Source organism: Erithacus rubecula (genome assembly GCF_903797595.1).
Source record: "Erithacus rubecula genome assembly, chromosome: 3".
Lineage (NCBI taxonomy): Eukaryota > Metazoa > Chordata > Aves > Passeriformes > Muscicapidae > Erithacus > Erithacus rubecula.
The window spans coordinates 92,143,188-92,215,276 of record NC_136689.1 but is presented as its reverse complement, the minus strand read 5'-3'; positions in this window follow the sequence as shown (position 1 = coordinate 92,215,276).

Here is a 72,089-nt window from a genome sequence, read left to right as displayed (position 1 = left end):
GTAGAAATGCAAAATAATCTCAACATGATTGCATATTTTTTTAGGTTCCACTTTATTTTCATAATTTGCTTTGGACTCTTTCAACACTTTTAAAACAATTTTTTTTATTGCACTGTGCCTGTTTGAGGATAAATTTGCTGTTTCTATAGTTATGTGCAATAAGGTAGTCTCTGAGCACAATGCTTTCCAAAAATGGACTTGCTCTTCAACTGTAGGAAGAAGGAGAGTTTAGGAATTATGCAGAATCATTAGCACTGGAACCTGAGAGCAGTAAAAAACATATTCTTTTAAATGGCTGTTTCTCAGTTATACCTAAGCTGAAAAATTAATGATTCCAAGCTTAGTGACAGGAAAGGAATAAATTGTACTGTGAGCATTTTCAAAATGTTGTAATTAAGTGGACTGAGTAAGAACAGGCAAATATCAGAAGTATATATTTACTTTGGAATAAAGTCAGCTTTCTGTGCCCTGCCCTTAAGAAGGACAGTACAAGAATAAGAGTTACAGTAAAGAATAACCTTGACCATGAGCCAAATGTGACCTGCTGATACATGCATTAAAATCAACTGCAGTTGTCCAAATGCATTTAAGAGAAGCCTTGTTGCTAAATGTATTCAAGATAGAAATCCCCCTTTATAAGAGCTTAACAACCTACACAAATGATCTCAGAATCATATCCCCATAAGCCAAGGAAATTTTAAGCTCCTCGACTTTTTAAAAACAAGGCAGGTTGAAAAGATGAGCAACTTTACTCTCTTTTGTGTGAAAATGTAAAAACAATAGATAAGGAGCAAGTTCTGATGCTGTATCAGCCCCATATGGCCTGAATTCCTGAATTCAGAAAATACAATTTTCAATGGAAATTCCATTTCCCCATATTTGAACTGTGATCCTTTTCCGTCATATCTCAGTTGCAATGCTTCCCTGAGTTTTGTTTTCTGGACCATGGTTTTATAGCTGGAAGTTCGGGAAGAAAATGACATGAATTTACCAAAGGATTTAATTATAACCCTGCAAATTGGTCTTGGTTTTGTGTTTGAGATGTATGCATATAAACTAGCAATAGTCAGAAGGGGCTGACAAGCACCTGCCTACACTGAAAATATTGTTTAATATTGAACTATTATATTCTTTATCAAGGATATTTGATACTCTTACTCTTGATCTGGCTTAATATAAATTGTCAACTGAAGTCTTGAAGAACTTCCCATACTACAAATCTCCATTCTGTCCTTTTGGCTATGAATTCCAACACAAGTTTTTTGTGTAAAACCTGTACTTCATCTATCAGAAATCCTAAATTTAGCAGTTACATATGTTTTGTATGGGTAACAAAAGAGGAAGTTTTTCAGAGGGCTATTGCACAATATTTCAAATTCAAATTTATAGTAGGAGTAAGTCATTCACCAAAGTATAAGGCTGTTTTTTTTTTTTTTAACTTTTTTAACTGTATTTCAAATTTGAACTGTTTCAAGAGACAGTTGTTTTTGTGAATTTTTAATCATATTCAAGACTTCCCATCTGAAAGAACTTCTCTGCCCAAAATGATCATCAGCTGCCTTGCCTGTACAACAGAGAGAGTGGTGGTAAAGGAAGAGGAATTGAAAAAACTTTACTACTAAAATTTATTTTGCAGGACTAACTTTTCTGTGGTGGAGGATGCTAAAACAAGAGATAGTTGCCACTATTAGTATTTAAACCATAAAATTCAAGAATTAGGAATGGATATTCAACATGTGCCCAAGTAACCCATAGCTAGATACTGTTCTTGTGGCATATATTAAGGATTTTTCAATAATTATGGGTTTATAGAGATTGATTTTTCTTCATCAGGTCAAATACACACCACAAAAGACAAAAACCCCCAAGTTGGTTTTTGGGGTTTTTTTTTGAGAAAATATCAATATTAAAAGAAAGTTGTCAATCCCTAGTTGAATCTAAAGTAATTAACTAAGGGGAAATAATTTAATCTGTCTTTAAAAGCAGACAACCAATACACCACAAGCTTATTGTGAATAAACACATAAAAGTGTTACCAGGAAGGTGTGATGTTAATACATTACAGTTAATGGATTGACTCCAAAAGATTCCAGCAGAGTGAAGACAATATGCAATAAAAGATGTGGGGCCCTACAAGTCAGTGCTGCTCCACCAGCACTTTGTTTGCCAGGTCCTTGGACTGGAATACAAATTTTAAAATGTCTCCTTAACTAGGGGCTTCTCAGAACAACAAGTCGAGAAACCTGATATTGAGCACTGCTCAGTGTAATGTTGGACTGGAGGCTGAATTCCTTCACCATTTTACACAGAAAACTAAAAAAAACAAAAACAAACAAACAAAAAAAAAAAACCCTAAAAAAAAAAAAAACAAAAAAAAAGAAAAAAAAGAAAAAAAAGAAAAAAAAATCCCAAACAAACAAAAAAATCCCCCAAAAACAAACAAGCAAACAAAACCAAAAACCCAACCAACCAACCAAAACCCCACAAATACAACTAAACAAAAACAAGCCCCACAAACAAACAGCTGTCATCTCATTCCTTACCTAATTTTTTTAAAATCAAGCAAATGCAAATTCCCATGTGAAGGGGCCTGACCATTTTGAGAGCCCCCACAAATCAGTCCTGTGTCTCAGATTAGCAGTGAGAAGTGTTACTCAGGGAACATGGAATCCTCTTTCAAGGGATAATCAAGGTGGTTTTTTGGATCACAGTTTCAGAGCTGGGTGCACCTTCTCTTCCCTGTGTGCTCTTCATCTCATTATTTGGAGCCAATGCCACAGTTTGAGGGTCATAACTCCATAATATGCTTTCCTGTACGTCTCCAGACCTACCAAGGGTGCTCTCCCACTGAGGCACTGCAAGAGGAGTGAGCCCTGCTGACTTCTGGGCCAGTCACTCTCTATGGGATGTTGTTACAGAAACACCAGGGCAGAGAATTGATCAGGTATTGATCAATTCAGCTGCAAACAGTCTTCAGTTACTTCAAGTTTCCCATGAACTTGCAAGGAGATCAATCAGAAGGGAAGGTGTGCTGTAGATCAGCCAAGTAAGATGCACTTTATTTCAGGAAATTTTGGAATAAGTTGTAGCTTGCCAAATAGCCTTTAGCAAACATTATGCACTTGCGTCATTTGGAGACAAATGATGACAGCCAGCTCTCACTACACCTGTGTTAATACTTTTTGGTGAGATTTTTCATACTTGGAGACCAAGGAATATATCTTAACACATTGTCTGAAAACGATTGCCACTGAATATTATCACAGCTCTTCTGAAAGCTACGTCAGCTTTTATTCTGGGTTTTTCCTATGTCCAGAATTTTCAATTGACTGGCTGTGCTTAATATAATTAATACACTGAGAAAATGAATTACAAGTGTATCCATACACATATATTGAAGAATTTTCCTGAAAATTTAAGTGTTTTATCCTTCTACTTAGGCAACATTAAAAACTTAACTGGGGTTAAGAAATAACTGCAGTCAATAACTCTGAAAAAGGTGCAATTGTCTTCATTATGTGAGAAGGAAAAACAGACATTAAGTCAGTTCTGCTACTTTGAAAATGTATGAGCTTTTGTTGCTAACTGCAGTGTTGAGATTTTACGAGACACACGGGAGGCAATATTAAGTGTACCTATTTTCCAGTAATTCACCTGTGTTATTACAATTTAACCTTTATTGTTAACTTGCTTACTTGCAGATGCTAAGAATAATTTTCCAACGCATGTATTATATCCTCTAAATTTAAGAATATGCATGTTATTATTAATACTCCTTTTTAATAACTTGGCATTCAGAAACAGATTTTCCTTCTTGTTTATGAAAAATTCTTCTGTCTCAATGCTACATATTATTAAGCTCAGTGCTAATACCCTTCTGGTTTGGGGTAGTAGAAATTACTATCTACTGAATGGGTGTGCTGAGAGTTCCTTTGTCAATATCTAGAACTACCTGCAAAGATGTTCAAAAGAAACAAATCTTATTCTATGAGCCTTTAATACAAAGAGAATTCTTTTCTCCCAATTATTTTTCACTGAGTGATTCTCAAAATGTAGAGATACTGATTTAAAAAAGGAATAATTTGACATTCTTGTTTTGTGTTTCAACTTGTGTTTTTAAAGGTTTGGGATATAGACAAAACAATTTGACTAAAATGTTGTGACAAATAAGTCACTTCATCGAAAAGGTAAAATAGTAACAAAATATTCTAAGAGCTACAGAAGCAAGGAAGCGTATGGTGGAGGGGCTCTGAGCTTCATTTGTCATTAATTTATTGGCACAACTTTGTGAGTTCTCCATTACAGAAAGAACCTAACCAGCTATCTGTGAAATCCTATATGTTTGCCAATTGGTGATTTTGTTTTGGAACTGTCAGCACTTTTCGCTGTACATAAAGCAACTTACTGTGAAGGATGAAAGAAAAAACAAAATCAATAGCTAAATTTTTTTTAATGTGGAAATGCAGGTGTAGAAAATAAACTCTTGAAAAGGAGCATAAGTTAATTAAATCATATGAAAACAGTGCCATATATTCCTCTGGAAATACTACAATACAATACGATTGTTTATTTCTAAAGCAATAGTCATGTTGCTCTTATGCATTCCCTGTTGCTGTTCATGGAAAAAAGTCAAATTACTGACATAGTCCAGAAACAAGTCAATAAAATCCCATTTAACATTTTTGTTAATTGTGAACCTATACTGCAGATCTTTCCTTAGGTACTTTGATGATTTTTTTTCTAATATACAATGTTCATGAATATAACTAGAACATGTGGAACAGTGTGACTTTCTGATATCAAGACCCTCTCTACCCTGCCTCCTCTAGGGACTGATTTCAAGACCTAGATTCTACCTCCACTGATTAAACTAGTAGTGTTGACTTCCATTATTATTGAATAATATATATTATAAAATAATAGTTATATATTTTTTTAAAATTCAAAACCTGCCAAGAAGGAATTAGTTGAATGTTTTGAAACAAAGCCCAGGTCTTCAATTGTAGTCTTTTTCATCCTTCAGTTTTCTAGCCAGCATCCCCATAACTTTGAACTTTTATTTTTGTTTAAAACTACTAGCAATATGGTCATTTCAGACTTGGCTTTTATCCTTCTTTGCCCACTTGTGATATGGTTGAGAAAGGAAAGTTGGATGAGCAGTGGGATAATATCTAGAAGTTGTTTCCTACACTATATGAAGATAAAACCATTGCATTACACTGTACTATAACTCATTATTTTTGCAATAACTATCTCACAGCACTTGAATCTACCTATTTTTTCTCCAGAAAAAAACAATAACTTTGTTTTTCTCCAGCCCATTATTTTATAATGGACATTTCTTAAAAAAATGTTCAAAGTAGGTGCAGTTCTGTGAGATGTCTGAGTTGTCATGCTTATCCATCATGAGCACTCTTCACACTTTTTATAATGATTGAATCAGATTTAATATGTACATATCACACAAACACATATATGAGGCTATATTTATACATGCAAATAAGTATAGCAAGAAATACATATTTAACACACAAAGTTATAAAATTCTTGCATTTTTCCCTGGAAGGAGTATTTGAGCTATAGTATTTTAGTTTTCAGCCACACAATGCCCTGCTGAGTCTGTCAGTCCCTTGAGCTTCAAACTGAACAAGCTCTAGCTCTACCAATAAATCTAGTTCTCACAATTTTTTTTCTTTCTAACATCTCATACTCATCCTGTATCATATTCCATCTTTTCCCTTTGCTTCCTTTTTTCACAGTGTTTACGTTTATGAAATGTTTAGATTATTTTTTTTTTTTTACCACATATAATGTTCACTTCCACTGCCAGAGCACACAGTTCTTCACATACTCTCCCTTGCAAATCAAAATTCTCCAGTAAGGCATACAGAACCTTTTTCAACAAAGCAGGTGTCAATTATAAAAGCAGCTTTTTTGAGAACCACAACATGCTAAAAGAAGCATGTTGTTAGAATCAGCAACAAGTAGTCAACAGGGGAAGCAAAATGTGGTTTGGATTTTCTTTTCTTCTCAAAGCATTTCTTTGACTTTAATAATTAAGAATAGTATCAAAATTTTCAGGTTTATGTTTGCTTGGAGGTTTTGTGGTTTTTTGTTTGTTTGTTTGTTTGTTTGTTTGTTCACTTAAAAATAATCCAATACAGAAACCAAAAAGACAAAAAATCTATTCCTGGGATAATCTGGAGCAGAAATTCTGAAATATTGGAATCTTCAGGTCAAAGAAAAATCCCTTTTTGAAGAAACACTTCACTTTTATTTCACTTTACCATCATTATATATTTTTCTCTCCGGGGACATGCAGATATATGGTCTGAACAGGTTTCTGTAGGAAGCTTACCCAAAGGGCAGAGCCTGTGTTGGGTCACTGTCAAGTTTGGCTTCCCATCACTCAGCAGCTGACCCTCACTGCTCCCTGACAGGGATAGAGAAGAATGGCCAGGTATTTCAATAATTAATAAGTTTTTTGAATGTCAGGGAGCAATTTTCTTAGTTGGCCTTTAGCAGTGATGGCTCCTTGTTCTTCTTCACAGAAGGGCAGCAGTCCAGGGGAAAAAGGACCATGGCAGGATCAAGCCCTTACACTTTGGGAAGCTTTGACTTCCATCTCTTGGAGTTTAAACTTGTTATCTTAGTTTTGTCTGGAAAATTGTATAACATTTCCCACAACTGGCGGAACTTACTTTAGTTACGAAGTAAAGCCAGCTTCAGTAAGCAACATCTATCCTACTTAAGACTCAAAAAATATTTGAGGTTTTCATACAGACCTTGGAAATTATCTTATCTGTTACTTGGAGAAAAAATCTGTAATATCGTGAAGTCTACAGTAAGCTCTGCTAAAAAATGTATTTCTACTGAAGATATAACACAGATATTTATGTTGTCTGATGAGGAGAACATTTTGTTTCTCATGATTTTTGTCTGATGTACATATTCTAGTTTTGAATTTAGCCTTTGGAGCAAGCTTATAATTTCCATGATTATTTTTCTTTCCATTGATATGAAAAATGTTTGAAGTCTGAGCAACTCCTTTTATAAGAAAAATCTTCATATCTCTGTGGAAACCCTCTTCAAAGCTTCATGTCACAGTGGGAAGAAAAGCCTTTTATAAAAGCTCACATTGTATGAAGCAATTATCTTAATCTCTTGGCACTGAGTAGATAAATAATTTTTAAGATATCTATGTAAGTGAGCAGGACTCCACTCTGCTCATGCACTTTGTTTATTTCAGGTTTTTTTCACTATTGGCAGTGTGTTAGTATACAAAGCAAATGTATCTCATTAGGCTAAGGAATGCACATATTACATGTTTAAAATAATACATTTACTTTTTTTTTTTTTACAATAGTCAATTCAGACTTTAGAAAACTGTGTAATTAAAATTTATAATAATTTGAACCATTTTTTTTTCAAGATTAAGGCAGGACTGGATAGCAATACAAAATCCAATAGCACAAGTAAATGTCTTTTTTGAAAAATGAAGCCATTTTTTTGTGTACATATGAATGTCTGTATTGGTGCTACCTGTGTAAACGACATACATGACTACTGTAGCTAAAGTACACACAAATATTGGTAATAATAGAGTTTTGCTTGCTTTACTTGAATCTACATGTTTGGATTTAGTCTAGAATTAGTTGTGAAACTGTAATGTTCAGATACATATCTGAAATAACACTTCAGCTAAATCACTTTTGAAATATTTGAAACAGATCCACAAAGATGCAAAGTACTCAGTATGAAAAATATCTGCATCTAAAGTAATGGTGCTTTCATGGTTACCTACAATCTTAAAATATCAGGTTTCAGCTACCAATAAGGGACATTTTGAACTTAAACCAACTTAAAATTGAAACAATCTGTTTTATCAAGTCATATGCAATAATGAAAATATTTAAGAACAAAAGCATCTTAACTAAGCTATAAATTAGGGTTGCACTTTTCTCACAGCACTATCTAGTGCTAACTATAAATTATTTATTTACTGTCTCACTCTCAAAGGATATAGGACAGCTTCTTTCATGTTTAGATATTTTTATTTGGTTTTTGATTTTCAAATAGATTTCCAAAAAGTTCTCAAATATATGGAATCTTTGCTCATAACTGCCTGGCTTGAAAAAATAACCTCAAAGGCATTTATCTGTACTTCAGTGTTAGGCTTTAAATATTTCATTGGTGGTATAACTGAAGAAATAAATTCAGCAAAGGATGTGAGAGTATTATTATTGTTGTTATTATTATTATTATTAATAATAATAATAATAATGTTGCTACAATCACTGGAATTTCTTTTGGTTTTCTCAAATTTTCACTTTTAAGATCATCTGTCATTTGCTGACTCTTTATTCTTTATCCACTCATTGCTCATTGATTAGAAGTGCAGAGGTCATCAGAAATATTCATGACTTGTGCCAAGAGACAGGAAAATCACAGAGACGTGAAGCAGGCATTTCAAAAACTGAATCAGCATTCACAACTTTTATTTTGAATAAGATATAAAGAGTTATCTACAAAACTAAGATTTTTTAGAGTTTTGTATGTGGGAGTGTTTTTTTAGAGTAATGGTTTAATTTAAGACTTCATTTATTGCTTCTTTTAAAAGACAAGATGTTCTTAATTCTATAATTTTTTGGGATTTTACCATCAGCCTAAATCCAGGCATGTTAAAACATGTTTCTCCTCTCTTCCAACCCCAAAATAGATGTCTCTAAACTAGCTTTGAATCATGACCTTAACCTAAGGAAAAGCATTTCCTATTGAACTATAAGCCTCAGTACTACAAGAATATTGGATTTTATTGATCTCTTGAATAAACTTAATTCACATCCAAGCAGTACTGTGATGACTTGATAATGGAGTAATTTTCCTCACTCTAAACCTATTCCACTAGGTAATATGCATTTGCATTTTGGTTCCAAATATTGGTATTTGTATAACAGTGGAATTTAATTAGAAATTAAAACTATCTTCAAAGCCAAAACCTGACCAGATTTCAGACTTACTATTTTGTCATGAAATTTTTCTGAGTGCAATTTTTAGTAGTTTTAATGCAGCATTTTTTTATATTTGTTCTTGTCTGTGTGCAAATTCTAGCTTTGTTATAGGAAAAAACACTTAATAAACATAAGAACACAGGAATGGTGTCCTGATATCATAAGCATCAATATTAGACAGTTGTTTTCATAAAATGAGCAAGCTCCACTAAAAAACTGACAAACGGTGGGGGGTATTTGCAGTGATTCTGTTCCCCCATTCCTTTAGATGGATGCTCTCTCTTCTCTTCACAGACTTAGATGCTTTCCATATTCATAAGGACTGTCCTAGTGGACCTGCAGCTCTGCCATCCGCCTTCTGCTCGCAGCTCTCTGCCCTCATCTCCTTGTAAAATATTCCAATCCTCTTCTGTGCTGATTTTGTCTCTCAACTTTGCGTCATCTGTGTTTCATTAGCATGATCCTGCTATTTGCACCGGTGTCATTAGTGGAAAGAGACTGCCCCTAAATCTAAACCTCAAGGAATTCCACAGACAAGTCTACCCAGAAAAATCATTGTCCTCTCAGCAAAGGTGTTTACACTCACTAGTACTTTTATTTTTATTTATTTTTGGTAGAAATTGGGCTACCATGAAATTAATAGCGAGTTCTTTTATAATCACTGATTCAAATATTTGTTAATGATGGGTATTCAAATTATTTGAATACTGAAATATTCCAAAATGCACTGGAAAATTTTGTGCTGCCAGAAACCATAATTTACAAAATTAAGTATTTTATGAAAAATTCAGGGCCCCTACTGTTGTACATAATTATAACCAGTCAGACTACTTGGCCTTAATGGTTTGCTCATTGTGTATTCTTTGTAGAATACATCAATATAATCTTTGGGACAATTTAAGTAATGCATAGAAGCACACTCTCAAACACACAAGCACATGCTTGCTCACTAATTGCATACAAAATAAAGTGGCTGTAAACTCATAAAATTATATTGGCTGGAAGTTACTAATAGGCACTATCTTCACCAACATTGATAATGTAATCCATGCTTATCTGCCAACTTTCATATTGGTAAAATACTTATAATGGCCATAAAAGATCAAGAACAAGCTTTCTTCAAAAAGTCTATTAAATAGTCATGGGATGGATATCTATATTCTGCTTGCACCACTGAGCACAAAAATACAGTTGTTGCTTTTTCTCCTGAGGCAATTTCTAACCATAAGGCAGTCATTCAGAGAAATTGCATCCCTAGCTCCTTAAGGCTAAGCATCTTTCTACTGTAGGAAATGCAATCTAATTACACTGGCAAATAAGCAGTCTTCTCAAATTGAATTCCATGTGACAGTAACATGTGATGACATTTAGCAGTGTTTATTTCTCCGGAGTTTCTTTGTATTGCAAGAACAGTCTAACCTGTACAGGAAAAATATCTTATTCTAACTCCATCTGATTTTGTGTTGTCTGAACAGAAAGCCTTACGGAAAACATTTTGTTTCACTAGGAGTATTTGTGGGATTTTAGCAACAGTATGTACATTGGAATATGAGAGTTAACATACCACTTAAAAAACAAAAACAAAAAAAGACATTAAAAGTTTTTAGTCTCTTGATTTGCAAACCCTTGCAAGTAGGGGCCTAATACCAGAAATAATCTCCCAAATCTAAAAATCAAGCATGTTTAATTAGAATAAGCTAGAACAGCAGGGAGAAAAACCTCTACTTTTACATTGGTTGCCACTTAACCAGAGACACAAATACTTAATGAGTTGTGATAACACAGACAACTACTTTTTATCCTTCCTTTTAAATAAAGCAGTGGCTTTGGGGAACTATCTGCTAATGTTGATTGTACTGAACACTGCCTTACTATGGGTTTGAAATTAAAGAAGAAATTTCCACGGCAGAACAATTATTCCAGTTGGAGAGCTTTAGGGATTTCATGGTTATTGCACTGAATCTAAGATATCCTTATTGCTCTAGAGGTAGGCTATATCCATACTTCAGATGGCACTGTAGCATCCTGGTAAACTTAGACAGTTTAAATCATTGAATTCAGGTACCAGGAGCAGCCAAACAGCAGCTGCACAGAGCTCTTGCAGCGGCACAAATGTGCATTAATTTACCTTTGCTGAGAAGGCCTGAAAATTCCCTCCAACTGAGCTCTGCATTAGCATGGTTAGGCTAGCTGCTTTCCTTATGTTGAGTAACTTCACAGTGCGGGCAAATGCAGAGTAAAAGGGATCACCAAGGCTTGAAAGTTATGAATTCACTGAATGGTCTCAGGCTTACCAGTAGTTACAGGTGTAAAATAATATAGTGGTGTCCAAAGCATATAGCAACATGCAGTGTTTACTCTTCCTCTGTACCATGACATCATGTATTTTTGTCCTAAAAATGCACCACTCTGTTATAGCCTTAATGTGGATTTCATCTTTTTGATTGAATAGGAATAAGAATACTTCTGCTGTGTCTTCCAGGACACAGCAGAAGTATTCTGTTCATTTCCTCTGTTTCCTTCCTCTGTTCTGTCTGTAGAAGTCTATGATTTCTTTGATATTTTTCCACAGGAACTGTTCATCTGATTCTTAGTCTTTTCAAAGCTGCTCTCAGGAAGTGTTTTCTCTGTCCAGTAATATTTGTGTGACAGATGGTGAAAATGACCACCACACTGATATTAGAATAGTGTGAAATGTCATTGATTACTGCTTGATGCTTCCCAGCTGACAAGAGTGGATGACTGGTAATGAGAAGCCTGGGGGAAAAAAATAATAGCATCCACATTTCTCTCATTGGAACTAAATTTTTAGAGCAACTCCTTTCACCTTTTTCTAAATGTGCCATTCCTATGTATCCCTTGTCAATACTCTTGATCTCTAAAGAAATTTGCAAAGCAAATCTCTTTCCATTGGAGGCAGATCTCACTATCTTAGTCTTTCTTTCTCCTCAACCAATCTATTATTTAAACTATTCTATTCTTCCCAATACAGGCAGGTTGTCAGTGAATGTGTGCAGAATACATTATTCCATCTGGACACTTGCAGGTTTCTTAGTGTTTGGTTGCTGTTTTGGTCCATTAAACATGTCAGAATTCACTTGTCTGGAACACCAAAGTCTAAATGGAAGAAAATGTAACCTTTATCATCTCTGATCTTCTTCCACTACACACATACTCACTCTCCCTGGAACTAGAATACAACATAAAAAATACGCAGATTTTCAGCTTTAAGGTGACAGGACTTTTCTTGTCGAGTCAAGAAATCATTTTCCTATTTCTATGTGCTCTGCATGTCTCTACTCATTACACCTTGATTAAAATCCTTTCTCACATGGTCCACAACTCTGCTCATTTTGCTGCTCTTAGTTCAACTGTTCTGGCTCCATGAAGACCCAGACTGATGGTCTCTCACGTAACTTTCTTCCCTAATTTCTATGAGACTTCTTTTAAAAAACTGTTGGTGTAAAAACTGATGTCAGGTCTTCTCCTGGTTCCTGAACTATCTAATAAGTTGTATATGTTCTTGTTTATTATTTCATTTAAAAGACACCATGTCTTTAAGGCATATGAAAACCTACAACATGTAAAGAACATGAAACCTTCCCAAGGAGCAGTAATAATGTTGAAAATGTGCAGCAAGGACTACCTGTCATATCCACCACTCTGTAATTTACTTTGCTTTTTATTTATGGCCACAAATTATCCCTTGAATGTCTATCACCCGTGATCAACTTCAAGCAAAGAATACCTGGCATTTTTTTTGTCCTGCATTTGTATAATAGCTACAACAGTAGATACACAAAAGCACCTTGTTGGAACAAATGAAAACAGAATTTTTATTGAGATCTGGCAGAGTTACAGAACACAAACACTATTTTGTTACATATTCAGCCTTAAATCATGTAACCACTTTCACTCTGATATGTCCCACTGCTTCAAAAGGACAAACACTCTGTGAAATTTACCATTCAAATGGATTCTATTAAGATGGAAAAATCCATATCCTATTGATTATATTAGGACAACTGTTGGAAATAACAAGATTACATTTAAAATATTAAAAAAAAAAAGAAAGAAAGAAAGAAAGAAAGAGAAAGAAAGAAAGAAAGAAAGAAAGAAAGAAAGAAAGAAAGAAAGAAAGAAAGAAAGAAAGAAAGAAAGAAAGAAAGAAAGAAAGAAAGAAAGAAAGAAAGAGAAAGAAAAGAAAGAAGACAAAGAAAGAAAGAAAGAAAGAAAGAAAGAAAGAAAGAAAGAAAGAAAGAAAGAAAGAAAGAAAGAAAGAGAAAGAAAGAAAGAAAGAAAGAAAGAAAGAAAGAAAGAAAGAAAGAAAGAAAGAAAAGAAAGAAAGAAAGAAAGAAAGAGAAAGAAAGAAGAAAGAAAGAAAGAAAGAAAGAAAGAAAGAAAGAAAGAAAGAAAGAAAGAAAGAAAGAAAGAAAGAAAGAAAGAAAGAAAGAAAGAAAGAAAGAAAGAAAGAAAGAAAGAAAAAGAAAGAAAGAAAGAAAGAAAGGGCTTTCTAAAAAACATTTTACTTTGAAACTATTTTTTAAGCAAGCCACATTTTCCTTTTAAAAATTAGTATCATAGTGTATATTTTTTTAGGGACAACAATTACTGTAATTTAATGTATGGAAATATTTTAGCATTTATTTTCTCAGAATCTGAGTAGTATTTTTGGTCCTTTATAAGGCAAAACAATTAAAAAATTTTGATCATCAGGAAAGGTTATCAAAGAGCAAACAAGAATCTCCATGACAGAGGAAGGAGAGAAAGATGTTCATGTTCTCTTCCAGGAATAATGATGCTGATGTTCACAAATTTTCTTTTCTATTTTGTCTCTGCTTAACCTTCACTCTCCCAAGAGGACTAACAGTTGCCACTGACAAATTATTCACATTGTGTCAAATGACACTAATCAAGTAATTTATTAGCATAAGTTTTCAACTGTTCCTCAGAACAACAGCTCTAAATAGACAATTAATCCTCAAGTCATGTTGTGGGTATTAATAGCAGCTGAAATGGAGAAGGACAGTTTAGCAGGAACAATTTGGTCAATTGGGTAAACAATACATATAACCTCAAATAATGATTTATTATTTATCTATCTAATATTTGGGTTGATCTTTGCAGCCCATAGGAAAAAAAGTTTGTTGTGAAGATCAGCAAAAAAATACTGCAGAAAGAAAATACTGCCCACTGCTCCAGGGAAAAGTGAGATTATGAAGATGATATTTGTAATAATTTAATTTTAAAAATAGATAATAGTTGAATTATTATTTGAATCATAAATAAGATTTTAATTTCCTTAGTGCAGCTTCACTTGGTTTCAGACTGATATTGTAGCCAAATTTTCAGAATAGTCCTTCATCATTCCTTATCTGCAAATCAGTGTCAACAATTGGACACTGACAACCCCCTTCAAAAATTTGCTTTATAATCTTACTCTGCCATTTCTTTTGCAAACTCTTTTTCCACTGCGGTCAACTGTAAAAATCCTGCAAAATCACTCTGTGGGAATGTCTAAAATAAAGATCAAAGCATTGTGCAGCATGACTTGAGCAAGCTGCCCCAAATGGCACACAAAAAAGAAATCTGCCAACAAAATTCCTAACACATATTTTTGGTCTGGAAAAAAAAATCAACATATGATTCTGATCCTAAAAATCTGATTAACAGTAGCCTTGAAAAAACACATGAGCTCTTCTACCATGGTTTATGCTATGAATTGTTGGTATCTCAGCTATTCAAAGAACAAGTTTATCATTCTTATATTTGAAACTTCATTAAAAATATCATCAAACATGAAGTATAAAGACCTTGCACACTTCATGATTTCCTCTTCTAACATAAACAAATTTTCAGTTTGGGTTTAAGTTTAGCATTTGTCATATATTTTGGAGGAACCAAACTACCACATGAGATGAGCAACCTAAATTAATGCATACATAATAGACATAAGGCATGCTTTACCATCCACCATGTCTATCAGCAAAATTTTGATTCAGAATTATCCATATCTTTTTATTTCCATGTACATTGTTTCAGACTTACTAGCAGACCATATTTCCTAAAAAATACCATTCTTCTCAGCTGTCTGAGCAAAGAACAGTATGCAATCAGACAGGTTTGTCACAGTTTCTATTGGTTCACCTCCTCCCTGACTCATCTGGTTAAATCAAGTTGATGTGATTAAATGGCAATGAGATAATCAGGAGTATAGCAAATGAGTGGATGTTCTGCTAATATGTAAAGCTCTGGCTTTGTCATATGCCCCTGCTTGGCAGAAATCAGGTTGTGAACAAAACTTTCAAGTGCTAAAAAAGTTTGACTTCATCTAATAATGAAGCAGCTACAGAAAATTAACATAATTGAAAAAAATTATGACACTGAAACTGAAATGTTAACAGCATGTTCATCATATCATGCAATATTACAGTAATTTAGCAGTAAGAAATATCTGTCATTACTAAGCATATATATTGTATTTTTATTATTTCTGTTTCACTGTTTTAAAAATCCTTCCATACTTTTATGCATTTAAGGAAGACTACTGAAAGCAAAGTGTGGCGTTTGTTTTTTTTTCTTTTGTTAGAACTAAATTGCCTGGCTATCTGTAGGGACTCTAGGTCAGCAAGCACACAGAGAGCTGTACTGAGAGCATCACTGAGACTTAGGTGCTTCTGTAGGTGCAACTAATTCTTCAGGTTAAAAGCAAACACCTTCCTGAAAAAAATCTGGAGTTACAAGGCCTCTGCCAAGATAAGCATTGCTGCAACGTCCAGCTATCAGAGTTATATTTGAAGCTCTGATCTCTATGCTGATGAATATACTCTCTGTCAAAAACTGAGAACAGCAGTGGTGCTGCTCTCCACTGTAACATCTTCATCCTGGCTGACAACTCTTTCTCTTCTCCTCCTCCTAGGCTAGCAAGAAGATAGCTGCTGAGATAAGGGTGGGTTCATTCTGTTTCCATCAGGCTGAACGTGTTTGTTACTTCTTCCTTCCCTCTACACATTATATCTCTCCACTAGCTGCTGTTCTGCTCGCTTCCATGTTTCCACTAATACTATCATTGCCTGGAGGAAATCTGGAAAACCCAGGTGAGCAGCAGACCAGATCTTCATTTATCACCTGTAGACCTGCTGTGCATCTTATTCCTCACTCCTGACATCCTATTTTTAAACCAAGCACAATTTAATTATTGTCAATTGAAATTACTTTGAGTAAATTTCACACCAACATTTGCCTACCACTGTGTTGATTGAACAGCTGAGATATAATTTTCATTGTTGGAGCTGGCTTTGAAAGGACAGCTCTATCTGTGTATGGTGCAACTGAGTCTGTGTTTTTTTAATATGTATTTAAAATTCAGACAACATTTTGGTGTGCTATAATAACACTTTAGAAACACGTCTAATGTGATTACCTGGATATGTGCCATGAAGCTGCAGTCAGTTCTCTGTGCCATGAAGCATTTTCTTCCTGCCTACCCAGACATGCATATTTGGGTACTGTGAAAATATAGGTGTCCACTGAATATCTCAGTTCGAGGGAATTAGCTGATCATTCAGAAATCATTTTCACTGGAGTCCCCCCCAAAAAAATTCACAAGCCCTTGAAGACTGGCTGAACATTAATCTGCAGGATGTGCACTACTGCACCATTCTCATTCCTCTGCATCACTGTAGGAAAAGACAGGCAAATCAGATGTTGCCAAAACATAAATGGTAAGAGGTAGGGTTTGATGGAAAAGAATTTGTAGCATTTTTCTCTCACACAGAGGCATGAACTCAGTGGAAAGTGCATGAGGGCAATAGCCTAAAATTATGATATTTCTGATAAGCTATAAAATATGTCCAGAATTCACTGAAACTGTCAAGAAAACTTAAGTGGAGACACTACAAGGAATGATAGTTTATGTCTTATCCTTCAAAAATTTCAGAAATATTCCTTCTATTTAGAAATTCTGAAGGTGTATGTTATACATCTAGAATAAGGGGAAAAAAACACTAGGGAATCAAGAGTCTTTTCATTAAATATTTCCCTCATATTTTGGACTCAAAAAATAATGTCTGTATCAAAAATAGTGTGGCCAGAAGGACCAGGAAATGGATCATCCCCCTGCACTCAGAAATGGTGAGATCATGCCTAAAGTGCTGCATTTGGTTTTGGCCCCCTCAATTTACAAAGGGCATTGAGGTGCTGGAGTGGGTCCGGAGAAAGGCCACAAGGCTTGTGAAAGGTCCAGAACCCAAGTCTCATGAAGAACCAGAAGGGAATTGCTGTGACCTGCCCCCACAAAGGCAAGGGCAACCCAAGTTCTTGTTAATAGGTCCCATGGGGAAAATTAGACTGAAACAACAATGAATGATCAATGTTTGTAAATATGGATTTATACAGGTTTTATTTTAGAACAACCTAGTTGCATTGAACAGCAGATATGCATGAATTTTGGTTATTATCTGTGGTAACATAGCAATACGAAAGAATTAAAATATAACTTGAAAAATTCTATAAAGAAAAGAGAAAAAGAAAGAAAGGATAAGAGTAGAAAGATACAAAATCACCACCCATGGATCTCACAAGAAGACTTGTTTGTTGCAATTTAGTTATCCATTGATGGAAGTGATGGTCTTGATCTGTCAGGAGTGGGGGAAGGAATCCTCAAAACACAAAGTCTGCTAGGTTAAAATACATTCAGGCCAGATGGGAACATCCTGGTGACTCTCTTGTGTGGGGGCAAGTTTTACACAGTCTCTTGCAATAGGCACTTTTAGATCATGTGTAGTCCTTTGGTGGAAGGCATCAGGAATGGATCTGTGTATCTCTGATGCTCTATGACACCTCCTTTGGTGCATTTTACATCAGTGCAGTTGAGCCAGTTATGCCCCATCAGACCTTCCCTGAGGGGAGCAGCTTGGGGCAGTTTTACAACTCAGAGATTTGTGTAAGGGAAGGCAATTAGCCCTCCTAAAATCCCACACTGCAGGATTTGCCTCTTATTGGCCTCAAAGTCTGGCTTCTAGCCCCAAGGTGTTGATAGTTGTCCCCTTCTGTCTCATGCAGACTAGCCATTACAAACCCAAAAACTCACCTCCTCCCTCAAGGGATGCAAACCAAATCTCAGCAAAGCAACCTAGTGCCTCCTAAAATGAGCAAGTATTTTGAGTAATTAATCATTAATAATTCAGTCTCTTGAAGGAGCTGGGTTTGTTTAGTCTAGAGAAGAGGAATCCCAAGGGGAATCTCATTGCTCTCTACAACCACCTGAAAGAAGGTTGTCATGGGTGGGGGCCGTGTCTTCTATCATGCCTGCAGTGAGAGGACCAGAGGAAATAGCCTTAGTTGAGATGGGATATTCAGATTAGGTATTGGAAAAAATAAATACTGCTAGGGTGTTCAGACATTGGAATAGGTTGTCCAGGGAGGTGGTGAAGTCACCATCTCTGGAGATGTTCAAGAAGCATCTGGATGGGGTACTGGGTGATGCTTAAGTGATTTAGGGGTCACAGGGTAGTGCTGAGATAACCTTGAAGTTCTCTTCATGAGAACAGATGATTCTATGATCTCTTGAACATGAGAAGACCTAGATGATTCTATGACTTTCTTATTCAAACACTCATTCAGCAAAAAAGGAACACATTTCAATGTATGGAAATATCCTTTAGAACACTGATGAAAATTTCTAGTGCTGAATATCCATCACACTAATTTTAGTTGATTCATATTCCACAAATATTCAAGATCTATGAAAGGACACTCCCTTCTCCTGCTTTCAATACTTTTCCTAAATATAATTTTAATAGATATTTGAAGGACAGAAAGAGAAATAATTTTATTTTTGAGGGAAATAAATGTACATAAAATTCTGCAAAATCTGCTACAATTAATTGCATATCACCTTTTAAGACACGTAAGACCCCATGCTTATGTAAAAAGAATTTTAAAGTCATTCTTGAGAGGAAAATCTAACTGTCTTTTTTTCTGACTTATTAAACAATTTAATTGCAACTTTTCATTATCCAAATAAAACAAAAATCTCAGTCTAATTTCTCTCGTTAACATTTCTCTCTTTTTCAGGATGTGGTATGTGAGGTCTTCACATGCAAGTAAGTTATTTTTAAAATATGCAGTCCAGGCAATACCACAGATTTTATCATCATTTCTCAATTAAAAAATAGAAGGGGCATCAGTGGGCTCATATTTTTCAGAGAGTTATGAAATATCATGCATAATCCTGTGGATAGGTTGTGACTCAGGCAGTTAGGAATGATTCTGATGGATGAGAATTGTCTCCTTCAGTGCTAACTTGATTAAGAGGATGCATAAAAATCATTATGCTTCTTTCTTGGTTCACCTAGACAGCTCAGCAGACCAGTACATGAAGCTCTGTGATGTGATGCTGTATCAGCATCTGATACATCTGATACATCTGATGTCTCCAGTTTAGCCCATTCCAACAAAATTATTAAGGAAGCTTTTCCATTTGCCAGGATTGCAGTTTAATCTAGCCCTCAGGTATATAATGAATAGGTAGATTAGGACTTGATCAATTACAATCCCTCGCTGTACTTTAAAAACTTCTTTTAATGGAATGGAATAAAAATATCTAGCAAATAATATTTGGCAATCCTTTAAAATAAATGGTAAAATGTTATTCTGCATCATCCTATGCAATATCATAATTCAAAATAAAAAGCCCTTATTCAGCCTTTTTATTAAAAGATTGAGACATTTAACCATTGTATATCTACAAAGGGGATCTATGCCTTCAATTTTACAATGTACAGAAGTAATTAGGCTGACATGTCCAAAGTGGATTTCTTGAGAATCTTGGATAAATAATGAAGAGACTGAAGGAATTTACCTACTAGTTCTCATGTCTGCTCTGTGGAAGGATTTATCCATTTTTTGATAATAAGGAACTTCCATTAAAGTAACAGAAAATCTCTAATTTGTTTAGTCATCCTCATTCAGTCAAAATAACCAGGGAATAGAGTCACACTTATAGAATCAATCTGTCAGTTTTTCCCCCTTACCTCTGCTTGTTCCCAATATTTAGTATTATGGCAAATGTAGAAACAATAAACTTAAAAACAAGAAAAAGAATATAGGGTTTAATACCTCATGCAAGCACACAGGTATCTAATTCCCTTTCCTTTCCCCACCACCCCCATCACGCAAGTATTTGATCTCCAGAAACCTTGGCTTTGAACTTAGCCTTAAGTTAATAATCTAAATCTAATTGTGGGTTTTAAGAAGTAAATCCAAGTCCTAAACCTACTCCTCTTTTTCCAAAGACAGCCAGAACCTGCAGAGAGCATTTCATGCCACTGCAGTTTAGGTTTCTCACATTAGCAAGGTATTTTGGAGTGGGCATGAGAAGAGGAAGCAGGATAGGATACATTCTCCACTCTCCCTTCACAGTTGCTGCCATATGGTGCAGCTTTGTGCTGGTGTATGTTCATCTTTCATTCTTTGCCTTCTCCCATGGGCAATCATCCATCACCCATCACTGCACTGTGTTCAGCTCTCCAGGGGTACACTATGCTTCAGATATGCATACCCCAACATTACTGCTGATTTCCTACAGGCCAATATGTTTCCCTGTGCAATTTAGCTTCATTATACTCACTGTACAGCATACACAAAAAGATCATTTCTCTTTTAAAGTGTCTCTGTGTAAAACATTACAAATTCAAATTAGGAGTTCATGGCTTAACAAGAGATAGCCCTGGCCTTTCCCAGTGTAAGATCAGCAAAGATCTTCCTTTGCTGGCAAAACACATGGTCAGTGAATAATGATTTTAGAAATTCTATTATTATTAAAAAGACAATGAAAATGGTTTCAGCATGTGCAGCAACCTTACTTTTAAATCCAGACACCAAACTGAAAAATATTAAGCGTGCCAACATCAAAAGCAGCAGCTCACTAGGTAGTAAGATAAAAAGCTGTGTGAAAACTCAGGGAAGCATTTTGAAAATTACATGTCTAAAATAACAATAATTGTAACAGTCATATACGTATATCATATGCTAATAGTTCTATATGTATTCACAAATCTATATAGTCACTTTTATATAGCACATATCTGTGGTATGCAAAAATCTCCCTTTATAGGAGTTCTTTATATATTCACACATATATATACACACACACATACATGTACTTTTATATATGCATGCATGTGTATATGCAAATGAAAGCTTTATATATATATATACATATATTCAAGAGTCATTAATTTGAACTGTGTGCATTTTTGAGTTTTCTTTTACCAAATACAATCCGCAGGGCAATGATAGGTGTGGCAAACAGGATATGCTGATTATGGTTAAATACAGACTGACCTTTTAGAGAAGCAGCAGTGATTTATATGTGGTAATCTCTGCTCTGGAATTTTTCACCTTACCCTTCTTGTTCTCTCGGACTTGCTAAATTAATAAATCACATTGTGGCTGATACACCTAACAAGAGAGGTCGTTTAGTGAAGTGTGTATCAGCATGTCCTGCTTGAACAGTATGTGATATCTTCAAAATCCCTTTCCTTCCTGCAGGGAAAGCAAAAGCTTCATCAGCTGCACCGTGCCAGATGCATTCTCCTGCAAAGGGTACTTCCCACAAAATAAGAGCAGTGAAAATCTTCACTCACAGAGTGAAGTTATACTTGCTGCACCACAGTGGAAGCATAGACATCAGTCTGCATGGCAGCCCTATGCAGGGATCAGGGGCAGAGCTGAGACAATGCTGAGGGCCAAGACACTGCACCACACATTTGAAGTACATTCTGTGAGGAGGCAAACGGGAGGCGAAGGGCCAGGGAGGTCTGGGGTCACTGAGCCCATCATTGCTTTGCCCAGGGCTGGAACCATAACATCAGAAATGCCTCCAAGCTCCTCTGGGAGAGTAATCAGAAATCTGGAGCTGAGCCCTGTATCCTGATCTATCAGTGAAACAGTGCCAGTGAAAAATGTTTCATCCTCAAAATTATTCTAGCAAATAAATATTAAAAATACAATTTGACATTCACTTATAGGTAGCAGGGAAAATAAATACAGCTCGTTTTTTCAGGCATCATGTCCCAGTTTTTGTAGGTTCTTTTCCTGTGAATTTTAGTATAATTGCCTACTGCTGTCTTTAAAAGCTAATACTTAAAAGAAAAAACTTTTAGCTGGGTCTCAGTCAGGCCTCCGGAATTAATACTCTTCTGGCAAAAGAAAATGTGGTCCTAGTGCTTGCAGTGAACTGCAGGGGAAAGTATTCATAGTTAGAAGTCTGAGTGGCTAATTTGCAGCTGCTGACAAATGACCAGACAGATACAGTGTCTAATACCTAGCAATTAAATTACACTGAAAATGAAAGGAAGTTTCAAACTCAGTTTGAAAATGAGTCAATCAAGACAAAAAACACTTTAAAATTTGAAATTTCAAGTACTGGAGACTAGTCTTAGGGTTTTCCAATTTAGTATTAATACATTAAAGACATTTCAATATTCAGTAGGCAGTGGGCAACCAGTAAAGTAGCACTCTAAGGATTTAGTACTCATTCTACAGTAAATTGTAACATGTATACTGCTAGACAGAATACAATAACAGTTCAGAATCAGTTGCAGAGTTTCTATTCCAAAATGCACTTTTTGTTAACAAAATTTTATGTGAATCATTAATTCTTACACTTAAAAATATGTAACCTTGGGCTATAAAAGATATGGTACATTCTCATTCTTTACAATCTGCAAAAAAACCCCATCCTAATACCAATAATTTTGAAGCAGATATAAAGAATGACAGCACTAGTTGATTTCACTAACATGTACTTCATTCTTCTATAAAGCTATTTAATACAAGTCTGCCTCCTATAATGCTATTTAATGCAAGCCTGCCTCATGCTGGTTTCCATTTCCACTGATGTTCTCCACAGCTCATCTGCTCTAAAAAGAGACAGATCTATTTCCAGGATATCCAGGGTAAAATGAAGGGATCAAATTACTCTCACTTGTCACAGACCAGGCTCAGCTCTTAGTAGTTGCTCAGTTTTGGTAGGTGGCTTTTGACCCCCAACACCCTCAGCATCTATAAGGGCTGCTTAGCTGATGTTCATGCACTTTGCAATATCCATCAAATCCTCCACAACCCCAACCATGAAAAATGAGGATGTGCAATCAATGTACAGTTCTATATTACAAATCAATACTTTAAGTGCTTTCCTACATTTTCAAAGCAATCAGAGAAGTTATTAAGAGCAAAACAAACCCACAATAGATTTTTGAGAAATTGAAGAGGGCTTTTCCATCATGAATGATTCCCTTTTTTTTTCTGCTTTTTATAACAATTCTTCAACACCATGAGGGTTTTTTTAAAATTTATTGTTATCAGCCCCAGCTTCATCAGTTTTAATGGAATTGTATTTGCCTGCAACAATTATATCTTTCTCTTTCTTTTCTACAACAGTCTTGCTTCATGACTCAAAAAAAAAAATTGCTGAGCCTCTCTTTATCCTAATACAAAAGGCAGCAGTGTTGGATGGATTCAGTAACAAATACTCAAAAGAGGTTGAATATTCAGTACCAGAATTAAAATGCAGATTCTTCCTCTCTATCTAGGTAACACTGAACTTGAGAATTGAAGACATTCTAGGAGTAGGAGAGTTTATGAGTCTTATTTTCAGAAAACAATTATTAAACTTCTAATTATTAAACTTTTACATCATGTGAGGATGAGCCTTCTATATGCTTAAAAAGATATCAGGGTATGATTAGTAACCCTAAAATTCCAATAAATTAACAGGCAAATATGGATTTTTTTTTTCAGTGAAACTGATCAGACAGACTATAGAAATATCTGAAGAGGGAGTCAGTTGTTTTTATGATTTGCAAAAGGGATGGCAAAAAATGTTGGGTTTTTTAAAGTGCTCTCAGAATATTCCCATATTCTTCCATGGACATACTTTATCTGTTATGTTCTAGTTGCACTGAGAAATTCAGTGGGAAGATGATGCCTTGAAGAGGCCCAAATTTTAAGGCTAGTTCCACTTATCTTTTCCTTAATAATATATTAAGGTTTTAATTACAGTACTTTGTGATAGCAGTTTGAGAACTAAGTAGTGTCAAAATCTTAAAGATTTAGGGTTCATAATATGAAAAATACCAATGGATTATATTGCAAGTGTATATTTGTTCATTTACCCACAGTAGAAAGGATGAAATTTGGAAATCCTTGCTTGAAATCATGTTCTTGTTCAGATTTACAGTTTCTCTCAGCATAATTAGTAGATGAAGCTGTGAAGTTCAAGGACCAGACTTTCTGAGATACTAAGATATCTAAACATGCAGCTGAATCTCTAGAAGTACTGGCTTTAGGCACGTAAATGCTGCATAAAATTTAAAACCCCCAGTAATGACCCTTGACAATACAAACCTTTGCAATGATTACTTTGAATACAGGAAAAAAAATTCCACCTTCTTAATCAATAACTGCTGAACAGACACATTCTTAGATGCAGAAGAAAAGGTACCATTGAATGAAGAAGCCAGCCAATTTAGATGAGGTAGTTGAAAATTTCCTGCATGCAGTTGAAAGATAAATACTAATTTTTGTGCAAAGCATGTTTCCTTGATTGTATGTGAAAAATCTATCTGTACATTCAGACAGAAACGAAATAGGCAGAACCTACCTGCCATAACAATGTAATAAAATAGGTTGTTACTGTCCTAATACATCTAAACATAAATAATTAATACAATTTTAAGCAAATGGAAAAGTATAAGAGATAAATACAAGTTATATCAGCATCAGACTCCAGCTTTATATTGAGGTTACTGATCCTATTTTTTGGACTTCACAAATATATTGCTAAGAGACATAAACTAGCTAGTTTTGCACCATCTTGTTAGCACTATTATATATTGTACACCCCTCTGTGGCTTCAATGAAGGCACACTCTCTCAAGCTATCTGGTCAAAAAGACAAAAATTCCGTTTCATCTTTTCCCACATGGAGTATGTAGGGTTTCCTTTTTGTAGCCTCCACTGGGACCTGCAGTTCAAGTCCTGTCCTACATCCAGGCACTATCCTTGTGCCAGCATATCATACAGTCAGCTGCAATTTGTACTTCATACCAAGGACACAGCAGCACTTAATGGCCATTAAAAGTAATTAATTGTATTAGAAGTTACATGTTTGGCAACCACTGCACGTGACTCCTTAGCAGAGGTGTCTTTCTGTAAACCATCTCACACATAAACCATAATCTCAGACCTCAGAGCTATTGAAAATGATTTTACAGCCACTTTGATGTGATTGAAATTCCAGTCAGAGACTGTAATTTTTCCAGCAAGTTTTCCACTCAGAAAACCTCTGGTAAGACAGACTGGTAGCTGCCTGGTTTGGATACTTTCCACACTGAAGTAAAGTCCAGGCTCTGTGAATCTATCCAGGATTATACTTCCTGTCCTCCCTGGTACCAGTCATCAATTCCCACAGCATGCCAGACTTTAAGACAAATATTCTGTTTTTGTCACAGATCAATAATTAAGAATCCACCTCCTATCTACTGTCCCCTCAATGTTCAGACAGATACTGGCACAGAAACAGGAGCATGCCATTTGAGGTAGAATATATTTTCTGGGCACAGCATACCTTCCCCTCACAATTTCAACCACAGAAGTTTTACCTTATTTTTGCAAAAACATAAATTATATTGAAGTTCATTATTTTATCTAACACTGAAAAACCAAGTCACAGAATTCACCTCCATCAACCTTCTGCAACCTTGAATTTCAAAATACTGGAAAAATACTCTGTGGGGAGAGTTTCTGGGTTCATTCTTTGCCTCATGTTTACAAGGTATTATTTTTTATATTTTTTATGTAGTGGTAATGGCCAACAGATATCCCTCTTTAAAAAAAAAATAAAATTAATTCAATTTCTCTGTTTTCTTCATGCTCATTGGTATCTTAGACATACCCAGACACACAACACATGTACACCTGAACATTTGTTGACTTCTCTTATCTCAAGCAGAAAATACTGAAGGAACATAAAAACAATAATAAGGAAAAGTATATAAACAATAATGATTCATTTCCTAGCCCCTGGATATTAGATGGACATCCTTATCCGGAAGTAGAATTTTCTGATAAAATCAGAGAAGAAAATTTAATCCAAACCTGTGCAAGTCAATTATTCTGGAGTCAGATGTTTAGTCAAATATTTAATAAGAAACCATGAATGCACAGCACCAAATTTTGATGATAGTTCAAGTACTAACTACATAGCCATCAAAAAAAACAAAACATTTAATGAGTTAAACAGGGCATCCCAGACCAAAAAGATAAGTTACATCCAAATTTTGAGTTTTTTTAAAACATTTATATTCCTCCCAACATCTCTCAATAATCAGAACAGGCTATTTTGAATCATCAGCAAAACAAGAATCAACTACTAACACTGATAAAAATCATAGTAACCCAAATCAAGTTGGTGAATTATAAAGTCAAAAAATAAAAGGGATAAGAACATGGGGTTCATGGAACAAGGGATAAGAACAAGCGTATCAGAATATTGCTCAGGAGTTACTCAGCCATATGTCTATCCCTAGAGAGACACAAATTATTGCATATTTCAATAACTAAAGTGACATGAGAAAAGCTCACAACACAAACAGGCAGCATCAGCCTTAATCTGCTTTTAATTTTCTTTACACACAGAAATAAGGTGGTGTGAAGATCAAAGCCATATTGAAATCAGTGCAAAAACAGTGGAAGCATGACAAATAATCATGTTTTATTTTTAGCTCTTTGCCCTAGCAGCTCCTTCCTTAACTATGATTTGTTAAAGAGAACAAAACACTCATTAAGACAGATTTCAATTTGTTCTTGCCCTGTGCTGCAGGTCATCCTTTTGTTTTCCTTAGGTTAAAGCCAGCTTGGTGCTCTCCATCCCACTCACCCCAGCTTGCACAGCAGGGGTGACTCACCCTACACTCTGGCCTTTAAGGACACATTGCAGATTGTGTTGTGTCTGTGAGGAGCAGTCGAGTAGTGCAGCTACACCAGCTGCTTTCATCTCCAGTGGAAGAACTGAACTCTGGAAAAAGGCTCTGGCATCTAGGATATAATATCCTAGTGAAGTTTTTTATAATTAAAGAAATATTCTTTCTTCTGAACAGGCAGCTAGAGCTTCCCACTGTGCATTATAAAGATGAACACAGAGGGCTCATGACTTCATTCAAAACTGTCATTAGAGGAGCTTAAAGAAATAATTAAAGATTCTTCTTTTACCTACAAAACCAGACACCTGTAACCCATGCTAACACTGCTGAGCTCCATAAAAGAGAACTTAATCAACTCCCTTAGAACAATCAAGAGTAATACTGCATCTTAATTGACTGTATCCATAATCTGTATTCATACAGCATTTTCACTCACCCATTGCTAAAGTGAATCCACTAAATCACATAACCAGATGAAGGGAGAAAACGGCAAGAACGGGAATAGAACAAGAGCCTGTTTTTCAAAACTGTAGCCATTCAAAATGAATGAGAAATTATGTTGCAAGATGAGCAGGTCCTCTCCATTAGAGCATAATAATTTTTTTACCTCTGCTCTCTACTGGCCATTTTCAGCTAAGAAGCTTTCTGTTAAAATCGTAATAGGAATAATGATTTCAGTGAATAATGCTCTTAAAAACCACTAGACTGAAGAGATCCACTAGGTATGCCTATCTCCTTGATATATTTTGTGATCCCTGAAGTATCTTCATAACTTGCACTATGGAAACAGAAAAATACTGTACTACTATGCTGATATATTATTGTAATACAGAACAGGAGACTGTTCCCAGGACTCTCATATGATTATATTTATGCCAGTCATAGTTTCTATATATACATCCATACTTGCAATGAATGGCCTAAAACACTTGTTTGAAAACTGCACATTTCACACCTCCAGGACTAATCCTTAACAATTTACAACCATGTTCAGGAGTAAACTCTTGCTCATTTTGCATTAAATGGGTGCTATCTAGAATTTCAAAATTCTGGATCACTAGAGAATCTTTGATTTTTTTAAAATGCATTTTCCCTTCTTAGAAGAGGAAAAAGAATATTGATCTTATCACACAAAAGGCCATTATGAATAATACTGATGAAAGGTTTCTATTCATATTAATAATGGTAATCTATCTGTTTGACTAATGAGTAAAACATAGACTGAAGAGGTCAGAAGTTAAAAAAAATTGTTAAGTTGCTCCAGGATCTGATCCAAACTCCCTGAAATATAGGCAGAACTTTTCAGTGGGCTGACCTACAGAGAATAAGACAGAATGCAGAAATCCTTTTGAGCCCAGTGAGAGACATATTTGTACAGAGCATTCCTGATATCCATTTGTACATAATATTAACTTTGCCCACAGAGAAATCTTTGTGAATTTTAAAAGTCTTTATTGCTATCTTAAATATTCAGAGATAAAAATTTGGGCAGGCATCCTAGTTCTTCTCACAGGTGCTGTGAAGGGGAGGAGCCCAGAGCCATGTGGGCATGGCTAGTTTGTTATTCTATACCACCCACACCATTGCTGGTGGGTGTGGTACTGGAGGGGTGGAGCAGAGCAGCACAGCCTGGATGATCGCTCTTGGGTGTTTATCCATCATTTTTTAAAATTTATTTGGGGAATGCCGGCTGCAGAAATGTTCACCATCCCACCTTTGTCATGGGAAAACCGTGCATCGCTGCCAGGCTGCGGAATCATCCACGGTGCTGTCTGTCTTGGCAGCCTTATGGAGCCTGTCGGGGTGCTGGGCACCTTTCTGTGTGTAATTCACCCCCTCTTTTAGATACTTTTGTTGTTACTGTTCATTTCTTATCCCATTGATTGTTATCAGTAGATAGTTGTCTCAACCCACAGCCTCTGCCTCTCTCACTGGAGGAGGGCAGGGGGAGGAGGGAGGACCCATTTGGAGTCTAATTCCCTGCTGATTTTAGACTAGTACAGCAGAGCTGCAGGAAGGAAATCCTCTTCTGTGCAGCCCAATGTGTTCTCATTGAAAAATTATACCCTGCACCAAATTAATAAGCACTTTCTAAAATATTTTTCATAACTACTATTTTTTTTCATGGGAGACAGTTGTATTTATGTCAATAATGCACATTTTCTTCATTTTTGCTATTTTACATTTAAACCTCAAACAAAAGGCCACAACTCTTTTTTTCATATTCCTATCTACCAAATAAATTTTCAGTATTTCACTTATAAACTAAATATCGTAGCATTATGATTTTCCTTTTCAAATGAATTTGTGCAGCTATAAGTTGATTCTATCACTATTTTATGATCTCCTTTGGTTTCTTTGGGCTAAACTTGTATTAAAGAATGTGCAGCAGTCTGTCAATAGACCATACTGTAATTATACAAAACCTGTACTGATATTCCTTATTTTATGGCATCAGCCTCCAGGGTGTTAACCAGAGCAGAACTCTGCCACTGTATCAAATTATAAACATACTATCAAAAGTGCAGTTCACTGTGTGCTATTGCACATACTCACTCTACTCATCCCTGACAACTCACCATAAATTACTACTTTACAGAAGCTGAACTCTCTTGAGTAAATCTTTTAAGCTAATTTTCCTTCACTTTTCATTTTTCACTCTGTGATTCCAGGTTCAATCTATTTGTGCTGCTGTCAACCACTTATATATATATGTATATATGCATTCCTAAATGTGCATATATTAAGCATGTTTGTATCCTTTTTCAAACCATTAGGGTAGAAACACAGTCTTTATCCCCTTAGACATCCTGCTATTCCTCATTAGACTTCTCTCTGTGAATGTGTTGCCTGTGCATTAGTCATTTTTAGTATTTCAAATACTGATTTCAGTCTCTAATAGTTCTAAAATTCAAACCAGACAGTTGAAATAATTTCACAAAACATTCATGGATTTTTACCAAGGCCTTTTTAAAAATGCAAATGCATATAAAATAAATTCCATTAGTCTACTAATTTTGTAATGCTTTGGAACGGAAGGACTGACAGGAATTCTCAATGAAGTATTAGTTGGATCAGTACAGTTTAGGCCTTTTTTCTCTTGAAACTGCTCAAATTCTGCATCTTCTGTCCTGACAGAGACATAAGATTGCTTCTTTTTATAAATTTTCTAGGATTATCACTGAAATTTGATGATCCACTGTGAAAACTAGACTGATACTACAAATCTACATTTCAACCTTTTATCTACCCTCATCAAAATGAAAAAAAAAATGTTTAAAGGACATTCAAAATATACTTCTCAAGAATATGTACTTTTTGCTGAAAATTTTTGTACTAAACGTAAAAACAAACAAAAAAAGTTAGGAAAAGAAAGGTTTGCATATGATCACTCAGGCACAAGAAGAGAAAATTATATACCAAAAGAGAAGGTTTACCTTAGATATTAAAGCATCAGTGGTTTCTTTTTAAGGTCTCTGGATTTATAATTTGTGTGTGTGTGTGTGTTAATGAAATTTCTAAACAGAAAGCTGCAAATATGCAGACCAATCATCATACTATAGCACTTAATTATTATTTGAAAACATGGTATAGAAGCTTAAGAGTGTCCATATAAAGCAGAGAAGGGTCAAACTTCCCTGTTGTATTCAGGAGGAAAAATCTGTCTGGTGGAAACCATCATCATCTTTGGTCCCAAAATTGTGCTGAGAATTCAACTACGAATCATACCAGTGTCCCACTCCAAAATATCACAGGAGAAAAGTTCTTGAGGAACTATCCAGAAATCCCAGATGAGAGAAGCAGAGGCAACCAAGGAACAGGCATGAGAGTTTCAGAGGGATGATACTTTGGGATACTTCTGTATTTTTTATTGGGGAGTGGTTACACACCTGATTTGGGGTTTGCTTGGGGCTTTATTTATTTTTTTTTCCCCCCAGGAAGAATAACTGACTCTATGATTAAAATGACTGTTTGTGACCATGTTTTGTGTCTACATATGTGGATTCATGCCTATTTGTATGGAAATAACAGTCTTCCTGTTCTCTAGACCAATTCTATTTGAGTCTGGACACTGGCCATGAAGATGCTTGTACTACAAGCCAACTAAATGTTAGTGTAAATCATCAGTATTTATTGCTTTTTAAACTTTATATATGTAACAAATAAAAAGCAGAATAACATGCAGGGCAATTTGGATATGCATTACACAGCAGGACAGCATAAACTTTACAAGAGAGGAGGGAACTCATTTCTCTGAAGTGCAATCCCCAGTCTGTTCAAGAGTTTTGGCTGCCTGGCCCTGGCTGATTGTTTCTCTCAGTCCTCCTTGCCTTCAATTTCATTCAACATTTTCTCCAGTTATACTCTTCTGTTTTATCCAGTGTTATTTGAAGTGCTCCCCTGTAGGGAACCTTATGGAATTAATAGTATATTGTTCTTTTTGTTTGATAGGTGAGACTAAAGACTTGGACACTTCTCTATTCAATAAGGGCTCACATATAGGTCTGTTCCTACATACAAAAATATTTTGACTGAGATCCTAATAATCCCATAATAATAGCAATTATTAGTAAATGGAAATAATATATGTGAAAGATAAAAAATATTAAAGGGATATCAATCTCCCTCATTTAACTGACAAGAAGCATGTCCATGCATTAACACTACCACCTCAATGACTTCTCAACCTGTTCTGAAAATATATGAGAAATCTGGAAGGACTTTAAGCTACTCAATGGAAGTTCTCAAATGCATATTTTACAGACATATAACCTATTGTTCATGAGCAGAGGTATCATTCTTTTGATTGAACATGTTTATAGGTTTTAATTTCTTAAAGAAGGTCTTTAATTCAGTGCTTAAGCTCAATGTGGGTATTTTTGATAAAGTCTATGTTCCAAAACTACGATAGCATGCTACAAAATTTGACTGTAAAAAAGAATTATTTCATGCTTCATTCCAGAATAAAATGATGTTTTCAAACCCAAGAAAAAAAGTCAAATTTCAAAGTATGTAGTGAAGAGTTGAGTTCCTTTTCCAGATGGTTTACAAGGGAAAGCCATCCATGGGCAGGTGCAATAATTGCAAATAGAACACATAATAAGTGCTCATGCCCTGGTTTGATGGTGATCTTCCAGTTTTCCATTATTAAAAAAGTCTTTTGGAATACTGTTTTGAGACAACTTTAATATAAGACATCATGCCTTTTCAGTAAAAGTTGCATTAGTTCATCATATAAAAAATTATAAATTCTGGCATACATTTATTACACAGTGTTTGATCTAAAGCAAGTTTGGTTTTCAAGCTATTATATTTGAGTAAAAAGATAAGATTTGTGTAATAATTTTCAATAAAATGAAAATGTGTATATTAATAATATTTATATTATATTATTTATATTTTCAATAAAATGAACATACCTAGATTTCCTACTTAATTGTTGTACCTTTGACTTTGTTACATTCCATGTAGGTATAATCTGCTCAGAAATATCTGAAGGAAAGGTCTTATCAATCTATTATGAAAGTCAAACCAATCCAGATGCTAAACTTTACTGAATGTTTAATTCCATTAATGTATGTATGACTGTGAGCACAGAGGTAATTTTCTGGAAAGAAAATAAAAGGTGCCAATATATATGCATATGATTGTGAATAAATTTCAGGGAAAAAAAATCAAAATTTTTCATAGATAGAGGTAAAGCAAAAAAATGCATACTCTAGAGATATGGTATTGGACAAAAAATTTAATTTGGTTTTCTTTCTACAACATACTCCACAATGCAGGCAGAGTGTAAGTGGATTTGTATTTTCTACACACAAGTGTTTAGGTTTATTTGAAAGTCACTTTTCCTTATTTCTTCCAAATAGAGCAACTTCTGCTCACTTAATTCCTGTCTTTGATGATTTGTTAAACTGATAAAAGCCTAAAGTAATTAAACCTGAAGATTTTAGGATGTGGATTGTAAAATTCTGGTTTCTGCTTTATTATTTCACAAAATTAAAATGTGCAAATGAAAATTGTCTCATATTGTATCTGAGGTAATTAGAACCTAACATTCTAATTTCATATTTTGGATTTCAAAGAGGACAGCATCAGAAACTGTTCTGAGAAATCAAATCTTCATATATTGTGTCATTCCAGAAATAAATAATTTTTTTAAAAAATCAAAGTACAGAAAAAGAGATGGATAAAATATTATATTAAAATTAATGAAAACTAGAAAATAAAGAAAAACATTGAATTTTATTTAATTTATTAAGGATTATTTAATATTAACTACCTTATCATGGTGTATATAATAACTCAGTGTCCATATTGACAGAAGATGAGAACATATTCACAATGCAGTCTTAATCCTAAGATCACAAAGCAGTCATAACAAGTAAGCTAAGCTGTAACACCAGCAGGAAAGATTATTTTAAAATAGAATTCACACAAGCTGGAACCTTCAAAAAGGTATACATAACACACAGAATTTACCCACGTGCTTAAGCATTTTAAGGATCAGGGTCTATGCTAATGACAAAACTGGTAGGCAAAACATGCAGATGGGTAAGGTCAAGAAAGAGGAAAGAAAGAACAACAGTAACACAAAAATATGTTGCACACAGAATGTGTGAGCTGCTGCCTGCCAAGTGGTTAGCAGTAGGCAGCACTGTGTAGGCACCGTGGAAGAAGCCAGGCGTGCAGAAAGAGCACGAGCTAGAGGTCTGCTGGCTTCTCCTTTTGGAGCTTCATATGTGCCACATGGAAATACTTGTTCAAAGTCAGTCCCAATGTTTCACAAGTGAAGAAACATCAGAATCACACCTATCGATGCCATGTCTTCTAAATGCCTAATTCAGCTAAATAATCTAGCTGGACAAATTTACCTTTATTATTGAAATACTTTAGAGACAGAGCAGTGATTCAACATAAAGAATATATGCAGCTGGAAGATTCATATATTACTTTATATGGTGTGTTTTCACAAAATTTATTGTATTCGACATGAATTATTTGCCAATGAAACCTATGTGGTGAGTTTAAGATTTTGTAGCAGTAACATTTAGTCTTCAATATCTGGAGAAAATCTGAGAGCAGTGGGTTAACAAGAATACAATGTTTAACAAAGACAAGTATAAAGTCTTGTATGTGAGGGAAGGTAACCAAACAGCCCAGTACAGAATAGGATCTGTGTGGCTGGGGATCAGCTTTGCTGGGATAGCTCCTGGGGTCCTGGTGGAATCAGCAGCGCACTTCTGTACCAACAAAACCACATTCTGTATTGAATCTGCAGGAGCATCCCTAGCAGACCTAGAGTCAGGATCATCCCACCCTACTCTGCACTCACTAGGCTGCACCTGGAGTATTCTGTTCAATTCTGGTCCCAACAATCCAAGAGCAACATGAAAAAACAGAGGGGCTCCACAGGAGGACCACAAATATGACCAAAGGGCTGGAAGACCTGCCTTGTGAGGAAAGACTGAAGGTGTTAGGTCTTTTTCCCCTAGAGAAGACACAATTTACAGAGAACTTCCAATACTTAAAACAGCTATAGAGAGAACACAGGCTCTTTCTTCACAAAGAGTGACATGGAGAAGACCAGAAGCAACAGGATAGGTTTCATCTCACCACAAAAAAGATATTAACTACCAACAACCATTCACTGGAATAGGATGTGGCAGAGTCCCCATCAACAGAGTTTTAGAGTGTGTTCTGGGTTGATAGAACAGAGTGCAATTGCAGAGTTTTAGATAATCTCATCTAGACTCCCATTCTCATGGAATATTGGAGCAGATGATCTTCCAAGGTCCCTTCCAGAGTGGTCTGTCCTGTGATTCTATGATATTTGTCACTATAAATTGTAATTGTGATTCTATAACCTGAATTTATAACAGGTTTTCCTTGCTTTTAGATCTAAACAGTCTTAGACTTGGAGCTTCTGTCTCCATATGATTGTCTTACCAGTTTGAAGGAAAAGGTCAATGTAGTTCTATTACTTGAACAGATTTATATTACTGTGAATAATCGTCTTATATATTTAAAAAGGAAATTTACAAATCAGCAGTTTTTTAAAAATGCAGTGCTATTATAGTATTCCACTACAAACCTTCAACCACAAGAGGTAAACATATTTCCTTTGTATAGCAATTTTAATCAAGTTAATAGCAGTGTAAATGTCATAAATTACTTGCGTTAGAACCAGCACTCTAAATCTGTAAATTAAGTTCCAACCAAATTAACCTGCCATTGTGTGTTTGAGAAAGCTGAGTAGAGACTATAAGTATTCTTTTATCTTTGTGAAACCTGAGTTATTTACAACCCTTTCTTTTTCATTAACAGAAACAAGTCATTGACCTGTGTGTAGAAACACATATTTACCTTTGAAGCATATCTTCCATGAGCACAGAGCACTGTTACTACAAAGCACTGCTGGTCAAGCATATTTCCTGCTAAATTATCTGATCTCATTTTCAAATATTTGTAACTTTATCACACTAATATGTTGGACTGAGGTTTTGCATCCCAGATACCAGCCAACTGAAAATGTATTTAGCATTGTTAGAGCTATAAGGAAAGGTGAGACAAAGGAGAGGAAGAAAGATTTAGTCCAGATTTCTTTTATTTTTTAATGACTAGTGAAATATGTGTGGAAGCAAGGAATATAAAATATTGTTTTGGAAGGCTGTGTCTGTACTTACCAATCCAAAATGCTCTGTTTCCCATACACAGAAAAAATCTCTGGGAAAATATGGTTTTAAAACTGACTTGGGAAGGAAAGAAACAAAGTAAGACAACAGTCTTCACTTGATTGTTTCCCATTACAAATTTATTCCCTAAAATCTATTCCTACTCTTGGTCTGGAAAGGCACTGCTTTTAATTTTTCTTTATATCATCACATCATAGAAAATACTGGGTAAAAGAAGAGAATTCACTTTTTTCATTTTGACTTTCTTTAAAAGTTACCTGTCTTAAAGATTCCAATTTATGCCTTACTTTCATGGCACTATCACATGATAAACAGCATTCCAGACAAGTAACTTTTTTCCTAAAAGTCTTTTTCAATCCAAACTATGTTTAACTATGACATAAATTCATTTTTTTAAGTAGGATGAGTCAAAAAAATCTCAAAATGTAAAGGTTAACTAAACATTTGCTCTACTGCTTCCACTGTATACCCACATATTTTTCAGATTCCCTTCCTTTCTCTACCATACACAGCTATTAACCATGCATGGACAAATTTAATTACTGTGTGCAATCAGTGTCACTCCATAACTTTGCCTCTAAACATTGTTAATGGATTTTTGTGGCAGTTGTTGCAAAATACTGATGAAAGTTTAGCTTGCTAGGTTAGAAAATCTCTTCCTATGAAAGTATGACTCTGTTCAGCAGCAGTGTCTTACTAAAGATTATAGATACTTAGCATCTTGCATGCATTGCTTTAAAATTCTTTTTCATTTGCCTATGTGCACACTATGTGTGAGGCAATAAGCCTAGCATATCTAAGCCTCTCTATAATACAAGATCCATCTTCTTTGATTATGGCATTAAAAGGTTATTGCTGGATCTCAAAAGCAAGTTAAAATTCTTCACTCTTTCCTAAACAGTAGTAGCTGAATGCGAGATAAAAAGGCATCCAAAATAACTGATTGCATGGAAAAAAAAAAAGAACTAAATTTAAATTCCCATAAAACTTACAAATTTTAAACCCAAGGAGTTAAATGCAAATATTTTGACAAAATATGGATGAAAGAAAGGTCTTTAGGGTTTTTATTCAAAATAAGCATGGTTTGATTCCAGGTTGGATTGAAACAAATATCCCTACAGCAATAGATCTCTGTGAAATGGAAATGCTGAGTTTCAAAATGTGAAGAAAACAAAAGGGTTATGTGACGCTGTACTGATTTAGGACTTCCTGGAAACCTTTGCCAACAGGGTATCTGTGGATCCCAACATTCTTTTCCAGAAACTAATAATACTCTTTGCCCTTTCTCAGACGTCTGGCACTTCTATGCTCATGTTGAGTGCAGAACTGTGAACTCAGCCAAATGGAGTCTCCATCTGCCCAGATCTGTAGAAGCTGTGCTGCTGTGCTTATCTCAGTAAAACTCTGAAAAATTTTCTCTATGTGTTTTATTCTAATTATTGATTAATTTTCTTTCCCTGTGTTTTTGACAGCTTTCACTCACTCCCTTTCTGATAATAAAATGCAAGATGAATTGACACTATACCTGTTAACTGAGACTTTGGCCCAAATTAACTCATCACCACCTAACCATGTTAGATAAGTATAATGTAATTTATTTCCAGCATTTAATTTCCATTAACTTCTCATTATAATAGAGTCATCATGTCAAGGATTATTGCTCAAACGTTTCAAGCAATTGAGTTATGGCCATGTTATTGGGAAGTATTCTCTCTCATGCAAATAAATTACAGAATCATAGAATGATTTTGGTTGGAAGGTACTTTTAAAAATCAGCTCGTCCAAACCCCTGCTGTGATCAGGGACACCTTTCACTAGATCAGAATGCTCAAAGCCCCATTCAATCAAAGTGTGTTCAATGATGGGGCAGCAAGCTGTAACTAGGCAGCAGACATATTCATGACCAAAGATTGTGGGGGGTTTTTCTGCCTTTCCTTGTAAGTGGAACTTTATTAACAATTTCCCTTCAAATATGTAAGAATTGCTTCTTTTGCTATGAGAATTCTTAATAGAACTGTTGACATTTTTATTTACTTCTAGTAATACAATTGCAACGTGCCAAACCACTTGGTAAAACTTTTCTGCTCAAGATGTAAAAATCATTCTCTAGACACTCATTTCTATGAATGAATACACTATTCTCTGTTCATAAATTATAGAAGAGGTTTTAAGAAAACATAGACTTTAGAGTTAGAGGTCTAGATGTTTATGCACAGAACAAATAGAGCAAACAGGTCTACATAGCAAGGTCTTTATAACTTCCTATATTAAGTTGGTAATAACTGCAGGGATAATGAAATTTTGCTTGAAGTTTTGCCTTCATATGTTTTATGTCCAGAAATGGTCTGAGTGAAATGATGAAAAACCTATTTCCTTTTTTCTTTTTCAATAATTTAAACTGTAAGCCTACTACCAAAATATGTGGTCTGTGTAATAAATATTCAAACGTATTTCTTTGCATTAATATTTAATAGGAGAGTTACTCTCAAGCAAGAATACTTTTAGGTAAGTACAGTAGTCCTACCAAAACACAAGATTTTCTAAAATCACACTTGTCTAAATCCCACACAGAACATCTTTACAATCAGTCAGCTAAATTCTTGTGCTTTCTCTCTGCTGTCTTCCCTGCTAGTGAGTTGGTCTGCAAGTGTGGTGGTTTGATCCTGGCTGCACACCAGGTGCCCACCAAAGCTGCTCTATCATCCCATCCTTAAATGGGCAGGGGAGAGAAAAGAGAGTGAAAGGATCATGAGTAGAGATCAGTTCAGGGAGAGACCACTCACCTGTTAACAGCATGGACAAAAGAGATTTGGGAAAAATATTTTAGTTTAATGCCAAATAAATCAGAGTAGGGTAATGATAAATAAAGTAAAAGCTTAAAAACTCCTCCTTCCTTGCTTTCTTACCAGGCCCAACTTTATTCCTGATTTCATCTCTCCACCTTTCCTTCTGCAACCACACAGGAGGGCAGGGAATGAGGGTTATGATCAGTTCATCAAATGTTGTTTATACTGCTCCTTCCTTCCCAGGGGAGGGCATCTCACACTCTTCTACTGCTCCAGGTTGGGAGTTCCTTCCCTTGGCTGATAGACTTCCATCAAAGTCTCCAAAATATGTCTTTCCCAAGGCAGCTCTTCATGAACTGCTCCTGCATGGCTCCTATCCACAGGGTGCAGTCCTCCAGGAGCAAGCTGCTCCAGAGTGTGCCCCCCATGGAATCACAAATCCTGCCAGCAAACCTGCTCCAGCAGGAACTAGCTTCTTCACAGGGCCAGAGGATCTGCCAGGAGCCTGCTCCAGCACAGGAATAACAGCCCCTTTCAGATGTCCACCTGCTCTGTTGTGGGATGCTCCATGTACTGCAGCTGGATCTCTGCTCTTTGTGCTCTCCACGGGCTAGAGAGGCACAGCTGCTTCACCATGGTCTGTGCCATGGGCCTGCAGGAGAATCTCTGTTCTAGTGCTTGGAGCATCTCTGTGGGAAATAGAAGAGGCATAAAACTCTCAGAAAGCTGTGTGAAACCAAATCTCAAAATGGAAGAATGCAAGAATGCAAGAATGCTGAAGGTGCAAGGACAAGAAACAATGAGCTTTGTAGAGACAGGCCTTAGGAAAATGTTAATCAGAATAGTACAAATATGTAAGTTTAACAATGAAGCTTTATCAACTGTTTTTAAGCTATTTCAAGCAAGCATTGTTCAAAGCAAGGTACACGTGCAGCTTTATTAATTTGCTTTAGCAAATGCTTGTCTGCTTTTAACATTATGCTATTGGCTAGAAAGATGTTAAAAGACTTTGTAACAAAGAGAACTTCGTCTGCTGTTGTAGCTGCTGAAGCTGTTTCCATCTCCCATGCTTGGCTCTGTAAAATGAGACTGATGATGGTAATGGAATAAAAGCTTTGATATAGCTGCTTTAGCAATCCCATCCAATTTTTTGTGTATATATGTGTACATATAAGAAAAAACTACAGATCCAACACACCTCCTGTTCTCCTCTACTGACCTTGGTGTTAGAGAGTCCTTTCTCTCACACAATCTTACTCCTCTCCCTGGCTGTATTTGCAGGTGCACAGCAGTTTTCTTCTTTCTTAAAACCACATTATCCCAGAGGGACTACCACCATCACTGATGGGCTTGGCCTTGGCCAGCTCTGTCTGTGGCTGTGTCTTGGAGCCAGCGGGGCTGTCATGGGGCCAGATGGCATTGGCTTTGTTGGACATGGGGGAAGTTTCTGGCAGCCTCTCACAGAAGCCCCCACTGCCAAAACCATGGCAAGAAAACCCAGGAAAAAACTAAAGAGATAAGAACTGTGCAGGTTTTTATTCAGTGAAAAGAACACTACTGCTACAAATGAAAACAAATTCAGGAATCCAAGTTAGAGACATGTCTTCAGATAATCTTTCCAGAGAGCTATAGCAAACATTTAGCAAATCAAAATTGTGACTTCCTTCAGAAAGGTCCTACCACAGCCTGTGTTAATTAACTGCTGTCTGCTGTCTAGTCTACTTTAGTGGATAGTGATTCCCTTCAGAAGCATTGCCAGCTATGTTGGCACAGGTTTCATGAGATAAAGGGAGTTTGAGCATTGGGATCAGATTTCTATCCACGTGTTAAGTTTTATTCAGATAGGAGACAGCACTCAAGCATTAACAATCTCTTTTTAGCATCTCAGTATGCAGGTGAAATTTCTTCTGTTTTCCCTGCAAGAATGTAAAATCAAGCATTTATTTATTTTTAAAAATAAAATTTCATTTTAATTTTTTAAAGTAAATTAATATTTTTTAAAATATCTCATAAAATAATATGCCCACTATATCATTGCATAAAACAGATTTATTTGTCTCAGACTGATGCTTTCTTACATTTTTCATATTTTTTTCAATGCTGACTCGGGTTTCAAAAGATTTCCTGGGAGCAGCTGGGTCAGAAGCAGCTGTGGCAAGACAACTCAGCCTGTCACCTTGTGAGAAGAAGAGTGGGAGCAAAAGCAATTTCTGTGTCATTCACTGGAAAGGAACTCTGACACTTCATATGGAAACTAAGTAAAAAATGTCAGTGATGGTCTGCCACTTCCCTCTGCTGAGGTGCAACTCACTTGCCTAAATCTGATCTGATCAACACACTCATGCTCAAGACTGTAGTCCTTTAGTTTTGCCAGCAAACATATAGTGCTTTTGTCAGACTTTTTACCATTGTTGAACAGTCTCACAGATGCTACATGCTTGCTGTGACTCCTAAAATGGAAAATACCAAGGCAGATATACACAATGAGAGCAAAGTAAACAGAGCACTTATAAAGTGAATAGATCAATAACCTTAAAAGATGAAAATACTAAAGAAATATTAAAGTGAAGTTTTTAAGTACTACTGACATTAGTTAATTTCTCAAAAAATACACTCTGTGCTTCCCCTTCTGTGCAATATCCACTAAGTCATATTGGTGCTTCCACATGTTTGTGTTTGTGGGTTTTTTATTGTTTTTTTTCTACAGAAATCACCATAAAGTGCTCAGAGACATGTGAAAACAGAGTTTTGTGTTTTAAATATGTCCTTCAAAATGCCATAATTAAAAATGTTCTTCATTCCCTACTTAGCCTTAACCACCATCTGTGCACTGATATTCATTTGTGTCTGCATCTGTAAGCTATTAACGTTATTATTAACAGCACTGCAAATCATGGGCTGAAGTAGGTGTTTGGAAAGTTCTAGCTACACTTTCTCTGAGAATTAGAAGGTAAAAGTATTCATTGCTATGATTCCTTAAATTCAGGTACCTTTAAGATTTCATGTGAGAGTATGTGATTTCCAATGTGCCTTACTTATGCTGCTAAGTACAGCTGAGTATGTGTGTCACTGATGTTTCTTACTGCTTTACTCTTATTGCATCATATTGACTTCAAGGTGACAATTCATTAAGCTAATAAAAGAGGAAGAGAAAAACTGACTCAAAATCCTAAAATATACGTGTTCAAAAAATCCTTTTCTAGAATGCACTGTCAGAGATCACGTCCACCACTCAGTATATTCTGAAGATCTCTGTTTCAATTAGTTGTGCTGACAATAAGTAATAAACCTGCTATCTGATGTACAGGAAAAGAGAAAAGTATATTGGGAAACACTAAAGAACTGACATCTCGTATAAGCTATGACCAGGAGTTATCAACAATCAAGGAGGAAATAAGAAACACGAGGTATAAAAATGTCATACAGGATTTTCACAGCACAATATTAACATTATTTCAGAAAAAGATTGTCTCAGTTTTGATAGAGTAACAAAAGAATTAGACACATAATTCTGCTAAACACCACTTTAAAGGCTGAAGTTGAAAGTCTAGGGTCACTTCCTCTGTTTTTTGACAATGACACAGTTCATACGGATTCAGCAGCAGAGTTCCCTGAGCATCAAGTAGTGCTTCTGGGGGCACCTTCTAACACTTCACTTCCAACAGCACCCATTTTCACTTAGTCCTATGCAAAACTATGAATTTTCCAGCTCTCTGACTGAAAGTTTACTGATTTATGTATTCGCATGAATCCTTATTTTCCTTTCTGTCCATCACTCAATGGTACCAGGCAGGGACAGCATTGTATTCAGTCACCACATTGTAACACCTAATTTTCACTTGCAGAAGACATTCACATTAGTTCACACTCCTTTCTTTTGGAATTCAACAATTTTGTGCTGAGGAAATAAGGTTAAACATGCAATAAGTGTATCCAGGCAGCTTCCATTGCACCCAGATCAAGTGGTTACAAATGGTCTAGATTCAAGGTTACCTCTTCTAGAAATGACCAACAAATTCCTGTATGTAACCTCAGAGCTCCTCCAGCCCCCATTTGTGTTCTTGCAAGTCCAAAAATACATTTTGTAGATGAATGTGTGTGGTCCTCTGTGATAATGGGTTTGCAAAGTGCAACACTGCCCTCGGACACTTCAGACACACAGAGCTGATTCCATCATCCTGCACCTTTTACACACACTTGGGAATTCTCACAGAGCCTGTTTGCACTTGTGAGAACATTTCATAGGGGCCAGAGGAACTATAAAGCCAAGCACAGGAATGAGTTGGTCACTTCTAGGAGCTGGAAACTTTGCTGTAATTGCACCAAAGTAATGAATATAGCAGAGGGTGAGAGTATTTTGCCAGCTGCAGTCTTGCCTTTCATACTTGCTGGGAGTAAGCACTACAACAAACATTTTTCAGATGGGCAGCTGGGTTTTATTTTGGAGAGTACAAGATGGTTTGCAGTAAAAAGAAAAAAAAAAAAGGATAAGGAAGAAAAAGGATTTTTCAGAAGAAAATGAATGTTTGAGGAATGTGGGCAGCTGGGGAATAGGAATCTGGGACCAAATAGAGAAGCTGAGTTATAAAACAGATATATTCTTAGCATTTTTGCAACCCACAACCAGGTGATTATGGTATTCTGTGGGATACAAAAAAAAAAAAAAATTAGATTTGATTCCAGAAGATGGAGGAGGCTGCAGATGCTATAGTTTCAAGGCAAGTTCCATACCTACTAGAAAAGGAGACAGAACTGTCTCATCTTACAGTTAAAGGGGAAAAAAAGGGATAAGAAAAACCCCAACCGAGTCAAACAACAGGCTCCTGTTAGATATTTGAAAGCAATGTATACATGAGTATTTTTATGAGACAGTTTAGGTTAATGAAACCCGGGTATTGCTTAAGCTTGAAATTCTTATGTCCTAAAAGGGCATAAAAGATTTTAATGTACATCAGTGAAAATAGTGTTTCTTCTGACTACATCATGCAACTTTCTCAGCTCTCAGCTCTTTCAGACAGCTCTACACAAGCAGTGGGGCTTTGCTGCTCTTGTTGCTTTGTAGGGCTGAGGATCTTGTTCCAATGACAAAATATGAAAGGTTTTATTCTTCTACTGCCATCTATAGAAGTAAGAACTAGGTGGCTGTTTCTGTCACAAGCAGTTAAAGAAGCAGAGATTAATTAAATACCGTAAGTTATTCCTTTCTCCATGCCCATTCACAGATCATTTCGTATAATCAGACAAGAACAGCAAAATAATGGATCAAAACTACTTCTACCTGGCATTTTCTCACTAACCTGATGAATTATGTTATACACTAGAACAAATTGTAATTTTTTTTTTTTCTAATAAAGAAATAATGTGCATCCTAGATTGTAGAGCAGTTATCCTAGGAAAAATCAAATTTGATTCATACCATTTTTCCTACATCTAATTTAAGTCATGCCATATTTTTACCTTAAAAAAAAAAAGGCTGCTACTTTGTATGCAAACATATATGAAGAAATACAAAATTACTTTTGACAGGAAATCTGGATGACTAGTATTATCTATGTTTTCCCCTTACATTTTATAAAATACTTTATGGAATAACATATGGAACAATGACTACCATATCACATGAAAGTAATTCTCGCCCCAGGCTGTTGATTTTCTTTTCTTTCTTTTGATGTGAATGCAAATATTTACATGTGGGTCAGAAACTCCTTGGTCCCAAGAAGATAAACATTAAAATCTCATGGACTTGTAAAGATTGTTTCTAATATTAACTAGAAAGGAAAAGAAATGAATAAAGCTGTGCACTTCAATGAACTTATCCAAATCAAAAGTACTCAGGTATAAGAAGAGGTCATTCCATGTCTAAGATCAAAGTAGGAGAAGCAGAACTTAAACCTCCAGGAAAGAGACTATTGGCTTAAGTGATCAAGGAGTGTAAGTGATTCATTAAGTCTAATTGGGCTGCTGCTGCTCCTTGAGGGATTGTCTGAACAGCAGATCCAACTTGTCGGGAGCCACACTACCACATCCATCTTGTAGGATCAGAATACAAATTACTCTCTATATGATAAGATCATGATCAACACCACCTGGAGTTCTCAGTGGGTTTTCAGCACCCAGTGTATTATTTTGAGGGTGTTATACTCCCTCTGTACCAAAAAGAATTCAGAGGAATGTGATTATTTCCTGCTGACAACTGGAGAAGTTTCCAGAACCATTTAATTCAACCGACTTTTGATAACTGTTGGCAGTCTGTTTTGCTTTGTACATCTATATACAAACATTGCCATATTGCATAACATATGTACACACACACACACCGTGCATGAACACACACTGTGTTTTCATGTGCTTTAACAAGGACCAATATGTCCTGTTCCACCCCAGAATTTCTGCAGAATTTGCGAAAATTGACTGATAAAACTGACAGATAAAAGTCAGTGGATTCACTAGGATAAACCTTGAGCTTTCATTGTTCCTGGATGCAGTTCAGTGCACTTGCTTTTAGATTTCTTTAGATCCGGAAACTGCTGGTCTCTGCTTGAGGAGAGGTCACCTTCATTGTAAAGATGAAGGCAAATCTGTGAGAAGTCTATTGGGATTACTTTTAGAAAACCATGTGTTAGTACCATCTCTAAACGTTTACAGATCTTTTTCTGTCACAACAGATTTTGTTCTATCAGCAGCAAACCACAATCAGCATAGGTAGTGTTTTCTCCTATTTATGAACAGAGGACATGGAATTTCCAGCCTCTTTTCTAGCCCCAGCAAAAACACAAGAGGTCAGATGCCACCCTTAGGGTAAATTAGATACACATTCCTGGCTGCTTTTTTTGCCTTATGTTTTCAATAGTCTGTAGGAAAGGAAAAGTCAAATCTAGTCTCTCTGCTTTGCTTTGTTTGTTAGGGTGCTGAGAGATCTTAGAAAAAAAAAGAAGTAAACATAAGTCACAATGAGGATTATTAAAAATACTTCCCTTCTTCAACTCCTCTCTTTCCTTCTCACAGTGATTTGGCAATAGTTTCCCTTGCTCCCCTTATTGGTTGCTGAGAGGTTCTTATCTATGTGGCCTCATTTTAAAAAAATAGAAGCAGTTGGGTTCACTTCCAGTTTCAAATATTTCCTTAGAAGGTAGGGCACCTGAAGTACTTGTCCTTTCTCCTAAATCCCTGGCCTGTTCCTTATGGCAGAGTGAGCTGAAATCCATAAGGAAACACTCATGCCAAAAGCTGCAGCAGTTTGGCCCTATTTGTTTTCCTATCCATTAAACCAGGGAAGCATTAAAAATGGAAAGAAGCCTCATTAGTAAATCTGCTAATTATATCTAAGTGAAAGCTCAAGTGGTTTTAGTGAAGAGAACTGGTAGATCACTCACTCTTGAGAAGATCTGAAAAGAAAATTTAATTCGGCCAAGGCATCTAAAATTAAGATTTAATCTGGAATGTTTTTAAGGAATTAGGTATGGCTGGTGTTGTGCAGCATGGATAAATTAGGTTATTTAGAACAAAATTGTAGCCCTCCAGTGTTGGTCAGTTTCCTGCCAATCCTAAATAAATCAAATAGGCTGTAAAATTTGACTGAAAGTTACCAGCAAGAGGTTTGATTTGAGTAATAAGCAAGTGGATAGGAAATGGTCCAGGTGTGAATAGAGGGCAAAAAATGAAAGAAGATTATTTTCTTGCTGTTTAGTTTTTGGGGGTTTTTTGTTTGATTTGGTTTTATTCTGTTATATGGCCAGGACATTTTTTTTTAATATTTAGGGTTTTTTTTTTTGGGAAGGGTCAGACTGTTATTCTGGGTTAAGTGAATGGGACAAGTTAATCCCCAAGGTTGTGGACTGTACAGTAAAATAGGTTAATTTATTCTTCAATATGAGAGAAAATAGGACTTATTGCTTTCTATCCAACATTTTATGGCATAAATCAATAAGAAAGTAGAGAGTAAGATATGATGTCTAGAGTTAGTGATGCTGAACATTAATACAAAAGCTAATCCCACAAAAGAAAAGAAATCATTAAAATATTCCATTTTCTTTACTAAATCAGAGGAGAGGAATCTGTCTGCTGTGCAGATAAGCTCCTTTGTAGCTACTTCTCTTCCTGTGGTCTGGAGATTTTGTATTTTTTAATATATTTGAGACCATTAACAGGACAAACAGGGAAACCTGACATTTATTCAGTGGCATCATTAGTTTTCTGCAAAACTCCAATATTGGTGTCCAGTCCTCATATTTGTAAAGGAACATATGTCATGTTGTGTTGTGTTATGTTACGTTATGCTATGCTATGCTATGTTATGTTATGTTATGTTATGAGGAATATGAATATATACAAAATATCCGTACTTCTTGGGTGCTATATTGCTGGGTCATGATCTTCCTGGCATCAAATGAGCTTTTTTCTGTAAATCTTATTCCCTCTGTTCTTGTCAGGGTTGTTTCTGGATCTGTCTCTCCTTTCTGTACTTCTTTCATTACAGACCTGGGTAATGTTTTCCTGTGGACAACTTTTTCTGTAGTTACTGTGTTTTATCACCTTCTCTGTTTATGGTACATGAGGAGCACTGCTACAAAATATTTGTCTAGACTCAGAATGTTGCACCTAAATATAACAGGACAGTGTGAACTTACAATTTGTAGAAGAATGACAACTTTGCTTTTTATTCAAGTGTAACCTCTGTAATGAAAATATTATTAATTGAGGAGCTAAAAGTCCAGGAGGCACTGAAGATAAAAAAACAAGTGACTTTATAAATCTCTGTGGCTGTGACTGCTGTAATAATCCTTCAGAACTGAGCTGAGGCATCTTCTCCATTTACATGGGCTGGTTTAATGGAATGGGAATTGTTATGGCTAAGAGTGCCAAACTTAAGGAGGTTTGGAGGGCACCCCTCCAGGGAAAGAACAATATTGATGATTGAAATAGATTGTGATAGAAGATAGAAATTGCTTTCTTAAAGATATAGGCCCTTGGGCTAAGAGTAAGTGTGGTATTATTCAGCCATCAGTTTAATATCTGAAATATCTTCTTTTTGTAACAGTATTCTCTTTGGCAGGGAGTGGATAAATGATTAATTAGATCTTTGCCATCTCTAATGGCTCTTGTCTTGTGATTTATATATTCAAAAGAGTAGAAGAATGTCCTAACATGAGGGACACAGAGAAATTTGTGAGTAAAGGGGAAATCTTGAAACCAAATTCCGTGAGTTATATCAGGTTTCTCTTATGGAGTTTTGAAGCTTGAATGATCATCTAGCCTGACCTCTGTAATATTACAAGCCATAAAATTTCACTTTGTTATCAGCTCTAAGCCCAATTTATCTTACTAAAGAGATTAAAAAGTAGGAGTCAGATTTTCAATGATATTTAGGTCTTCAAAAGGTGGAGGTAAAATATCAGTATAAATTAGCTGCTTCTCATTGCTTTCATGAAAGGTTGACATCCAAAACCTTTACACTGTGTCTAAAAACCTGAGTAGATCTCTCTCTGAGGGTTCTGAATTACACTGAATGTCTGGTCACACACATGGCCATATATACAAATAACATTATACTTTTCTAAACATAATTCATGGGACAAGATAAAAAAGACTCTTGGCAGGAGGCATGTTCATCCCCTTGACTGCACTATCTAATGAGTAGCTAACATTTCTTCATTGTTTGGATGGGGGTTTATTTTCCTAACTCAAGCTTCTCTCAAATGACTCCTAAAGCTAGTATCTCTGGGTTATAAAGAGTCCAGCATTCTAAACACCAACTCTGAAAATGCCTTGATCTCAAAATCTAATTAATTTATTAAAAAAAAACCTTATAAAAGAGATAAAAAGATCACAAGTATGTATTCTAAGCCTTCTAAGTGCCATCTTTAATGACATTTTAACAGGGACTTATACAAACTTCCTACTTATGGCCATGAAATGTGCTTCATATAGTGATTTGGTAATTAAACAGCACCGAACAAAGTATATTATATTAGAATATTAGCTTTCCAGATGCTTTAGGTGAAAATTGTGAGGGAGTTCAGCAACAATCCCTAAATTAAGTTTTACCTTAGCTTTTCCCTTCTGTAAATTACATAATTATTCTTCATTTTATTGCTGAGCAGAAGGTAAGTAGGAGTAAAATTACAAAACACATAGAAATATGTTATTATTTTTGCTGTGAAAAAAATGTTGAGAAGCAGAAAGAGCAACACTAAAAAGAAATACATTTCCTTCCACCCTCACTTGAAATTTCCCAGTATTCATTCCACTGCTACCCACCATCTCATAATAAAGGTTAAGCCAGGTGTATGTTTCATTAAGTACTTAGAAATTTCTTAGTAAACTTTCTTCACTTTGCAATAGAATGCAATAGAAATAGGGCACTTCAAACCGTCAAGTTTGAGGGAAATTTGAATTAAAAAAAAAAAAAAAAAAAAAAACTAAGTGTACTATGCAAATTATATTTCTCTAATTGGTAAACTGGGATGAAGAGCAACAGGCATCATTCACTTCAACTTTAGCAGGGTTTTCAAACCCTCTCTCTCACAGCACTTCTACATCCAAGACAGGACATTATGATCCAGATGAGCGTACAGGAGGTTTAGGAGAAAGAGTTGGGTGATCAGATCTTGAATGGGTGAATGGGTTGTGTTCTCTGTCTTGTACCAGCCTGTCAGAACAAAAGGGCAACTGCAGGAGGCTCCATGGGTAAACATCTCTGTCCATGACATGTAGGATATAATGGGGTGCACATTTATAGAGAGTACAGAGAACACAAATTCAAGGAGAACCTGTTGATACTCGAGAGAAGGGTCCCTACCAGAGGGGTTGGAACAGGCTGAAAGAACGGTTAGATAGGAAACTTCTGAAATTTAGCAGGGAAAAGTATCAAGTGCTGCCTCTGGGGCAGATCAAGACCTGTGATAGGACAGGTTTTGGACAGACAGGTTGGGATCAGCCCTGAGGGAAAGTCCCTGGGACCTGATGGGCAGTGAGCTGAGCCCCAGGCAGCAAGGTAGCCAAGAGCTTGGTGGGCTGTAGGAGCAAGAACATGGGCAGTGATCATTTCCCTCTGCCCAGCATCCATCAGACTACTGCTAAAACATTGTGTCCAGTTTTGGGACTTCCCATGCAAGAAATAAAAAAAAACTGTTACAAATTCAGCAGGATGGAGGAGGTCAGAGCATTTGCCCTGTTAGGAGAAACTGAGGGACTGTGACTGGTTAAACCTGAATACAAGGGAGCTCTAATTCCTAACAAAAGCCCCACTTGTGCCTACTGGAAGATTTTCAGGCAGTCAGGCCCTCCACAGCCACACATGCTGGGAGGATGATATTCAGTGGCATGAACTGAAACTAGAGATGTTCATGTTGGATATGCATAGAAAAATTTCTGACAGCCCAGCACTGGGACTGCCCAGACAAGCTCCAGCTGTAGAGGTTTTCAAAATCCAACAGGGTAAAGCCCTGAGCAGCCAAATACCACCTCAGAGCTATCCCTGTTGTGAGGAGAAAGTGAGAATTGAGACTTCTTGATGTCCTGTCTGAAACTGAATAGGTTTTGGCTCTAAGAAACATTAGGCAATAGTGATATCTTACCTTTTCTCCAGCCATCCTTAAATGTGTAACTAGAAAGACCAATGTCTTAAATTGGTCTTTCAACATTCAAGCAAACAAAAAGACAAGAGGAGTCATTGGATCTCCAATTTCACAAGCTATTTTAGCTATAAAGGTTGAGAATTGTAATGTACAAGCCTGGTGAAACCTGCCACCCTGATATCTGCCAGGTCAGAGGGTCAGTCTGAAGGCCAAGAAATTCATGTCCTGAATAAAAATCTCCCTTGGCAGACATATCACAGAATTCCTCCAGTTACACCGATATTGGAAAGCTTAATTTTGCTTCTCACCCACTGCAGTCGATGCTCCCATCTAATGATAATTCAGTCAACCATTTCCTTCTTTATTAACTTTAATTGCCATCTCTTATATTACAACAAAACTTTTGTTAGCCTCATTTCTGAAAAGGTTTCAGAAATGCACATACACAGAACTGCAAATATCAGTTTGACCTGCATTTCCTTAGAGACTATTAACTGCCTGAGATATTTATTCTCCATCTCATTAAATAAAATTTGTTTCAAATGTGATGAGGCTGGTTTAAATTGTATTACATTTTATTTTTGCAAACAATGAATACAAAAAATCTTTCTGTTTCTGAAAATCCATACCAGGATGGGAATAACCACCTTCATCTGATAAATACCAGATGAAAAAAAAATTTTGTTAAAAAAATCTGAGGTAAATAATGTTGCCTGCTTGATGTTGCCTAGTAGTAAATGGAATTTTAAATAATGTGACTTTAATTTGTTGATCTGCTTGGCCAACCCAACTGAAGTATATTTCAGGTACTTAGATGCAACTTAGTCACTAGCATGTCTTACATAACTACTGTAATCTTATTTTCTTTTAGAGCAGTGTGCACATAAGCAATTATCTTTGCTTAAGACAATTACTTTAAGAGAACCAACTATAGCAAGTATAAGGAGTACATATTATTTTACAGTCCTTATGCTTTATTGCTAATTTAATTAGCTCCCATTTACCCACAAACACAGCTTGATGGATATATTCTCTTCTTTATTATGTCAATTAGCACCCTGCAACATGGTGCTTCCTAAAATTATCTCATCTGTTGCGGATGACAATTCTCCTCAGTGGTCATATTCAACAATATATAAGGCTCACAAGAGCTGGTCTTTGGCAGCTCTTCCCAACTTCTGCTTCCCTGAGGCAGAGTGTGATAATTAACAGGACCCTGAAAATTCTCCACTCTGTAGGTGAAGAAGAGAGAAACAGCTCTGAAGGCAATTCTCCATAAATCTTAGTTTTATCTATCGGTTTTAGAAAAGCCAACATACTGCAATGCATATTTTTCTTTTGTTTGCAGAGATACTTGCAAACAAGCACTGGGAAAATAAACCTGCTGGTTTTTGCTGAAAGCAGAAAAAGCATGGCCAGCTTCACTGCTGTTAACTTTCAGTCTCATGTTCAGATGGACCTAGCACCACTAGTAACATCCAGGAGACACCTATTCTAAATTAATGAAAAAATCCACACTTTCACAGTAAACATCTGGTGCTTGTCCTGAAAATTCCTATTTACTTTTATAAGGAGAAATTATAACCTTTCCAGTGTATACCTAAACCCAAATATTACTGTAACTATAGAACAAAATGTGCACAAAAATACAGCCTTTTATTTGTCACCACTTCTGTTCTACCAGAGCCACTTTATGCTGATGTGGAGTGCATTATTCACTGTAGAATTCCTGTAAACAAACATCATACAAGTATTTGCTCTTAATCATGCCTGCATGATTTCATCTCACGACTGGTGATGAACTGGAGGCCTTCTTTTCTTAGAGCAAATACCAAAACCTTCAAATTGAGACAAATACTGCCTTTTCAGTGTGGCTCTCAGTGTTCCAGCTAGTCCCACAGAGATCTCCCTTTTGCCCACTCACAGCTCCCTCCAACTGCAGCAGGATGTCTGCACTCAGAACTGGAATATAAGTTCAAAAGGCAGAAGAGGTACCAACCTCTTTCATGACACCTTCTCTGGGACATCCAGGATTAATTATTCCTAAAACTAAACAAATAAATCCCCCAGGATTCCTAAATTTGAAATTCTATGAGCCTTTGTACTGTAGCAGAATTAACTCAACTTTCTTTGCAGACAGTTTTCCCATCACAGAATCCTTTCTTCACACACCTCAGTTTCTGAATGAAACATATCCATATGCACCAATCAAAAGCATTTTACATAAAATATAAAAAAATAATGCAGGCTTATATGATGCGCTACAAAATGTTGGGGACTTTTTGAAACAGTAATCACTAGAAATAAGTTTCTTATACCTGACTGACATTTAAAAGAGAGTGCTCAACAGAAGATATTTGGTGAATTTTCTGGAAAATCTTTTCTGTAATATTAGATGTGAACAGAATGCATGCAGCAAAGTGCCTAACTGTAGATGGAACAAAGACACCATGTAATCGAACTGAGAATAAGTGTTCTCAGGAAATCAATGCCTTCCTGATTAATTAGCATACAGCTGCTAATCACCCTCTAAATTGTTGTCACAACCAGACATAACTCTGCCAATATACTTCACTAGAAATTACTTAAATGCCTGCTCCTCTTGAATTCCCTGTAAAAAGAAGGTGATCAAAAACAGAAATAAAAAGACAGGGCTAAAACTGAAAATCTGTTTTCTAACTGATTTGGGGGCTGAGTTTAGCCTAGGGAAATGCAGCTGAACAAAGGCAAGTGTTCTGTTCTACAGTACTTAGACTTTCACCAGATATAGTAAAAGCCTATTTTTACTTCTGTCATGACAGGATTTTTTAAATTCTAATAAAAAAAAAAAATTCTAATATATAGAAATACTTACAAAATATACATAAAGAGAGATAAAATTCTAATGTTTAATATTACGACTTTCTTTTCCTCTGCTCCCTGATTGCCCTAAGGAAAATATGATGCTTCACTATGACATTCAAATCCAAGCTATCACCCTTTAGAAAGTAGGAACTTTAGAAAGCAGGTGAGTGTTTTCCACTGAAATTCCTATTGGGGATAGTGTCAAAGCAAAACAAATGTAAAAAAACCAATTTGGAACACTAAGTGCTATATTGTATCAGATTTCTTTATCATTCTTTGCCTACTAATAAAGTATAATTTTATTTATGCAGTAATTTCCATCTGAGAAACAGAAAAATGAAGATAGAGGAATTGAACTTAGTTGAACTTAACCCCTTTTTTCCAATAAAAAATTTTAATAGTGTTAATGAGGCAGAGAAATACAGCAAGCCTGACCCAGCAGATACATTTCTTCACTATAGAGAAGAAAACATTACATCAGATGTAGTATGAGTTTAAGGATCAGGGAGAAGACTCATAAGTCTATCCAGAAATAACATTAGAAAGTAATAGAAGGGGTTCCCCTTGACTATACACCAATTTTATGCACTTTCCCTTTGTGACAATCAGTGCATCTGAACTGAACATTCCAAACTCATTGGTGCTTCAGGGGCTTCTTCTGGCTTTACTGTTTTTGGCATTGTGTCCATCAGTAACTAGGCCTGGGGAAACCCATCCAGCAAACACAAAAATAAACAAATTATTTCACCCAAAATACAAATTAACTGGAATGTGCCCATTTTAAAGTCATTTCAATACCATGTCAAAAAATGTATAATGCCAAAAGTATTTTACCTCATTTCCTGAGATTTTTGGTTTCTTTGTTTTTGTTTTTTTTAAACTACAGCACTAATTTGGGTAAAATAGGGTATGCATGTTAAGTTTAATAGATGCCCTGGAATAAAACTAGATGGCTGCCTTTCATAAAAAGCATAAAAAGTGCATAAAAACATACACTGGAGAAAAAAGCCTTTCCTCTGTTTAGTTCAGTTAATTTACTAGTTATTTTATCAGTGTTTTGTCTGAATCAAAACCAGAAATTTTTTTTTAGTTTAAAACAGTGAAGATGATTTTAATCTAGATTCCTTAGACCTTGCCTTAAAAATGAAACTAGTCTGTGTTATTGTACTCAAGTACCTTCTGTGTCAAGTCTGTGTATAGCAACATCCTAAATCATAGAATCATTTAGGTTGGGAAAGACCTCTAAGGTCATGAAGTCCAACCATTAATCTGGCACTTCTCAGTCTACCACTAAACCATGTCTCTGAGTGCCTCATCCATATATTTTCAATACTTCAAGTGGTAACTCAATCTCTTTGCATTTTGATATCGTTCTTCCTGACATAGTTCCAATGAAACTTGAATTAAAACTTCTAGTCTAATTGATTGCCTGAAACGACAAAAATGTCTCATTTTTTTCCAAAATACCCAAACACCTTGGAGCATTTACTTCATATCTGAAGCAGGAACTAATTGAGCAATTCAGTAGGAATGTTATGTCTGAGGATAATGCTAGAAAGCAGATGAGATCTTGTCATAACACATGGAATAGTTTGTTCCTTTGCAGCTTTTGGCATGCTTTATAAACATGGAGATTTACTATATGTCTTTTACATAGGACCCATAGGAATGTTAAGTGATCAACAGAAAACTAAACAAGACAACAAGGTGTAAAACTGCCACAAAAATTCCCCTACAAGTAGTTAAATTTTCCCTTCTGAAATGGAAATGCTGTAATCTGGTATCTATCCCAAACTAATGTTAGATTAATAAAGAGAAGGTTATCCACCAACAAATTAAAGAAAAAAATAAAATTTTGGGGCTTTATGTTTGTCTGTTTCTCAAATGTTTTCCTCATGGTTGGTCCTAATACAGAAAAAAACTTTGAGTTAAACTAAAAAGAAAACATAAATTTAATGGCAACTTCACAGAATCATAGAATGGTTTGGGTTGGAAGAGATCATCTACTAGAGATAATCTTGTTTGAACTTCCCTGTCATGGACAGGGACAACTTTCACTTGGCCAGTTTTCCCAGAGCTCCAGCCAATCTGGCCCTCAACATTTTCAGGTACTAATTTATTTTTCACAGTCCAAATACTGGAGCAGTAATAAGGTAACAGATTTCTCCTGCTTTCATCAGTTTCAATGAATTGCCAGTTATGTGGCTGTATCCTCATCTCCATTGTTTCCTGGAGTGCTGTACTCACAGTAACTCCTACTCTGTCTGTAGACCTGAAGTTTCTGAATTTCTGGGTCTAGTTATTATCCCATCCCATGCTCTGACCCTGGGACACTGCTTTCCCTCTACTCATAAGTAGTAGCAGCGAGCACATAGTCTGGCATCTGGTGTGGCAGGTGCCTGATCTAGACACCCCAAATGGCTGACTGTATGTACCAGACAACATAAATAAAGCATGAAGCATCTACACTCTGCTTTATTATGTTAGTATCTGCTAGTATCTACTTGGGAGTAACTCCTTATTTTGTCTGATGCATATCTTGGGCAAAGCAACCATACTTTTTAAGGAATATATCGCATAGATATCATTTTTTGTCTTTTTGTAGTATATAGTTGTCCTAAGGGTCTCTTCTGTTCAAGTCTGTATAAGAAGGTGGCACAGCTATCTGTAGGTTTGAAGGAAAAAACATTTAGGATTTATGACATTAACAACCTGTTTTGTCTTTCATTCTCCCTGCAGTTTACTTCTGGCCTCTTCAACAGATGTTTTTGTCTTCAGTAAGAATAATAAAAACATGGTGAAATCTATGTCTTCAGCACTGAAACTGCAATCCAGGATGCAATACAATGTTAAATCAGGTATAAAATATTAAGTCAGTAACTCATCTTTCCTAATGCGCTTTCTTTTCCTGCAAAACTTTATCACTGTTCATTTCATAATAGAAAATTACATGAAACCGAGATTTTGCTGTTTGCAAATTATGTAAAAGCCTTATTAGTTTTAAGATTAATAGAGTGCCTAAAAAGGTATTCAGTCATAAGGTATTTGAATAGAGATATTTTAATATTTCTCTTAGTAGTAGAAAAATCCCAGATCAACTGCAATATTTCATTACCTTACCTAAAACTACTGCTGGAAGCTAAAGGCTTGTGACTTCTACGTAATTTATTGCTGGATGTGGTAGAAATAATAGAAATATGTAATAAACAAGCAAGGTTAAAACCAGGCTGACATTTTACTGATTCCCTGTACTTGCTGGAAGATGAATGCTTTTTGTCTAGACATTTGCCCTCTTTTGATATCATGACATGACAAGCATTTGTTGAGAACAAATATTTAAAGACAAAGTGCCAAGGCTAAGAGGCCACAAATACAACTCTTGCTTTTACAAATAAGTGTAGAAAACATTACATTCTTCTTAGATGAAGGATGCTTACTGCAAAATAAATTTTACTATGCTCTTTTCTTATCTAAAATATGTTTCTCTAAATGCCTATAATTCACTTGTGAGCAAAGTGATAGTGATAAACTTATGGCTCCATGCAAAGCAGTGAAAAACTCCTGAAGAAAGACTGCCACTTTTAAAGAATCATTTAATGATCCTATTTTATATTAGAAAAAGTAATGTTTAAAGATACTCAATATTGCCAGGAATTATTTAGTCATAAAATAAGTTCAAATGTGCAGATAGAAGTAGTGAGTTCAAATGTAATTGTCAAGGAATTGCTTCAAGTGTGTTCTGGTAACTGAGAGCAAAGTCTGGCCCAAAGATGTAGATTATAGTTGAGGAGTAATTGCTATTAAAAAGACTCTGTAGTATGCTTATCTTTTTATTATTCATTATCTTGAAGAAGCATAGGACTCTATGTTCAGTGCTCTATAGCACTGAGGATGTGTGATTATATCATAAATAAAATCCTGCTAATGAGAAGTTTGTAAGACTAAAGCAATCCAATCAAATGCCTTAGTTAATTAATGTATCTAATAATTTACTTCTTCATTTAACTACATGTTCCTTTTATTCTTTTATGATATCTCTGCTATGAATATGTGTTTACAGAATCATAAAATGGTTTGGGTTGAAGGGGACCTTAAAGTTCATCTGGTTCCAGCCCCCCTGCCATGGGAAGGGACACCTTCCACTAGACCAAGGCTGCTCTAAGTTCCATGCAACCTGGCCTGAATTGTTTCAGGGGACTGGGTATACACAACTTCCTGGGCAACCTCTCCCAGTGCCTCAGAACCTTCACAGGAATAGAGTTCTTCCTGTCTAATCTAAACCTATTCTCTTTCATTTTAAGGACATTACCCCTCCACCTGTCACTACATGCCCTTGTAAGATGACCCTCCCCAACTCTCCTGTAGGCCCCTTCAGGTACTTTATGGAAGCCAAGGATTCAAAAGAGGAAATAGAAGTGGAGAACATAGAGTTTGATGCTGTTCCTCTGGACTTCACAGGCCACTGTGTTATAAAATCACTTTCAGAAATATTCAGGTATTGTCTGAAAACGTAATCTTTCTGGTCCATTATTCCCATGACAAGACAATTCTTTCAAGATAGGACCCTGCAAACATTTTCAGAAAATAGTTGTGGGAGTGCTTTTTTAAAATTTTCATGTTTGCTGCCCTTCCATATTTAAACAGTTTTCAAGTTCTACACATCTATTTTTTCATAAATAAGGAACTCTGCCAAATCCTTCTAGTTTTGTACAAAATTGCGGAAAATACAATCTTAATCTATTTTTGCTAGTTGCTTGGTATAGATAATGTTGAGTTCATTGAAGAAAAAAAAGATATTTAAAATTATATTTTTGATACTCTATTTGATATCATGATGTATACTCCTCTCATTAAAAATGAATGAAGCTACAAGCTTTTGCAAAAGTGAGGAGAGCATTTTTCAGATGTTCATACTTGCATCTTAGAAAGAACACAATCCCTGTCCTGAAAGAGTGAGCAACCAAATGAAAATCTACTTCTGGAAGAAAGGCAATTTGCTTTAGCAAAGCAATGACAGTCGTAGTGAAAATGTTGCAAAGAATATGGATATTGGAGAGCCCAAGACACAATATAATATCCAGTAAATTTTACCAGAGGTAATCTATCAGACTAAGTGCCCACATTTGGGCATCCTGCATCAAATGCCTTGTTTTTGGAAAACCACACATGAAAAAAAACACTGGCAAAAAGCATTGAAAGAGGCAGCAGTGATGTTTGCAAATCCTCACCCTTGATATTTGCAGAGTAAATTCCAAACATTCTTGATGAAAGTTTTCCAGAAACGGTCAAAGTTTTTATTTATAATTTTTAAAGACCCTTAAAATTGAAAATACTAAGGTGATTTGATGATCTATTATATTATCTGATAAGGACTTTGAGATTTGCTGTCTCTTCTTGAAGTTGTTCTGTATTAGAGAGTCTGTCTCTGCTGAGGGTACAGGAAGAGTTTCTCCAGGTTTCAGCACATCACATGTGAGACAGGATTATACAGACCTAAATTCTGATTAGAGTTCCTCTCTCAAGTGGCAGCATGACCCATCCCTAGCCTAATAATCAGGAAAATTTCCCTTTTCCATATAAAAATAATCAAGTAACATTGACAAAATTTCTGCAGCATGGTGCTTAATTTACAAGCTCCTGAAAATAAAATAATAAGCCCTAGAGCTTTGAAAGCTCTCCAAAATAATTATATTCATGTTTTCTATGATATATTAAACCCAGGATAAGTTGTGAAGACTCAGCACAACAGTGTACTGCAGGAAGTAAAACACTGCTCTGCTGACTGTTTGGTTCTGCAAGTTTAAATCATACTCCAGGGCCTTATGCATCAGACTGGGGAAAAATACAAAGTTTATATTTAGTGGTTTTTTCCTACACAGGCCATTACTGTCCTTCCTCTTTTCCAACTAAATTCAGAAGCCCTGCTTTCTTCCCCTAAGGCAAAATTAAGGCCTTGGGTGAGCTAAAAATAACTCCTTCTAATTTAGCATTTTACCTTAGAGAATGTGTGTTAAGGAAGGAACCTCTGAGTGGCGTTTGAAATGAGATAGACTGAATTGACAAGTACTCTTCTGGGGTATCTGTCTCTTTCAGGTAAAAAATGAAATTGTTTTGCTAATTTTTTCCCTCATCTGTAACCAAAATTACTGTACAGCAAGTGTTCAGAGAGTTTATGGCAATTCTGCCCAAATATCCTATTAAACAATAATAGGATTTGTTTCTCAACTGCTAGTTTCTGTTTTGAAATACACCCATGTTCTCCGAATTCTCAGAACAAATTCAGATTGATCAATTTCTCATCTTTCTCCTCTGAAAATAAAGTTTTTGTTTTTTACAATTTCAAAGCACTTTGAGAAGTCATTAAACTGCAGCCACTCTCTTGTTTTTTCAGATTTATGGAATTTTGCCCACTGAGGGCTTAAATTGCATGCCTGACTGCAACCTTTTGCAAGTCTTGCCCTTAAAAGAAACTTTCACTTCAAGTTACAACAAGTTTATCTATTTACTTATAGTTTTAGAAATATTGGTACTAGAATAAAATGATCTATAGAAATTTTTGTTTTATATACTTCATATATCAAAGATGTTAGTGGGTCTTTGAAAGAGAAAACTCCTAGAGTTCAAAGTTTTTGTGTAAGATAAACAAGATAGTGTATACCCCGTGTTAAACAGACATGATTTTTGCTTGGTGATTTTAACTGCTTATTAGGAAACACTTAATAGTATGAACATTAAACCAATTGCTTTTCTTAATGCTGAAAATTTCATGCTTTAGCTTTCAAGAGGCTTAGGTAGCTATTTTCAGAAGGAAGAAAGTGAATAACAGAATTAATGTTGTATTTCAGCTAGAAATAATTTTTTTTTAAAATAGCAGGAGGACGGTGAAAGAAAGAAAAAAATGCTATTTGAAAAGATGAATGTGCATTCTCCCTTCAGTGGATTTTTCAGCCAAAACAACTTTAATCCAAGAGCTAAAACTTATTCTGCAGAAGTAATAGCAGGGGTACAAACACAACACTAATGGTACATCCCTATTTGAAAGGTGTGATTTACCAGATGCATTTTCAAAGTATATATATTAAACACATAACTTCACATGTAAATAAAGTTCATACTCCTTATATTAAATTCCATCACCTTAATCAGAGCTCCTTCAGGTGCCTCCTTCATGCTCTAGCTCTGTGAAGTACTGAGCACTCTGTGTCCATGGAGGTCATTACTGCTGCAGGTGGATGATGAGAAGTGTCCTGTAGGACTCTTCATTCCAGGATACACTGATCAGATTTCCCTGTAACTCACTGGTGAGTAGGACATAACCTCTCCCCTCTTTCAGCTCTCTTTATTCTGATCTTTGACCTTCTGTTCACTATCCAGTGGTTTGCTAACCAATAATGATTTTGATGAGAGTGTCCCTTGGATGTACATGGTCTGTGGATCAAAGGTTTCATCCCTTACTCAGAGCTTTTTCTTTCTTTTCTTTTTTTCCTATTTTTCTCTGACTAGTAATTTTGCAGGGAGTATTTCCTATGAAATAGTCCTCAACTGGCAGCTGACTACTTATATCAAAAATTATAGCAGACACCTCTGATGTCTGCACAAGAAGGACCTGCTCCTCTTTATCTGCCATATTTTCCTTTTTTACATTAGGTTTGACATTTCTAAAGCCTCATTACAGGCTATTACTTTGTGACTGTGAGCTGAGAAGAGTCCTTGTTAGAATTAGAACGCACAAACATATCTGTAAATGTAAACACAGACATTGTGAACATGGGAAAGCAAGAAATCATCTGATAAAATAGTAGCATATTTCTAAACTACTAAATAAAATATGACATAGAAGGCAAAGAAGGAAAATTAAGTCAGTAACAAATGAAATTCATTGACTATATCCTAAATATTTCTAGTTTTGCGGAAGGAGAGTTAAGGGTTATTTTTTTCTTCTTCTAAATTAAAAATCAACTTCTTTGGTCTCAGAAAAACATAGAAGTTGGTACTTAGAATCCAATACTAGAAAATTTTGAAGTATAAAGGAAAGCACTTGGTCTTTCTCATTAGCTTTTATTAACAACATTCTGAGTTTGTGAAATGAGTGTAACGAGTTACAAATGATGCATGAAATTAAAAATTTTTATTTACCCTATAGAGCTTTCATCCATGTCTGGCAATGCTCTTCTGGAATATATGCAGTAACAGGTTGCCACTCTTAGCCAAAATGTCTCCAAAATATGCGGTTTCTTAGCCCAAACAGAACCAATAAAATGTAAGGTTTGGGATTTTTTTCACACAAAGTGTTTTTACTTAGTTCAGGAGCAAATATCTCAAATTCATTCTAAAAGTTGACCATGACTATCTGTGACCTCATGAAACAGGTTCACTTCAGAAATCTGCATGCAGAGCACAGGGTGAAGGGCACTGGACAGGAGCTGATATCAGGCTGATACTCACATCAGAAAAAAACCTGACAAACCCAAAATCTAGTGTTTATGACATACTGCTTCATCAGACCACACATTAATCATGTCCATAAATTCAGGGCTTACTAGGTCAACACTCAGCAAAATGGTTCTGTGCCTTCTTCAGAGGTGATTTGTATACAGCTTCTAACAGGAAAGATACCCATAGGTCTTAAAGCAGTTCTTTCAGGGTAACCATACTTTTTAAATACACAAGGTCTCAACTCACCCCAAATTCACCTGTGCTAAAATGATTTCTCTCTGTCTTATGCATGCTGCTTTCAGGCTGTTGTCATCCTGTGATTTGCGCACATTACAGGTCTTTCCATCACCCCATGTTCATGGTTGAAGACTTTATAGTACTTTTTTCCCGTCCTTCTCATTCATTCTTCTTTCTTTAATCTCCCTCCAGCTATTTCTCATGAACAAAGAAAGAATTATAAATTAAATACTTTCAACCCAGAAAATGTAAAACCCACATTCTTATAACTTTTTCTTTAAGGCTGTTAGGTTGCAGCTTCTTTGCAAATTGCTTCTGTGTTTGGAAATATTTTTAGCCATAGCTGAATTTTGTCTTAGAGTAGAAGATAGCTATCTGTACAATCACTGTTAGACAGGATGAAACAATGAGATCACAAGGCTTTATCTAAGTTATGTGGTCTTCAGAGAGCTAAATGGTGCATAAAAAACTTAAATTTTCCCCACCATTACTCTTAACTATTGCTGCTTATTTCTAGTGCTTTCTTGGGCCTGAATTTGGTAAACACTTAAAAGTTTAGGCAACTGTTTCAGGTTTCAGTTCTGAATCTGACAGCTTTTTTTCATAACAAACTGCAGTAGTCTTCCTCCTCTTATTTGTTTTGGGGTAGCAGTAAATACACCAATAAATATAAATCCAGTTTGAATAAATATAGTTTTAGTTGTTCAGCGATGAATAGTGAGAATGGTGCAATGAAAGGAACCTGCTCATTTGCCTCTCAAACACAAATCTTCTTTTTATTTTGTAAACTAACACATTTAAACATAGTGCTTTGGCTTCATCTTTGTTAAAATGATCTTTAAGCAGTTTTTTCATTTCACTATAACTTTCATTAAGATTTCACATTTTATGTTAACAATGGTTTTGATAAATTTGTAAAAAGAATAGTTATTTGTTTTCCAATCACAATGGACAAAACCACAAAGTAACAAGAAGTGCAAGAAGCATTTTCTGTGTCTATAAACTGTTTTCAAGCACAAAATATTTTTTCTTCTTTCCATGTTCCTTCAACACAAGACATTTTCTTATTCTTTCTTTTTTGTTTGTTTTGTCTCCTGTAAGTTTTAGTACTATAAACAAAATTTACTTCAGTCAATTTCCTTTAGAATGTGTAGAGTACATAATTAAATTAATATTAAATCCTACTTAGTGGAATCTTCTCCTAAATAAGAGATTAGACAAAATTAGAGCCACCAGTTAGTGACTGAAAATAGATTTGAATTTCAGTTTCTGAAACTTTCATATTACAAAACTGCTACTTTTAGCACATGCCTATCATATTTAATATAGAAAATCAATAATGATGAAAGGGAAGTGACATTTTGACTTGAATTAACTAGAACACAACTGATATTTGTATCTTTAACTGCAAAAGAGTGAAGCCAAATTAAGGGGAAACCCTTGAAGTATTCCCTTTTTATTGAACTGAGTAATAGTTAATGTACCTTGCTGTTCTCTTTCTTCACTTTCTTGTCCAAAGAATAGAGTTATTTGTAAAATCACTTTCATTTGTGTGAGAGATGCAGTGAAATACAGACTTTTAGTATTTATTCCTTCTTTACAGTACTTGCTATGAAAAAAGGATAACATGCAAAAGGAAATGCATACACTTACTCCTGTAGAAAGCAATAGCAACATTTCTGGCTGTATTAAATCTTTTATAGCTCTATAAGTTCTCAAGTTGCTGAAATAAACTCTGGTGCAATCATGCAAACTCGTAATTACTTAGGTATATTCAGACAGCACATGTTCGGCTTTGGGAAGTTTACATCTGTTGCTCAAGGAAACCTGTAAACCTTTTTAATAATAACACTAAATCTTTATGGTATGTGCCTTCAAAATCAGCATCAATTATCAGCTCTCACCTGAAAAATAAAGTGTTGCAGCCAGTCAATTCACAGAATTCTTTGAGGCTGCTAGGGACCAAGAAAGATGGACAAGTGATCAGTTGATCTTAAATATTTCTGTGATAGCCATTCCTGCTTGGGGCTTGTGATAACTTCAGTCATCCCCTTCTACACATTAATAAAATTATTTGATAAATTTATCAAATTCTACCTTAAAAAAAAGTTAGGTATCTAAGCATGTTACTTTATACTACTAAAAATTTCATTCTTATGATTGCCTAAAGATCCGTTCTGCTTTTTTCTTTGCTTTAATATGTTTTTGTCCAGTTTAACAGTCATTTATAGCTATGCTAGAACTATCATTTTGTTTGAACAGCTCTTGTACCTCAAGTAATGTGCCCCTTATGGCTTCATTTTGCTAAATTAGCCATTTTTGTGTCCTCTTTTAGAAGGAGTGGATCCTTCACTGTGTTATTTTAATAGAGGATTTTTTGTAATTTTTTCCATCTTGACTGTCCATGAACAGAACTGTATTTAGCATTGTAGATGACAAATCTACAGTGCATGAATTGACAAATTGTAATGCACTGACAAATTGTCATCTAGTGCATGACACTTCCTCTCCACACATGCAGATGTATCTTCTAGATGTTTCCAAAAATTATCTCACCTTTAAGTAGTTAGTCCTAATTACAGATGACTTGCAATCCTACCAAGATTTCCTCATTCAGAGGTTAACTTTTAGTCGAAGCATATGGTCAGATTTTTATATTAATTCAAGTTCTGTCATTCCAGACATTGAGCCATACATATATGTGGAAGGTCATACCTCCAACATGATATTTTGATCTTCATCTGAAAATGTCTCCCATATTTTTTTCTTAATTCAAAAAGCCCTGCATCAGTTTTCTGTTCCCTTCATGTTTATTTCTTTTTTTTTTCTTCTTTTTTTTTTTTTTTTTGGGTCAAGGTCATAAAAATATTAAATAAAGTCTCTGACCTGTGAGAATTTCACTAGTAATCTCTTCTCTTTTTTTGACATAAGTCAATTCTTCTCCTTCAGCTTTTTCCCCCACTTTATCATTCTTATAAAAATCCTGTCTTCCTCATTTTAGCCTAAATTTTTCAACATAGTAGTGCATTACATGCTTCACTTACGCCAAGATAGATGAGAGATACATCATTTGCCTTCACTATAAAACTCAGTTATCTCAGGAAGATACAAGAGTACTCTGTTGAAGTAGTCTTCACAAATGCAGTTGGGAATTGAAGCATATGCGGCATATCTACATTTAGCAATCTATTTCCCAGTTTCTCCAGTGTACTGCAAAGAGAACCTTTCTGTACTAAGCTTTAGTGCCCCAGAGGTTTAAATTTACTGTCCAAACAGGGTTAGATGTGGCTCTTGGAAGGAAAAGGCACTTTTTTCCTCAAGCTCTATCATTCTTTCTCAAGCCTATTTTGCTGTAAGATTCAGGAATCTTGGAGAAGGCAAGTTACACACAGCAAAAAATCTAAAGTTTTAATGACAGCCTTTTTCATGATAGCCTACTGGTGAGAGCAGTCACTCACAGAAAATAAGATTATGTTCAGTCTAAGAAAGAAGTAATATCTCCCCCCACCCCCCCCCTAAAAAAAATCATTAATCTCCTTGCAATTGACATTTGGAATCCAGAAATCAATGAATTTTATGTGATACTGGCCAGAAGAAGGGCAGCCTAGATCTAGCCATCTCTTAAAGGCTGAAAGTGTAATAAAAAGATTCTAATCCCAGCTCATGCAGCATCTGTCCTAGCCAGGTACCATTGCAGGTAATACATGTTACAGATAGCTAGCTCTGGATGCCCACTTTCATTCCTGTGCCTTGACTGCCTCCAATATTAGGTGAGAGCTGGATCCCCTCATGTCTCTCCCACATCCTATGGCCCATAAACTCCAGAAATTCTTCCAGCTAACTTTAAATGATAAAGCAGCAGCTTCTCCAACTCAGGTTGAATGTTTCCTAACTCAGGACACAATGCTCTAGGAATCATGAGGCTATTGATTATAAGGTTACTTCTCCAGAAATTCAACTCCATTAAGCACCCATTAGCAGTGGGCAGAATGCCTGATGGAGATATCATAGATGAAGACTGATGTTTGGATTTTTTGGTTGTTTTGGGTGTTTTTTTTAATATTTCAGAAGGGGGGTGTTTAACTCGAGAGATGCTCCAGACATGCTCTTGAGAAACTTAGGGCTTTTCAAAGTCAATGGAAAGAGACATATAAACTATGGCACTGCTTTCCTTCCTGTGCACTTCCCTTTCCAGTGACTCCCATCAGTAGCATTTGGAAGCAACAGGAGTTGCAAACTGTTGCTCACATCATTATACCAGGCCACAAGAAGTGTCTATAGAGGCATGTTTACAGAGCAACTCTCACTTTGTCTAAATATGTACTTCAGACATATATATTAATGAGCTTCTAGTTAGTACATGAGTAATTTTCAAGGCAAAGTAATGCTAATAAAATTGATAGATTTATGAAAATGCCCAATTTTATTATTTTTTAATTTTTTTCTGCTGAGGTTTGGGGTGTTTTTCTCTCAGTCAGATTCTTTCTGAGTTTCAATATAGGTGTCTGTTGATGTTTTTAGTTTCATTGCACTAAAATAAAATCTGAGAAGATAAATCAAAAAGATATCACAGGCAGAGAAAGATATTTTGCCAGACATGTGACTGGTATAGCATGCATAGATCTTCAAAGAATCAATATCTAGGCTACATTTGCCTAAGTGTCTTGAGTGATAACTTGTTGATAGTGGCAGAGGCTATGAGCAGAGATCAGGGTCTGGTGCTTACACAGCTGGTTCCAGCCCATTCCTTCTGGATCCAGTGGACCACCACTGGTCAAAGTAAAGAGCATCAGCCAAGCTGGTGTTGTCTGTGGGGAAGCAGGTTGATGAAAAGCTAAAAAAATGTTGCACAACAGTGCAATAGTTGGTTATTTCAGTCACTTGGTTCTCATTTCACATCCACTAACATTGTTTTGGCATCTAGAGGATTTTGGAGCCTAAAAGTTACATCAACAATTGCTTATCAATCCAGAGTCCAAGATGCAAAAGGGCATCTTAGTCAAGCTGACTGCAAAGGTGGTTTGTGGTATCTGTGTCTTGCAAATTTTTCCAGCTGTATCAAAATAATTATTTGAAATGAACTGCACTCCACAATTCAAGGTCATCTCTTCCTTAGGTGGATTGATCTCCTTGCATTGCATTTGTGTAGCTAAAATGCAAATATGGATATGTATATAATTAAATGCAACTTGTTAAATCTATTTGAATTTTTGTTTCTACATGTTGACACAACTGCTGATATATATACACACATATGAAAATCAGTGCTGTAGTCCAGTGTTAAAGGAAACAGTAAATCTCTGGTATTTGAGCTTGTTTGACATACCAGCTTGATTTCTGTATTCCCATCACATACTATCAGCTGTTAGTTTGAAAACAAGCTAAACTGTAGGAATGCAATAAAGGATATGAAATGCCTTTAATTTTGAACTCATTTGCAATATGTTTTACATTACTCTGGAATCTTTAATATAGTCTTTCATTAAAACACCCATAACATCCCATCATTCTTTGACAAGCTGAAATGCATAAGTAGAATATGATAGTGCAATAACTACTAAAATGTTTAAATGATTTATTTAATTTAAATTTTCCAAAGGGAGGTGAAGGCAGATTAAAATGTTAGTGCCATTAAAATGAAACTGCTTTGGTTGGTACCATAGGGAAGGAAGAGTGAAAAAAAAGGAGATTACAATTGAAATGTTATGTCGAATGTTTTTCCACATAAAGCTATTAAGTACAGATATTCAAGAAATAGTTTGATCATGATGCCCAAAACATGTTTCAATTCTATCTAAATCCAAAACTCTTCTTAATATAGACAATTACCAATAGTTCATCCTTACTGCATTTTTATGCTAGGTTACTCTTTGTAATAATTGTTTTTTATTGCCTGTCCATTTCTGGAAGTTACTTTTCCACAGGTTCTTCACCAGGGGTTACTTCCTTGCATTTCCAATTGCACATCAGTCATATCCATCTATTATTCAGGTTAATTTGTCTGATATATCTCTGCTTAAACTTACATAATAATACTAAAGTTTTTTAGAATATATTTATACTTACAGCTTTCCACAAAAACTTTTCAATAACTAATCATGTAAGCAGGAACTGCAGAATAAGTAACACCTTTATTAGTGCTGCATGATCATACACCCCATAATGGCAAAAATAAGATACGAGTAATTGGATATAAAATAAATAACATTGCACAAGTGCTGTCTCCTCTTCAATAATAAAAATTGCTGTTTTGTAACACATTCACATTTATCAGTGAAGGTTTTATCAGTAATTTGGTAGAAAACTAACATAAGACAGAGCATTCCCATTGATGTAAATAGTTAATGGATTTTTGCTCCTTCTATTTTGGGATATATTATCTAATCCACATTCAGTCCACGTAATGTATACTATTTTATTTTCATACTATTTCACATTCTTAATAAAAACACTGTAAAGTAACCAAAATTAGTTAGATAAATTTAATTACCATTATGTTAATAAAATAGAAATAAATTTGATACTTAGCATTTGTAATATTTAGCATTTCATAAAATTACATAAAGTTAGTTTAATGACATCCATTTGCCATAAACTCATACTGAATCTAGTATCATTATTACTTCTGTGTACTCTTCACTTTGTATGAAATAACTGCCATCCTCATGATCATTAAATCCACTTGTATCTAGTATCATTTTTTATGCAGTGCTCTGTACGTAACCAGAGATATTTAACCACCCTGATAACTGTTGGAAGCACAATGGAATGGGGCACCAAAAGCCAGGAGATTTATGGAGGCCACTGATTGCAACTTTGTGGTACAGGAGTCAGAGATAGCCTTTGTGATGTCGGTGACAGAGGAGTCAGCACAGGTGATGGAGGAGAGAAGCTGCTCTGCTGGCTCTGATAGTAAGGAAAGAGGAAGGGCTGTTTGTGGGTGTGAACATTTGGCCAGGTGATGCAGTGATCAGTGCAGTGGTAGATTTCAAGATGCTAAGAGGAGGGAGCAAGGCAAAATGAAGGACCACAGCCGTGGATTTTAGGAGAGCAGACCTTAATCTGTCACCATGACATTTCAGGGCTTTTTTTTTTTTCCAGAACTACAATCAGTTTTAACACTTTCACTGTATAACCTGTATATCCATATATAGAGAATAACCTATATATAGATAATATGAAAACATATTTTTCTTTCTCTAGCTAAACAACATACATAACATTGAAAATGAAAAATTCAATGTTTTGAAATGTTTGATTCAATGCATTGCGTGTTTTGATTCAGAATCAACAGCTGTCAATAAAACTATCTGAATGTCAAACACAGAATGTATTCCTGTCAGAAATACTTATCTAAGACTCAAATCTTTCTAGCCTACAAAACCTTCAGGAAAAGGAAAACCTAAATCTTCTCAAGACATCTGGAGAGGATCCAAGACTGATTAATGTTTAGGTCAATTATCTTCTTTTTGTTTTCAGAAATAAATCCTTTCCTTTGTCTTTTATCCTCATCCTACTTCTCTTTTCCTTGAAATGTAACCCTGGATATTAGAGGTGTGCAATCCTCTTTTTTCCCCTTTTCATCTCTAAAAGTTACCTGTTGCCCGTCTGACACCCACAGAACTTCCTCAGTTGACATTATAAATGTATTTCTAGTGTTGTGCAAATAGAGTCTGAAATGCATGACAGGACTGTGAAATACAATCCTGGATGCCACTTCCTTAAGGCTCCATATTGTGTAAGGAGTCCAAATTTATAACAGCTTCAGGAAGCATCTCCTACTCTGCTTCTAATGTATTTCTCTTCTTAACAAATCATCCTAGGAAAGTTGCAGTCAGTCTTGGGAACATGACTGCAGAAGGGGTGATGAGAGAGCTGGCTATGGAAAATAATGGACAATTGTGGACCATATCTGAAAATATTAATAAAATAAATTGAAACATAACAAAAAAACTCTCGTCAGTCCTTAAAACATTAGAAATGTGAATCCATTAAGCTGTAAAACTATAAAGTACCAAGTGCAAACAAATTTTCATCTGGCAACACCATCAAACCCATAACTCTCCAATTTAGCAACAACAATATTACAGGGGAACCATATCAAAACCCTCTTGGAACTACAGGTAGATAAGTAGCTCTTCCATTGCTCAGTGATGCAGTCATTCCATTATAGGAGGCAACTAGACTAGTCAGGCAAAATTTTCCATTAGGGAAGTCGAGTAGGCTGTCTCCAATACCTTTACTCGAAATTTGAACAGAACAGAATTTAAAAAAAAATAAAGTCAGACAAATTGAACATAAATAAAAGACTGTTAGTAAGCAAACTAGCAATGTATTGAGTTGCAGTGCAATGTTCTGTTGACTTCCACATGTTAACATATTTAGTTGAATTTTCACATAGATGGAATTTAGAAATAAAGGCCAGAACTTTCATATGACATTGCTTGTCACAGAAGTTTTAGTAATTTAGGGAAAAAATCTTTATTTTGCTACTCCTTTACCTCCAGAACCTGGTAAAAGACAGTCACACAGTCTCGTTTTCTCATTTCAATGTCACATGTCTTCATAGAACTAGTGACATGTATAACAGCAGATAAGGCTTAACTCTCACCTAGATTATTACATATTAATTATCTGCATTAATTGTGCGTTTATATTTAGCACATTTACATGTACATTGGGCATATACATTTAGCATTTGAGCCAAAGGAAAAAAGATCAAATGTTATCTATTGACTCAGAGGGCTGTTGATCAGTTTTTTTTTTTTTCACCATGTACAAAAATATAAAGTTACATGAGAAAGATGTGTTCCCTCTTGTCTACTACAATATCTATAGTCTGATGGACAATACAGATGTCTGCAGAAGGCTGGTGCAATTCACTGTAGATTCTTCCATGTTTCCACATAGAAAGGGGATCTATAAACTTTATTCAACCAAATAACATATACTTGATTGCCCATCATATGCATGATTTCTATCCCAGATGTCATGAGCAACTGGTGGTGCATTTCTGATTAATATATCGAACCATTATAAAAGCAGAAAAAAGGTTGTGAAAGAAGGGAGTATTCTGTAGAATGTAGAGACATTTGTAGTGCATTTGTTCTCAATTTGTTCCCCATTTAATGGGCTTTTATAAGAATTCTAGTAATTATTGAAATCAACCACTTCTAAAGATCAGAACATATGACATCCATTAAACTTGAAGCAAATGAGGGCGTATAATAAAAAACAATGCAGGGTTCAAGAAATCTACATTGTACTTGTAATAACCAGTGATTAATATGCATTTTAAAGAATAATTACTTGTCAATGATGCATTAGTTTGCTAGGAGCTTTTGCTGATCTGTAAATTTCTATCAGCACAATGCCTGAAATTATATACATATTATTTTTTTAAATATACATTTTTATTAATTACATTAGGAAGTTACAAAATGCATCTACATGAAGTGCTCACTGTCACATCACAAACATTGTTCCTTCTGCTTCCCCACACACATTTTTTAATAAAAGACTGCACAACTGTTAATCTGTAATTTTATTCTCTATCTTATGCTCTGGTAATAGAGAATCTGATAAAAATATTTACTTTGTACTTTAATTCTACAGGAAACTACTGCTGAAGGAAGCAGATCTCACAAAAACTCCCACACAGAAGTTGCATAGCAACTATGCAGAGTATTTCCTGTAACAATAAATCCCAAAGACTGAAGAACCTGCTGTCCTGTGTGCTCTTGGTCACTCTCATCATACATTTACATCATCAGAAGAGATGGCTTCTGGGATAAAGTCCTAAAACAAAAGGCTTGCAAAGTAAACATCCTTAAATTTTTTTCTGCGGATCCAAAGGCAAAATACCATCTATACAAGAGAAGAAAAAAGCCAAGTGCAACTGGAAAAAAACATTCATTGAGGAAAAAAAAAAAAAAAAAAAATCAGCATCCTGTTTTCCAATGTCTAAGACACAATAATTTTTTTTCCAACAGTAGATGTTCATCCAGTGTTTTGAATAATCATGTTAAGTTCCAGACAGTTACTCATTATTGTAGTTTGATATAAACACATAAAAGTATTCCAGTATATAGTGAATTTAGGCAGAGACAAATAGAGGACACGCACTCAGAAATTAGACTACCAGGGCTGCCTTGTACTCTGACTTCTTACCAGGACATTGGTTATGTCACGAGACAATCCTCTTCAACAATGAAAGGAAACAAAAGTCCTCTTGATGTATCCCTGAACTCTTCTGGTTTATTGTAATTGCTCTACCCATTCAATGTAAGACATTTTGCCTTCAACAAAATCCAGAGTTCATTGATCAGTCTCATAACACGTAAACTGATTTATTTGCTCAGCAATCTGTTCTCATGGAAACAAATTCTCCTAAATGCACCATCCTAGAAAAATCAAAAGTAATGCAATTGCACATTGATTTCTTTTAATGTCTATGCAGACACTAAGCAAAAAGTTGAGAAAGATCTTGATGTATGCTGAGAAAAAAACAAAAC